Here is a 72,089-nt window from a genome sequence, read left to right on the forward strand (position 1 = left end):
AAAATTTCCTTTGAACCAGACTCCATATGTACAGCTATGTCACTTTTAAAGACAAGGCAGATTAGTGGTACCTGTATAGTCATGGTAGAATACAGTTGCTTCTGAAAGATGTTGTTTTTCATTAGAAAAATTTGAGCAGAAGCTCTGCTGGCTTGTTTGTACTGACAATGCTAGTTAAGCGAGGATCATCCACATTTGGCTGCCTTGGCTGATGCAACACATCCTACAACACTGAGACAGTATAGACATCCCAGTCATGCTGACATTGTCTAAAGAAGTAAGACCTGAGCCAATTCCTTGGCCCACCACTCCAAGATCAATGTTGATGTAGTCAGTCAGAGACTTGAAAAGCTCAAGGGAAGTGTGTACAATTATTATTCCAGAGTTTAGTTGTGTCTACAGGGGAATGAACTACATAAGATGATGAAGGATGGAAGAATTTGAATGTAAATTGTAAGAGGAAACAAGAAAATATTCATCATTATTTCTGTAATTGGCAAAAGAAAGTAATCTATTCTCCAGCGAGATAATTCAGCTGAGCTACTTTATCTGATTATTAGGGCATATTGGAAAATACTTCCAAGCCCTCATGGCAACTTCCATATGTCCCAAAGATTGTGTGGTCTCTTCTCCTAGTCTGTGACCTGCAAATTTGACTTTACATACAGAAAATCAAGAATGCAAAAGCATTTCTCAACAAGGAGACATTTCCCATTTGGTCCTCAGCCTCTCATTGTATTTCCCACCCTCTTAACCACAACATTTATTTTTATTACTCAAACTGCCAGGAGCAGGCCTGCACCACACTTTTGTATTTTTAACATAGACTAAAAAGAAAGAAACGGTCTTGTGTTATGTCAGCTTCAAATCTCAGCATTTACTTCTATGTTCAAACAGATATTCAGTCATCTCTAAGGGTGGAGGATGCATTTAATGATACAGAAATACTGCACAGTACTGCATTGAGTGGTGATAAGTTACCCAAGTTATCTTTAAACAAGTACACGTGGGCACTGGAAATTGTCTAACCATAACCACATTGAACTCTTTAAAGATAATCAGGGGACTGGAGCACCTCCCGTATGAAGACAGGCTGAGAAAGTTGGGGCTGTTCAGCCTGGAGAAGAGAAGGCTGCATGGAGACCTCATAGCAGCCTTTCAGTATCTGAAGGGGGCTTACAGGGATGCTGGGAAGGGACTCTTCATTAGGGACTGTAGTGATAGGACAAGGGGTAATGGGTTAAAAGCTGAACAGGGGAAGTTTAGATTGGATATAAGGAAGAAGTTCTTTCCTGTAAGGGTGGTGAGGCACTGGAATGGGCTGCCCAAGGAAGTTGTGAATGCCCCATCCCTGTCGGTGTTCAAGTCCAGGATGGACAGAGCCTTGGGTGACATTTTTTAGTGTGAGGTGTCCCTGCTTGTGGCAGGAGGGTTGGAACTAGATGATCTTAAGGTCCTTTCCAACCCTAACTATTCTATGATTCTATGATTCCCCCCACACACACACTTTTTGACATGCTACAAGTTTCTCCCATTTGCAGAAGAACAGGAGCAGAAAGGATGCTAGCACCAACAGGAGGAAAGCAGAAGAGTCCATGACCAAGATGTGTCCTTAGTGAAATATAAGACAAAGTTATCACACACGCTGGTGTAGCCTGAAAAAAATTCTCACAGTCTAGGAGGCCAATATACAGTATCTATTCCATGTCCACCCTTTGTCAAAATCCAATAGCCCATTCTTATTCAAGAAAGCATTCAAACTTATATTTAATGAGGGGCCAATGGCCAGCTCCCACCAAAGGGTTTTTTACATCACAGTTTCTGAAAGTTGTTCCTAGTCTCAGCAACAGGGTGTAGCTTTATTTAGGTAGTAGGCTACAACATAACCTCAATAAAAGTAAGCATTAAAATGTCTGCAACCTGTGGAAATCACTGCCTCAGAGTAGACATGAAGTACTTGATAAGAGTTTAACAGAAGAGTTGCCATTAAATAACTCATGAAGACAACCACTACTATATGTTAAGTGGCTATTTTAAAGGCGACACTATTTTTTATATATCAGAACTATATGCCTTTATTTAAACTCGCAACTTAAGATTTCCACCACTATCCATTACCATGTTTCTTCCCATAAAGGAGAATTTCTAAGAAATCCCTGAGCAGACAGGTCTTTCAAATGAGTGATTGCAGTGTATCATGTTGCTGTTGTTTGCCAGCAATGGGTAGGCAGAGGTTGAATGAGAGGAGGGTGGAGAGAGAAGTGTGGACCTGCCTGGAAGCAAGCATATGTAATGCATGGGTGGTGTTATGAGACTGCAACCTATCCTAAAAGATATTGAAGCAGTAGCAAGGTAGACTTGATATTGAAATTCTCATCTGGTTTATGTAGAAAGTTATATAACTGTTAGTGACCATACCCACAAAGGCTAAGAGCTGTGAAAAAGCAGACATTTTAGGCCTGATGATTGTCTCTGTCTCTAACAGATTTATTTATCTATCTGATGAAAAAAATTAAATGGCCTTCTGGTCAGAAATGAATTTTCACATGTCTTTTACACAAATAAGACAAATGTTTTCTTAGTGATTTCAACTGAACGTGGTGATTTATTTGCTAGAGACAGCATTCATTTTTTTAGTATGTTTCCCCTTTTCCATTCCTCTCTTAAGATTAGCGAAAAAACAAGAATTTTTGTGAAAATAAACTGATTTCCAAATTACTTACTGGAAGGCAGAAGCGTTGCCTTGAGCATTGCAATAGCCACACAAGAATGTCTGTTTTGCTGCCATGTCTCTCTGTTTTGTTTGCTTCCTAGTAGCCCTAACTACTCAGCATTATATCTGCTTTAACCAGCTCAGATATCACTTTTAATTGGTTAATAATTCTGTTATTGAAGGCTTGCTCCTTGTGAACTGCCTAAGTTTGGTGTTTTACATTAATAAAAGCAGCAGAACTAGCAAAATCACTTACACAGTGCTCATTTTTGGCAGAAAACCCACATATTCATATTCTGGCCACATCAATGTTTCATTCAATGTAGGTGATAAAAAATTAATAAGCTAAAATACCCTACATTTCACGGCCCACCTGCTTTTAAAGTGTTTATTATTTAAATTGAACAAAATATATTTATCAAGTCTTCAAAAATCAGAACCAATTTAAACAAACAAAATATTAATGTATTCCTATTGGCTCAAATGTTTTTTTATAGCAGTACAAAATAATAAGTAATAGATTATGCAATTTATAATCTATTATTGCTTATATATTCATTATATAAAAATGGACCCCCATGTATGTACGCGTGCACGTGTACTGCCAGCCTCAGGGAACACCATACAGAGGTGACCACTGGTCTGATCCAAACCAGTGTTTCCTGTGTTCCTCTCTATTAATCCGTCTGTGTCAGGAGTAGGTTTGACTTCCAGTTAGTCCAGCAAGATTTTTTCTGTGGATGTTGGTCAAAATGAGCCAGCCTGGATAACAAGTCTGTGCCAACTTGGTTCTTGTAAGAAACACTCAGCTAGTGTTTCTTAAACTCAGTTAGAAACCAGCCTTACCCATGTCTGATAATCCTTACCATTAGATGGATTTAATTCACAGCAACTCCATGCAGTCCATTTTTTAATTTCTCCTTTAAGTCTGTCGTATGTTTATGAGTAGACTGGGTATCGCTTTCTGTGGACTGCACGAAAGATAAAGTATTCTCCAAAGCTGAGTAGCAGTCATACCATCCTGTCCTCCAATACACAAGCTACGTTTCTTAGAAGTCATCTTCTCCCTGGGTTATTTTCATGTATAAAAATATGTTGCTTATAATCCTTTTCATACACATAAGTTATCTATCTTTGTATATGTATGTTATCTATCTCGAAAATATTTACTCTTTCTACAGGGTAACAGCAGTTTGATTTTTTTGGTAGATTTATGGACTATAACTACATTTATGACTGGCTTTAAGGTTGACTGAGACATCCAAGGTATGACTTAATGTTCTTTTGAATACTGGATTATATGGTTCAAATATATATTTAGATGAAATATTATTACAAACATAAAATGCTACTTAATGTCAATGTAAGAGCTATGCTGCCTTATTTTGGTTTAGTTAGCAGTACATTGCTTTCTACAATATATTGTGTCATACATGGCTGTGATTTTTATCTATGAAACTTTATTTATACTATCTTTATTCCTATTAAAGATGAATAAAGCAGTGAATTCTGAAGTATTTTTTTATTAATCTAATTTACATGAGTTTCACTTGTCTACTCATCATTAATCATATTGCTATCATCTACATTAGCTCTTATATGTGTAACTTCAATAGAAATTCTTATTTTAAAATGGATCACTGCTGTTACGCCCAAATTAATACCACTGTGCAGCTGGGGAAAGCAGGCTATAGTAAGCTGTTGTGATATTGTGCTGCTCCCCTTCCAACCTGCCCTTTGTTTTCTGTAACCCTGCTCAAGTGATAACCACCAGTGATGGCTGTAATGAATGCATCTTTTTGTGATGGTTGCCTCAAGCTCAAAGATAGAGACACCAAGTACTGTCATAGGCAAAACCAAACTAAAAACAGCTTCCCCACAACCTCCTTCCCAGGCTCAGCTTCACTCCTGACTCTTCTACATCCTTCCCCTTTGAGCAGTGCAGGGCAGTGGGGAATGGGGGTTATGGTCAGTCCATAACACTTCATCTCTGGTGGTCCTCCTCACGCTGTTCCTTTGCTCTGGCATGGGGTCCCTGTCATGGAATACAGTCCTTCAGGAACACCTGATCTCATGCAAGCCAACTCAGTTAAGCTGACCTGGACCCAGAAACAACATGGTCACCAAAAAGTGCCTACAGAGAATCCCTTCTGGTGTCCACTTGTGTGTGATGGGTGGCAGGAAGCAGCACACCTCCTCACAGAGGTCTGGCTACTCCATCAAAGAAGCCAATGTGAAGCCATTTGGCAGCACAACTTTGGACTACACAACATCAGAAAAGATAAATGTCAAATGGGAGCTCTCCTCTGACATGCTGTGAAGACAAAGACAGCAAGGGAAGTGTACGACAACTTCCCCATCTACTCTTTTTACATTGTGGTAGCTTCAAAAGACAGATCTTGTACAGCAGACAGCAAAGAGTACCTCTGACATGAGCTTTGTAAGAAGGTGTATCAGCTTCAGCTCACATTTCCATCCAAGCCACATGGACGGCTCCATTCTTTGTTGTACCTCATCTCCTGAAGGCTGAATCTTCAGTGCTTCATTGCTGCAGGGGGATGTCCAGCCATCACAGAGATCTCCCAGTCTGTCTCCAGGCATCACCACAGAGACACAGAGACTTGTCTCACTTTGACAGCTGCTTTCATAATGGCTAAAGACATCTTGTCTTCCAATTGCACTGCAATACTAGAGTGATGCACAAAAGGAAATGGCACTGGCTTGGCAAACTCTGATCGACAGCTGGTTCACAGGACTTCAAAACAGACTGCAATATTGTTTTAGGGTGTTTCCATTTAGACGTTGAACTGAGGCATGAAAAGGAGAACAACTGTGTAAACACAATGAAAAATGATAGCAGGAGGAGCTCCTGCTAGCAACTGATTTTGACACTTTAAAGTTTTGTTTTCAGGCACTTAGCTTAAGATGTCTTTCTTTTCTATCTTTAGTAAAATAAGGATGCTCCTTCCTATATGTGGGTGGCCCAAGACTGGGGCATCATTTTGCTACAGGAGCTGAGGATGTCAACAGCTGCAAACTTTTCTGCCTTGATTTATTATAGTTATTTTTGATCTAAAAAGTTTTTATAAACAAACAGACCCAAATCTTCTTTGTGCACACCAATTGTGACTGATCTCCTGATATCTGTTGTACGTGTTGCTGACTTTTTTCTGCCATATAAATGAAAGATGAATTGCATGTATGACATAAGCAGACCTTTCTCTTTGCTCTTTATAGTTGTAATGTTTTTAGATTTGCGTGCTTTGACTTCTTGGTAAGATTCATTGCTGGCAGAGCGATGCGGTCTGGCCAGTTAGCAGGTCAGAACAGTTATTAATGAGATTGCTTTATGCAGATGAAGTTTGTCTCCATGGTAGAGAAGCTCCCCTCTGAAACAAATGTGGAGACTAGGAAATCAATTATTAAGGAGGATGTTACAAAAACGTATGTCAATGCTGTTCAATATGTGGTTGGAAGGTAATTGAAAAAAATTATGTAGGCTCTGACTTGAGAGGGAGTCTCATGAACACGCACTATAATTCCTGACAGCACCGTCTGGCTGCTGAACCTGTCACGCTCCAAAGCAGCACTGGAAAAAGGCCAAACCCATTCTGTAAAGCATGGTTTGAGCATGATGGAGACTGCCAGAGAACTTTGCTGGCTGGTTTTCACTTCTTCCCTATGCTCCTATGATTCTATGATTCCTTCTATTTCAGCTGTAGGATGGCATGTTTCACTGAAGCGTTTCAGCCCCTCTTCAGAAAGTATTGAATATTCTTCTAACTTTATGTTTTATTAAACTTTGCACACAATCATCTTCCAGAGGGGTGCATGAGGGAGCTGATCACTGTACTTATTTTCATGTATTAATTACAGAGCTGCCTACAGCTGCTTAAATTTCCACCAATTACAACTGTTTTAACCTTATTATAGCTATGGGGTGGGTTGTTTTAGGGGTTTTGGGTATTTTTTTTAAACAAAATTATATGATCTCAAACACACATTCCTTGATTGAAATAAATATTGAAGAAGATTTATGTAATCAAGTCCAGTAAAAAAATTCAAGCCAGTGTTTCCTTTCCTAGGTAAATGTAGAACTAAATCTTTGTTAATCTCAATTACAATGGAAGGGTGATGCTAATTTTGATTATGCTGATATTTTACCGGTTATGACCAATCCTTCCTTCCTTCTCTTCATTTATTTCTTTCTTGTTTGTTTTCTTTCCTTAAAGCACCAATAAATGTGTCCTGAAATCTAATGTAAGCTCAGATTTTTGGGAGCTACCCAAGAAATTCTGGCAGTCTTTTCCATCTTCAAGGAACTGAAAACTGGAGATTTTATCTTACAAAAAAAGGAGTAGTACTAGAAGACTGAAGCATGCTTTTTCTCAAGAGCCTCATCACTGCTTCAATGCACTTTAGTATGTCCCATTTTTACAGACTGTGGCGTGTGAACCAGTGGAAGTCTGATGTCAACTTTCTCTCTGCTGGACACCTGCTTTTGTGTATGAGGTGGAGAGACACAGGGAAGCTACTATTGCACTATCATACAGATTTAACATTAATGGTATAGGAGCACAGAATACTAGCTTTTCACACCTTTATGAACTTCCCAGAAAATAATCTCTCCCAAATCTTGCTTGCCATAGGCTATTCCAACGTGGGAATCCAGGAAAGAAGTGGATTTTCTGCATTGTCATTCTGTTTTGCATTTCAGCAGGCTTGGGTTTACTGTGATTACTTGGAAACAAAGTCTAAATAACCCTATGAGAACCTAGGAAATACTTATGGAAAACATATTTCTAAGTGTGTAAGGCAGTATGTGCATAAGAAGAGCAGCTAAAAGCCACCAATTTGGCATATTGTTCTGCTTTTGTTAGCTTTGCCACTGGTTGGTGGCTTTGAAAAAAATGATCACAGAAAGTAGTAATACCAATTACTGTAATGTACTGGAGGTGTATCACTTGTTCACTTATCTTTGGTATATTTAGGATTCAGAGTTTTAACTTGGCAGGCCTGGCCAAGGAACACTTATCCATGTGCATTCACTCCCACATAATTACTTTGTTAATGCTATGAAATTGTTCTTTAATTTTTGCATAGTCTCCAGTCCTGGAGACAATCAAGCACATGAATAACAGACCCCTAACTTCAATCAGATTACAACTGGGAATAAGGTACTTAGGCATACGCAGCATCTGGTCATAGAATTAAGATTGTTCATCTCTTGGGTCTTCTTAGGCAATTATAGTACAAGATATGGGCACATGGACTATAACATTCATGAAGTTTGGGATTCTTTACCTAATATAAACAAAAAAGCTTTTAGAAAGCAAAAGGCAATCCAGAAGCTAATCCAGCAGCTCCTGCAGTAAATACATCAGCTTCCAACAATCACATTCGTACACTGCATCATTTAGATCAGGAAATACTGTCAGTATATAGAGTTCATTAACAACTTCAAGCCAAAGGAAGTCTAGGCCTTTTTTTTCATCAAAAATATGGATTTTTTTTTTAATCACCCTAAAAACACATTACATCTGATGTTTGAGGGAGGACATCATCTTGTAAAACCACTATTCACCTAGCTTTACCCAACTATCTTGAAGGAAGTTTGTGATTTCCTTGGTGTCTACAAGTTTCACTAACAAGTATGTAGATTCAAAAAAGTGCATGATTTTAACAAATTTAATATAATATGTCAGATTTTAACCTCAATTCATCACAAATACTATCCTATATTTTTCTACATCATAGGATATGAGTATTTCCAGTAGTAAAAGTATTTGTCAGTACTTTGCTGAAATACATTTAAAATCTATTTGCTTAACAGATTAAAACCTGTTATTAACACTTAAACATCATAAAGACTGGGTACTCTGACTCCCTGGAACAGAGTTTACTTCCCAAGTGTTTTTCTTGATTGGATGGGGCTACTCATGATTCAAGTTTCAAAGGAGGAAGCTTGTAAAGGTTTAACACTTTTAATACATGTCTCCAAAGGATAACTTTTGAAAATTACCTGCAAAAATGTTGTTATTGATACCTGCCTATAAGCAGCCCATCCTACTGAACGTATTACTTATTCAGATGCAGATTTATTTTCAAATTCCTAATTCCTAGTGTTTGAATCCACATAATGGATTAAAAAAACCCTCAAAAAATCACAGTGAGTTGTGTTAGAAGAGTTAATGAACTCAATTAGAAGAGTTAATGAACTGAATATGCCAAAATAAAGTAAAAAGAGGAAAGAAAAGAGTTTTCTGCATGTTGTTTTTAGTATATAGTCATTACTGTGTTAAGATGTGTACAAAAATCCCAGGAATATTTTCCTACAGGTACTTAGAACCTAATAAATAATGAATGTGATGGTTAACTATATAGGCAGAAGTACAGAGCATTACCAAGGAAAAAACTGCATAAAACCTGTCCTTTGAATGGGTGTGCACCATTGTTTTTAATATATAAAACCACTTGAACATATTCTGTTTTGTGTAAAGAGAAAATGAAAGAAATAAGCAACACTTGAGTTAGCAATGTATTTTCAAGTTAAACAGACTTAAATATTGCCAAGAGCAGTGAGGGCATCTGGATTTGGGCGGAAGGGCAGCAGAGCGAGGTGAGCAGAGCACCATGATGCCCTTCAGCGTTGCTTGAGAAGCCACAGAGGTTTGTGTAGGTCTAGGGAGCTGAAGTAAGACCACCACCAGGGCTTCTCCCTGCCCAGCGATGACCCACCTCGAGCTTCAGGCTGCCCATGTTGGGCATGAGGGTCATATAGTTCCAGTGGGTCATATGGGTCATATATGTCTTCCATTGAGCGGCGGAGGAGTTTGTTTGGCCAAGTATCAATAGGTCTCAACACAAAATCTACTCGCCCAGCCCGTTTCATCTTGGTAGGCAGGGTGACCCTCTTCATCACCCGGCTGTATCCTGGCGCTTGGGCGCTGATTACGTATGTCCCCGGAGGCAGGAGTCTCCAGTAGTCCCCATCAGCAGCTTAGGAAAGGGGAAGGCACAACAAAACTGAGTTTAGTTTTCAGTCTTGCATCCCTTATAGTTACATACTCACACACACCTGCATGCGCAGACAGCACAAGCATTCAGGGGGCAAGTTTTGAAAAGATCTCAGATTTTGATTTTGAAAGAAGCTCAGATAAAAGCTCTTGAATAACAACAAGAGACTCAACCTGTGACAATCTGGCCTTTGGGAGCTAACAGAGTAAAATTCACATGCAAAATGTCAGTAACTGCTGTTCCCATATCATAGGGAAGGGAAGCTTTCCTTTGTCTGCTTTCCCAGGGGTACAAAGAATAACTCCAAAGAGATCAAATGAATTTAGAATTATGTGAAACTTAAGAAAGTGAAAGCAGAATCCAGGCTGCAAATGTATATATGACATGTAAAGGAGCTAAGAAATCCCTCCTTTTATTATATTACATTCAATTACTTTGCAGACATTATAGCACATAAGACTATGGAGTCGGAGTTGCAGCTGGTATAAATTGCCATTAGTGTAAAATGGGTGTAAATTTCCTCCAGCTGAAGGTTAGAGCCTATAGCAAAAAATAAGGAGTCTTAAAATGGAATATTTACTCTTCATTTTATATTTCCTTTATTTTGAATGTTAAGTTTCTTAATGCAGTTAATGTTGCAGTAATCTTATTTTCTCATGGAACTTCTCAGTCTTTTTTAACACTGAAATTAAAAGACATTTTGATCATATGACATTCTTAACCCCATCTAACTGAAGAACAAATACTCCTTTTTCCTTCAATGTAAACACATTTTGTATTTAATTCTTAATTCTTTAAAGGTCCACTGCCAATGGAAAGCCATTGTCTGGGAAGAAGCTTGAAAAAGACCCTAATTCATGCCAGAGTCTCCCACCAGCCTCAAGAATCTGCATCATCTCCACTATTGTATCCCTCTAATATTAGTTTTCTTGAAAGCTGGAAAGCATCCACTGCATTATAAACCATTCTGCCTTTCTAAATTGATTCAGCAACTACCATTAGAGCAAAATGTTACCATTCATGTATTCTATTTTACATTCCTATGGCCTACCCTGTTCTCACTGAAATCAATAATAAAACGAGAGCATTGATTTCACTGAGAGCCTAAAAGCTCAGAACTTTATGACTGTGAAAATTAACAGTTGCATATGTCTCAGTACAGGTTTACCAGCTGGCGACAGGTATAAAGTGAACATAATTCAACATTCTTTTTTGCATTTAATATAACTATTGTCCTAAATCTGCATATATTTATGTTTTTCCTTATGAAAAAAAAACCTGTTGCAGGCCTTCAGTCACTGTGGTTATTCTTACTGTTAAAGTCCATGTGGATCCTGCTCTAATGACTATATGTCATGCTTACAATATTTCAACTAACTTATTCTATCAGGGCTGTACACCTCTGCATGCTGAGTTGCAGCCCCTGAGCAGGGTTATTGCCATATTTGCTCAAACATGAAGCATAAATGTGGATTTCTGACTCTCACTGAAGACACATTGGCTTTGATGAACAACAGGCAGCTCCAGGTGGAAGTTTTAATACAAGTACTATGTCATCACAGAGACATCAGACTCAACAGCCAGTTTGACATGTCTTCTCTCTTGTTATTGTAGAAACAAACCCACAAGTGAGCCTTCAGTTCTCCAGTAAGGTGCCATTTCTATCAGATATGACAAGGCTTTTGCAGGTTATGCTCTCACCCTGTCCCATGATAAAGCTCAAACTAAAAATATTACCTGTTGTGACATCATGCTGGATGCCCCTGACTGAAATCCGAGCATTTTTTATTGGGTTGCCAAACTTATCAGACACAATTCCTTTTATTCCTCGGTGAACCTGGCAAAACAAAGTGAAGTTAGATGGGAGTCATTTATGAAAGTACAACCTCCTCCGCTCCTACAAGGAAACCCCTGCAGAAAGGAAACAACTTTCAAGAGGTTCAACTCATTATAGAGGCTGTCAGGTGCTAATGCCCCTTCAGATTGCATCTTCTATTTTGGGAGCCCAAGGGGGTGGAGGGAAAGGGATAACTGAACAAGTACTTTTCTGGGTTAAGTATGTGGCTCTGCCTTGAGAGATCCTTCCCTGCACAGATCACTGGCACCTCATGATCTGCCCACAGTATTTAAAGACATTTTAGGAATGTCCACTCTAGACCCAGAACAACAAAGAAATTAAAAGTTAAGGCTTTAAAAAATAATCTGATGCTCTATACACAATGAGAAGGCATCATGTTAGCTACTTGAGTTTGGGACTCATCACTCTGCTGCCTACACTTCACTACATGTCAGAATGTCATGATAGCAGTGTGTATAATATCCTTTTTCCCTTCTCTACAAGCACAGAACCGAGCTGCTTGAGCTGATGAGAAATGTGGTTGGTGACAAACAAAAGAGTGATGTGAATTCTGACATACAAGGAGGTGCACAAGCAGCTCACTATATTTGAAATTGAGTAAACCGAAATAAAACATGATAAAATCACAGTATTTAAACACTAAACCACTTAAGGGTTTTTTTTTTTTTTTTCCAATCTTCTGAAATGAAAATGTTTTCTATTGGAAACTCTATATGACCTTTTTAAATTTCATTCTAATTTTCCCCTTAGCTGCTATGAACAACTTGAGTTGTTCTTCAATTTGCCCCTCTTTCGTTCTTTCTCTTCCTTTCATCTTTCCCGCCTTATTATCCTTTGTCATAAAAGTAGAATAGAAAAAGAACAAAGCATCAAAACAATGGAAAAATATATATATATATTTTTTTTTTTTTAGGACTCTAGAGATATTTAAAAATAAACATTAAAATATCCAACTTTACAGTCATTCTTCTTCTAGTGACAGCAGGTTTTTATTTACGATGAGGCTGTGTTTACACTGGTGGTGTTGAACAGCTGTACTGTGTGGCACTATTCCCTAGAGGGTTTAGGAAGAACTCAGGGTAAGGACTTGAAAACTGTCCCTTAAGAACTATTATGATGAAGCACTGTAATTTGCTTTTCAGCATGGACTTGAGGATTTATCATATGGATAGTGAATAAATCTGGTCATAAGAGTCATCTCAGACCCAAATTTAATTTACAATGTAGACATACTCAAAGCAGTATGACCTCATCCAAGTTCAATAACAATTTTGCAATTACAACATGACAGGCTGAAAATGACAAAATTGAAATTTCTTTAACGATGTTGATCTGTTTTGCTGTAGTAAATACACTATTTTTCATTTTGCCTCAAGTCTGTGCCACATAAGTTTGGGAGAGTGTTTTGATACCACTTCTGATGGGGAGAAGACATCAGCGTTTATGAAAATGAATTCCACTTCTGCGTGTTAAGCCAAGTAGATTTGTACACACACCAAACAGCCTGGTATAGATCAGAATAAGAAAAGTTTGAATTGGTTATGGCAGACTTAATCCTTATCAGGAGTAATTCAGTCATCCTTATCTACAAAGTTGTTTTGCTTACTGTCCTGCGTTTACTCAAAAAGCTTTTCTGACATAGACTTCTACAGTATCTCACACTATAAAAATCTTTACATCTTGAAGACTTCAATTGCAATATATATGGATTTAACCCAGCTCTATTTGGATTCACTAAAACTCATTTTCATCAGACAGCTGTAAAACAAAATGAGTTTGGTGGTCTGTACTATAGACTTTATTGAATGATAATACTTACCACAAGTAGCAAGAGGTTGCTTAGAAAGGCCATAAAACCACTCCTAACAATTTTAGATTACTGCATACTCCATCAAAATAAGGCATGACAGAAACCTAATTTACTAATGGCTGAGAGAAAGATGAGCAACTTCTGGTTTTGTGTTCACTTACTTATTGTCAATGAGGTATTCGTTTTTTGCTGAGCTTAAACTTATTATTAAAAATTATTTTTAAATGGCATGTTTTAATGCTCACAGAGAGTTGTCCCTTTAGAAGATCAGGCTCTAGATCTTTTTTAACTGCTTTCATACAGAAATCAAGCTGAAGAGTGGGGAAATGGAATTTCCATATAGCAAGATACTTAAAATCTTCCCATTTTAGTCTTCCCATTTTAGCTAAATCTAAATCTCCTGCTTCCATGCAGTAGGGTTTGGGCCATAAACATGGAATATGGAACAGAAAAAAATCCAGGAAACTCTCTGGACAGCAGATCTTGCTGGTTTAGTCTTCAAAAGAAAGGTTGGTTCATATTTTTCTGAATATGTGGGGTTTTCCCTAGCAATAAATTTTGGACAGCTGATTTATAATGTTGCATAAAGCATTTACAGACAATTCCTCTTTACACTTTTTATCAAGGCTTTTACAGTCTTCAGTCTCCATCCTTACTACAATGTAGGCAGAATATTATTCCTGTGTCCTGCTAGACAAACTGAGGCACTGGGGCCCCTGGTATAGTGTGATGATTGATTTGGTGCTATCTTAATAACTAACTGGAGAAACAGGAAAGAAACCAGTATTGATGAAGAATGAAGAAGAAACAGCAAGCACAAAGGTCTATAAAAGCAGAGCCATACCATTTCCATGTAATTCAGAAGAGCATCTCTGTTTTCATGCCAGATTGTAAACAATTCTTCTTCCAAAGGAAACTTTTCACATCCTACCTCCACAGTAACTTCAAAGCAATTTGTGTGAAGGTAATTAAAATCTGCCATACCTATAGGTTTAAAAAGAAAAAGGAGAGATCATGAAAAAGCCCTGTCACCCTTAACTGGAGCTTTGCTGTTGCAGCCAGCTGAACATGGTCCCTGTGGGTGTGGATTAATAGAGTGTAAAGAGTGTTTGCCAATATATGAAAACTATTCAACAAAATCAGAATCCTACAACTCATTTCAACTTGAAGTTAACTAATGACCATGATGCTTCTTTCAGGGCAAAAAACAATATTTTAAATTATTATTCACATGACCAAGAATCACAGATAGAGAGATAAGGGTTGGTTAATCATGGTAATTGGATAATCGGCTGTATCAGAGGAGATTGCCAAGGGTCACCAGCAGAGAGATGACCTTTTGTCATTATGATGTTCAAAACAGTTTCTGTACAAAAGACATTGGATATAATTTTCAGAAGAATGTAAGCCAAAGATATTTAAACCCAATTCTCACTCATGCCCTAAAGCTTTCTAAATGCCTGGTTTCAACATAATTATTTAGGGATCCAGCTGAGTCCTATTTGAAAACGCAACTGCTGAAAATTTATGAGCACTGATCTTTCATCCATGCCAGTATTTCCAAAATCGTGAAGAAAACTAATACTTTTATTGGGAAAATCAAATTAGCAACCTAAGCACAAATGAATGGGATGTTTGTCTCTGTTAAGAGTTTTCCCTGAAAAAGAGTTATTTTAAACTGACTGAAAAAGCAGCACTTGCATCGTGTGTGAGATGGATTCGAGTTCATGCCACTAAGGAATGAGAGCATAGCATTAAGCATTTATTTCTACATTTTGGATTTCAAAACTAGAATGGTATTATATGCATTAGATTTCAGCCTTGTATAGCTTGTTAGCTTTCCTCAGGTTACATCAGGGCTGAACACACCCCATGGTATTTGAATAGAAATGTTACCAACATACATTTTGCTACTTAAATCAACTGCAAGTTACAGTTTGCATAGGTCTGACCTAAAGCAAACTGAAATGAATGAGATTATTTCTTTCAAACCCTTGTGTCTCATAAAGGTCACATAGAGGTTTTACCTCACTCGATATGACAGTAAAGTGGTTTTACCTCCAGTGAAGCTGTACCACTCAGCACCATTTATAATACCTCCACGTCTGACAAAATTTCCACCGCAACGGAGTTCGGATCGGTCTGAGATGACTGGATGTGCATCTGCGTAGGCTTTTGCCAGCATTTTAAATGTCTGTAACAAAAGGGACCAAAATACATTTGTTTTTACAAACTCTAAACACTGTCATTGCTGTTAGTAGCTAACTATTGCTGTAGCAAGCCCAGGCAATGAGCCACGCTGCGTCCTCGAGGCTGATGGAGGGGGTGAACCTCCACTGCAAGTATATGCTGCAAGGAAGTTTTCACTTGTCTTCTTGAAGGTCCTCCTCTGCAATTCAATACATCTAGCCAGAGACCACATTAAATACCAGTGCATTTTGTGGTATTTGGATTTAACCTGTCATCTGGGGCAGGAGTAGAGGGCTTGTTTGGTTGTACTAGAAGTCCCAAGTTTTAAAGCAGAAATTGGCTTTCCCAATTACATTCAAGCTCTTGCTATTTTTAATTCTTCAAAAATACCCCCATCAGCCTCAGCTCAGTCAGATCTTCACATTGGCTGCTGCTGTTTTAAATAGACAGTGTCAATTTGCTTTGCACTTGTCACTCACACAGGACAACCTGCCAGTTTGATTTCAATGACAGTTGCTTCTTTGTGGGGGCAGGAACCATTCCTAAAAAATGAAGGATAGGATGTGGTGATGGAGGATGTCACCATTGGTTCCTAAGACTGTTGATACTGATGAAGTGCAGAGTCACCACCCAGAAAGGAAAAGTGACAGGTACATGTAGTGAAGACAGATGAAGCAGCAGTGATCTGCAGAAAACATTTCTTTGAATCAGGCTCCTGCCACTTTCCTCCAATGCTTATTCTAACCTTGTACAGACCTCCCCCCCCCCCCTCCTTTTCATTTATTTGAACCTCATCTACAAAAGCTATAATTTCAGGTTTCAATATTGAAATGACACCAATTATCAGATTCTACTAGAGCCTGTTATTCAGCATCATGCGTTTCATTTCATATTGCTTAGAACAATGTGCACAAGAAATTGGGTGGCTACAAACCTAGTTTTAGGAGACACCCTAAAACTTCATCCTTGATGTTGTCATCAAAGATGAGGACCAAAATGACCAAGGACACAAATTTGATCTAATATTTAGAGCATGTTCCTCACTTTTCCTGAAGACATCTGCAGATGCTATATTTCCAGTAACCAAGTCTTGTGTTTCACACCAAGAGGCATAAGACTTTTTCTTGGCTGCTAGTGCAAGTGAACAAAGATGGGTGGTAGTGAGAAGAGAAAGTGAGAGGTACAAAATCAAGTAAACTTGTTTTAAAAAAGGAAGTTAAAATGTCCATGGATAGCAATACATTTACTATAACATAGCAACTAATGTATGACTACTCATGGATTTCAAAAAAGTTAGACATTTAGGTGTCATACAGAGGACAAAAAGGGAAAAACCTCAGAGGAATTCTTGTGACTTTGGAAGCATGATGCTTCATTTGGTACAATGTGGTCAGTGCTATTACCTTGGCCAGCACATTCACCCCACTGACTGTCACAGGTTGGGTTCTTCAGCGGAGGGAAGGGAGTGTTTCTGTTCACCAGAAGGAGAGATCTTGAGTAGGTGTGCACCTTCCTGCTCGACTGAGCGCAAGCACCAGTGCAGATTCTTGTGTAACACAAATCAACAAAACCTGCTAAAAACACCCATCTCCACACGAGCAAAAAAGCTGGAAAGTTCTGGATCATGTGGGCTGAACCAGATGCAAGAATGTGAGTGTAAGAACATGGTCCAGCGTTGAGATTCATTGGCCTCAGCGGGCACCAGACCAGATTAAAAATGAAGGCTAAAGAAGCTTGAAATCCGCATTGTCATCGAGAAGGTGCCAAGAGGATCCTTGTGCTACACCATGAGGGACGTATGGAGGTGGCAGCACCCAGGTGCATTTTCAAACAGGGCAACCTGGTTTGAATATACTTGCAGAACTTGACTCTTTAATTCCAAGCCATTATCTGCACTGCAGCATTTCACATTGTGCTGCAGCCAAGGATGCAAAAGGGTTATGGTTAATGTACAGTAGCTAAAATAAGCTGCTATATTTCAGGATGCAGGTTCCCTGGCAGCAGCAGCTGCAGAGGACATTACTTAAGTGCGGGTCACTTCACAGGTACAAGTTTTATAACTTTCTGAGTAAAATCTGAAGTGGTTCTGATAACATTGTTAAGGTTTTTGTGCTGACTCATTTGAAAAATTGGCTGTTATTGAGGACATCCCCAACCCTTCCTCATTGTTTTAAACTTCCAAATTTGCAGCTAACTTTTCAGGCTTTGCAGCCACTGGCTATGCAGCAGTCACTCATATGAGGCCTTACACTGTCTTACACTGTCACAAACCAGGGATGTCATTAGAGCTTCCTCAGCTGTTCACTGCACTGGGACAGAGCACTTTGTCTGTGTAACATCATTTCACCCAAAACACATGTGCTGTCCCTGGCTGGAGACAATGGAGGGACTGCTGTCTTTCCATCCCACAGGTGAACTGCTTGATAAGGCACAGGTGGCTATATTCCTCCACCACCTACACATAAATCAGGATACCCTTCGCCCAGGCCATGGGATATAAGTGCACAGGTTTACGATTTCCCCTAGTCCTCACCAGGAGCTTCTGTAGCATTCATTACCATTCACCACGTATTTCTTACATGGGCTTTTTACTGTGCAGTGCCTGGTTTATTTTACTGCTAAGCCATTGTCATACATATGTAGTCAGTACCTATCTTACAGCTCAGAAGAAATGGATTGATACAGAAAACATTTAACAGTCATTAATACCTAAATATTTAATATGTGTTGGTGAGAACTGTCACTCTGGGAGAAGTCAGCCCAGGGATGTGCTCAAAGATAACACACGCTTCAAGTGAAAGATCAACTTCGGGGTATTTTCAACTGCTGTTTGTTATCTAAAGAACCACTTTTTCTTAAGAGGCTAGGGATACATTTAACCTATGCTAGAAGGCTGAAAAACTAGCTGTTCTCCTAGTGGGCATGTCGGCGATGAATACTAGATTGAGGAAACCAAAGGAAAACAGGAAAGATGGCAAAAAATTTCACAGAAGATTTACAGTGAGTCCCAAATGGGGAACTTTCCAGGGACAAGAGGGGAAAACCATTCCTGTTCTTCTGACCTGGAATAAACGTTACAAGGCTGCCACCATATGGCAGCCAGACTTTTTTTCTCCTATGGATTTCAACAGAAAGTAACTGCTGGTCAGGATTGTTCATTTTTGTCTGGAAATCAGTGGTAAAAATATCACAGCCTGCACCGTTTAAATAGTAAAAGCCTGGCTTTTTCTAACCTGTGCCTTGTGAAATCATCAGGCCTCACAAAACATCTTTACAAATCAAGCTGGTAGTATGTAAATGGTCCTACTTTTTAAAGCATGTTGATTAACTGTATAGATCATATTATATATATGTATATGTATACATGTGTTATACATATGCATGATTTATTACATATTTAATACATACATGCATGCATATACACACATATGTGCAATCTACATAAGTAAAAATTTGTTACTTGTTAAAAATTTCCACATTTCCCCATGTGGAAACCACATTGATATGCTCACCCTGCAAAACCAACATTACCTTCTCGTCAGGTGTAGGGGAGAACATTTTTTCTTCCATAGGATGCCTGGAATAGTCATAAGGATAGGTCACAACCAGCTCACCCCCATGGAGGCTGGCAGAAAGCACAAACGGGATAGACCTCAACCACTTCATCACTGCTTTTGTCTCAGGGGCCACCTGAAATCCAGAGGAAAACAAAACAGCTATGAGTAGTCATGCAGCTCCAACGGGATTTGATCCTGGGCAGGATGACCCCCAGTGGAGAAGGGAGTGTGTCAGAGAGGAGAGTGCTCTTTAGCTCTTCCATAGAGTCACAGAATGGTTTGGGTTGGAAGGGGCCTTAAGGATCATCCAGTTTCACACCCCATGCCAAGGGCAGGGACACCTTTTGCTAGATCAGATTGCTCAAATCCCATCCCAAAGGTTAATGGAGGGAGATCATCAGTTTGCTCCAGGGAACAGACAAGGCACACTGCTCACTGTAGAAAAACTTGGGGCAGGGTGTGGGGAGAGAGAGACAGAGAGAAACGGAGGGAAAGTGGAGGCAAAAAGGAAGAGGAAATTTGACAGAACAATAACTTTTCAGTACAGCGGCATTTTCAGCAGTTCAAAGTGCACGTCCCATATGAAGATAGGCTGAGAAAGTTGGGGCTGTTCAGCCTGGAGAAGGGAAGGCTGCGTGGAAACCTCATAGCAGCCTTCCAGTATCTGAAGGGGGCCTATAGGGATGCTGGGGATGGACTCTTCGTTAGGGACTGTAGTGATAGGACAAGGGGTAATGGGTTAAAACTTAAACAGGGGAAGTTCAGATTGGATTTAAGGAGGAAATTCTTTCCTGTTAGGGTGATGAGGCACTGGAATGGGTTGCCCAGGGAGGTTGTGAATGCTTCATCCCTGGCAGTGTTCAAGGCCAGGTTGGACAGAACCTTGGGTGATATGGTTTAGTGTGAGGTGTCCCTGCCCATGGCAGGGGGGTTGGAACTTGATAATCTTAAGGTCCTTTCCAACCCTAACTATTCTATGATTCTATGATTTTATGATGGCAGCATTTTAGGCTTGAAAAATCGTGGTGTTGTACCACTACTTGCAAACCATCTCCTTATATAATTTCATTTCTGAATGAGCAGAACTGACTTTGGATGGATAGAGTGGAATACGAGTATCAATTTGTAACTCTCAGCACTTACTGGAATTGTTTCATTTGTTACCCTCTAGCCTGGGTTCATCTGCAGATAAATGAAAACTAATGTATGTATGCAATGCACAGCAATGGCTGCAATTTACCTGCAGAGAGCTGCTGCAAATAAGACACATTTGTCTTTCCAACAGTCGATGCTCAGTAAGAGTAGCCAATGGAGTGGGCACCGGACTCCCAGAGATACGCGGACACCCATGTTCCCCATGGCGTGCAGGAGGCTCCTCCACCCCTTATTCCTGAGGAGTAATTTCACGGACCTGCTCTGGAGTTAGTTAATTCTTAAGGGTAACACTGTCATCTGGTGGCCAGTCCCTGCAAGCCAGGCCTGACACCATTCCCTCGGAGGCGGCGAGGTCCTTTTCCTTGCAGTTTGTGAAACAAACAGGGGAGAAACACTGCATACTACCCCTTGCTTTGATTCTATCAGCTGTTAGAAAATCAGCCAGCCAGGATCATGGACTGACTAATGACCAGTAACAGTGAATCGAGCGAGCTATGTGCAGGAAATAGTCACAAAACAAACAAAAAACTCTCAACCAACAAACAAGAAAACCTAAACCCCTATACATCCCATATACATTAGGTTACAATAACATCTCTTGTAATGAAGGGCCCAGAACTGAACACAGTATTCAAAGTGCGGCCTCACCAGTGCCAAGTACATAAGAGTAATGATGGTTTTCTTTGGAACAGTCCCTATTCTGCTATGGGTAAATCGCAGCAGGTAGGTAGCACAAACTTGGTTGTGGAGCAGAGGAAAACGCTGTGAAGTAGAGGTGCACCATGGATGTATTACAGCTCCCAACAATGAGGAAAAAGCCACATCTAAATACAGTTTTACCTGGTATTATTTAAGAAGATATTACCCTACCTATTCCTGACCTAGGCAGGAGGCTGCCTCCCTTCAGGTGCCATAGCTATTAAATGAATCCTCCTAGTAGTTTCCAGGTTTCCTTAAAGTGCATTTCTTTAACTGAGCTGAACTAGTTTCTCCAACCACTGCAGCTGTGCTGTTTGAAAAGACTGTATCTTGCACTTGGGAAGAAATAGGAACCTGAGGGTTCCCACTGCTGTTAAGGTAAATCATTAAATCAGTTTTCTGTGGTTAGCATACGGACATGTCAGATTGTGCTATTTGTCCTCAGGAGAAACAGGTCAGACCAATTTTGTCTATCACCCCTAATGGAAGCCTCTGAATCTCTGTGTCACAGCCCTTTCAACCTTGGTATTTTAAAGAAGCAACTTAAATGTAAGTTGAGATGTAATAGGTAAAGTCTGAGCAGCTCAGGAGCACACAAAATGCACTTTGTACACCAGAGTTTTTAGTTCAGTGGGGAAGATTAGACATAGAGTTTCCATGAAGGGCATGACCCAAACATCTCTAAAAAAGTAGATCAAGGGCACTCTGAAAGGAAAGGACAAATGCTCTGCACTTTTTGCAGTCTCACACACCCTGTCACACAAGGGGTGGGAGAAGAAAACAGCCCATCAGGCTGCATAACAAGAAACCTGGCGGTGTTCGAAGAATGCTACCCAGCAGTCAAAGTATTTGCTTTTCTGTTTTTTCTACAGTGCCCTAGAATGGTCTGATAATGACCTTTATCCTGAGGGAATTTGGGACTGAACTAGACATTCTCACCTGAACTGTGAAAGTGCTTTATTCATCCTTTGAACCCATCTATTTGAAGAGCAAAAAACTTTGTAAGGTGGCTTGTAAGGGGCTGTGAGCAGCACTGCCTGCCCCATGGATCCCTGTTAGGTGGTGCACAGGGTGGCTGAAGATCTGGCACCAAGATCGCACTCTCTAAGCCCCATAGCACCAGCATTCCACAGGATGCTGCTGCCCCAGAGTCTCAGCAACTCTCTGCCCTGCCTGTGCTGCCCCAGCTCCCACTGCCTGGTGCCAGAATCAGCCCTGCTTTCAAACAGTAGTCTCAGGCTGCACTTCAGAGGGCAAGGGAGATATACACAGTTTTACTTGAAGCGCTTCTAAATTCAGCCCCTCCTCCTGACTAGGTACCTGCACAAGCCATGAAACACTGCTGTGTCACAGAGGCAACATCAGACTAAAGTGGATGTTGTGGAAAAGCAGGAGTTTCAACATCACTGTTTTTATCCTAATAGCACTTCAGTAACACCATGGATGGAGATTAAAGGTTTGCAATGTGCACATCCTGGTTCAGCTCCCCTGGGTGATAGCAGATAGCAGATAGCAGTCAGTCTGGCCATTGACTACTCACAGTCTTTTCCTTTAATGTGGGTTGTGATTTATTATTTTTTTCACCAGGGCTGTTGTTTTTTCAGTCAGAAGAGATCAATTCTAAAGTGTTCATCTCACAAGAACACTGGGACACAATTAGAAAACAGCAAAACTATTTCTGCATAAGCACAAGGAATGGCCAATATCCTTTTAAACCTGAATCTCATTTCTGTCGGTTATACTACAATTAGTCACTGTCTCCATGGCTTTCAAAGATTTCTTTTTTCCCTTTCAGAAGCAACCAGACTCATTTTCCTCAAGACTATGCCAGCCGCCACTGGCACAGACTTTCAAATTCTGGTTGAATCAAGCCAGTCTAACACAATTTCAAATAAAGCCTGAAGTCTCTCAGTCTGAGCCCTCAGACCACTTATTACAATAATTCATAACTGTGGGGAGCAAAATGTGCTGTACAGCAAGGGTTATGGGCAAGCAAGAGATCTCCTGAGTTTAAGAGACTGCCTGGGAGCTCGCTCTCATTTTCTGATCTTTATACAACCCCTGCAATACTTGGATAATTACTTTAATAAGGCAGATAATAAACACTATTAAGTAAATGAAAGCCCAGAGGCCGGTGCTGAAACATCTAATGTTTTTGCATCAGTAGATGACCTGTAGGAGCCATGGGTTCATCTGCCTCACAAAGCTGAAGCTCATTACGGGAGAGCTGATTTGGCTGTCCCATGGTACCACTGGCAGAGAAGAGGAGATGTGAGGCTGTGAGACCGTATACTGCCAAGTTTCTGATCCATGTGAAGTTGCAGTTAGGCTTTGTGGTGCCATTCAGGTCACAGGCAAATTGCTTCTTCATCAAAGCATAAGGATTTGGAGATGCTTTGGGCTACATGCATAAAACAGAATAAACTTATTGAATTAGTTATGTTGAAAAATAATGGTCTAATACAGTGAGTGTTACCGAGTTTTCACAACCTTGCATCTTTGTGTGTACATTATCCTGAGGAATTGAGGTGATTTTATCCAGATTTCGCTACTGTAAAATGGAGTACCAAAACACTGGGGCAGCATCAGAGATGCCTGTGGGATTTAGACCTGGCCTCAGGTAGGATGGAGCGTTGCATTCCTGGACATCACATAATGTGAAGCTTAGTGATGAGGCAAGCAAGGCCCTGCAGAGCTGCCTGCATCCTGCTCCCCAGGACTGGAGGCAGCAGCAACTCTCCCTTCTGGCACCACTGCAGCTTCACAGGCTGTTGCCATTGCTCCAACTGGTTACAGTCATTTTACAACCATCCTTTTTTGTGGAAGGTGATGCCACACAACTTCACGTGAAACCTCTTTACATTTTCCAAGGCAGAAATCACTGTTGCATCAAACCTGTGCAGAGCTTAGTGCAAAGACAGACAAATCAATAAAGTCTTTAACATGCTCCCAGAGCTTAAATCACTAATGATGAATCATTACACACTTGTGACCCTCTTCTAATAGTCATAATTCTTAATCTAAAATAGTAAAATCCAAATTATTCACAAATTTTCCCAATTATTTGCGACATCTGCCTCTTTGGCCTGACCTATACCATGATTTTTCATGCCAATTCTGAGCCTGTCCAGCTTAGTCCTACTTATAAAATCTGATTACTGGAGAATAATTTCAGACCAATCAATCTCAGGTTCTCAGTTCATGAGTTGCTCTCTAGTATATGTGATTCATAAAATATGTAATTCATACCTTACCCCACCAGTAGGACTGTGGAATGGGGATGTGGTCTAGGCGGGCCCCACGAATCCCAGCTCTTCTGTAAGCTTCAGATGTCAAATCAGGGAAGTTTCTGTTCAGGTCCAAGTTCTGAGCTGTCTGTCGTCCGACAACCCATCCGTTGTAACCAGCTCCCTAATTCATAACGTAGAAGCCAACCTCAGAATAACTTCCTGTCTCAAAATATCATTTTCTGGCAGTTATGTAAAATGCCATTTTAATTAAGGGGAAGTTTTAAAAGAAGTAAACTGAAAATGTCTATACTGTTACAAAAACACACTTATTAATCTTTTTTTTAAATCCCAAATGCAGTAACTACAATGCAGGAAGCATTTCACTCACCAGTGATGCGACTCATGAGAGGAACACAGAAGCTTCTTACTAAGCAGAGAGCAGCATGCAGAGTGGGTTAGAGGAGGAGAAAAATGAAAATACAGCTGATGGTCCAAGACAGGATCACGCAGAATACAATAACCCCAGTCTCATACAGCAGACAGAACACATCATATGAGCAGTGAAGAAAAAGAAAGGTCCTATTTTTCATGTTAATAGTGCTAGTGATAAAAATGAGGTGAAAAGAAGAAGAATGTCAGGTAACATGTAATGGAACTTTTGCTTTTGCAGGTCTCCTTCAGACACCAGCTAATCTCTGAAAACTGTTATTCATTATGGAGGTGCGACAGTACAGAATGTATTCGCATGTTATTATTATACCGGCTCTCCTAAATGAGGAAGAATATATATTCCACAGTGTTAAACTACATTTCCTTATAAAATAATTAACAGTGATTACAGTGAGTCAGTGGGCATTCTGTTCTAGAACTGATAGCAAAGCATGTTAAATGCGTGAAAAAATAACAGTCATTCCCACGTCATCTCATGCAGGCAGCAAAAATGAAAAACATGTCTCTTAGGTCTTATTCACATCATTTTTGGAAAGAAACCTACCAACAAACCAGCCTTGGATTCTGGCTGCTGATTATTAACATTCCCTCCCATACGTGTTACTCCCTTCCTACTTTGTCTTTTCCCATGGGGAATTTTAGAAACATGAAGCCCTAAACATTTGCTTATAAAAAATCTGTTACCTCTTCTGCAGCCAGTTCATACCCATCAGGGTTTAGGGAAGGTAGGAGATGAATTCTTGTACTATTAATCAAGGTCTGGATGCGAGGGTTCCCGAGAAGATACTCCGAACACAGATACTGTGCAAGGTATATTAGTAGTTCTTTCCCCACAACTTCATTTCCATGCATATTGCCAACGTACTTAAATTCTGGCTTGACTGTGGAATATGAAGTAATGAGATACTTTAATTTGATTATATCTGGATGACTTCCAGAAACAGAGTAACCCAGATAGCTTACTGATGAGTCAGAAAGTTTTATTTACACTAATTCAATGCATACGTTCCTGTAAATAGCACACCAGTTCCAGTCAGTTCAACAACTGAAATAGTGTGAAATAAAGCAAGTCCATACTTGGAGGATCCCAAACTGTATGAGGCATTCATTGCTCCAAGCTTCTGCTGAGCTCACCATTAATTGTGAGCAAAGAATGCTGCAAACAAAAATACCAAGACATGGCTGGAAAGGAACAAAACACACCCTGGCACTCTTATTTTCCTTGGCTAAATTGAATGCCTCACATTGTCACAGATCCTAGAAATGACCTGCAGATGCATAATATATTACCCCTCTATTTGGAAAAGAAATTGGATCGTGCATAAAAAGTGGCTTTTAGGTTAAATAGCCTTGAAATAAGACTATTAGAAACATATAACTTCACTATTCCCCACAGCTATTCTCTCAATATCCATCCTTCCTTAAAGATTAATGGAAAGTGTAAAATAGATGCACTTTGGAGACACCTTCTCCTGTCTATCCCTTTATCTTTATCTTTGATCCTGGCCAGCCTCAAGCAATAGACACTGGACAGGGGCTGGCACAAAGCTATTATGGCGGCTTATTCAGGCTGGCAAAACCTCCAGCTCTAAAGCCATTTCCAGCCTCTTTTATGCTGTCCTGAGCTGCATGAAGCAATAGATTTAGAAGGAAATGCTAGATAATGTGTTAAACTACCACGTTTTATCATGCCATATCACAGTTTTAATTTAAAAGTCTGATTCATAGGCTTTGTGTTTTGCTGGCAAATCGAGTATCAGCTTAAAAAGACACCTATAACTTCTCTTCTTTACACAAGAGAGGAAGGATGATCAGACAGGAAATAGTTAATTTAGAGTTTTGCTCTGTGTAAGATGTGTAAGACTGGGACCTTGATGAAGTTTAAAGGCACCTCAAATACCTCTACACCATGTAAGGCAACATGGCCAAGAGTAAACAAAGCTAACACCAGTCTTCTCTGCCTCCACTGCAGAATATCACACAGAGGACCCAGTCACTTGACCTGAGATGATAATCACAGAATCATAGAACAGTTAGGGTTGGAAAGAACCTTAAGATCAGCTTTCAATAAAGTATTAAGTCAGATGTGGCTCCATTCTGCTACACTGCTGAGGTTGCTTTGGTGCTGGAGCTAGCCTGATGAGAAGCAGCCTGAGGCTTCTGGTATGCTGCAGTAGCCATAGCAGTCACCAGATTCAGTTGGGTACTATTTTTTATCTGGGAGCTGGTAACTGGAAAATAATATCTAATACTTCCTAAGAAAATGATTGGCATTTAAGGATTTAAATCATTTAAAAATCTTGCCCTACTTGTCTCAATGATGAATATACAAAACAGAGATCAGCACTGGTCCCCATTGAAAAAAGCTGTGAGGACTCATATACCAAAGGTATTCAACTGCTATGAGAACATAAATTCCTGGTATCATTTACCTGCTACACTGTCACGTATTGCACTGACCTGAATCTCTGTTCAGGAGTACTGTTTCTGTGCTGCTCTTGCTCTTTTTTGACACCAGTGTCCTTCTGTGCCTGAGGCCTTCTCACAAGTTTTACATATTTTAGGATGCGAAGGACTAGAGAAGAACAATACTTGTAGGAAGTGTGTAGGGTTTGATGGTGCATTGATAAATAAAAGGAGACTGAGGAAGTGGTAGATGATGGAGAGGGCAGGCAGGTCAGTAACAGAAACCAATTCCAGCTTCTTTGAATGTTGGACACAAATAAATAATTGCCATATCACTGCAACCAAGTGCACGGTCATACATCTAGAAACAAGGAATGTCATCCACTGTCATAAACGGAGGTCATAAAGATATGAAATTTCACCAGGACTGTAATTGCTACAATAAATCATCAGCTATCGCTTCAATTCAAGAACGCAAAGGAGGAGAAAAGGTTTTGAATCAATGCTTTTCACAGTTTATGTGATATCCCATTAAAAAGACCTGTTTTCACTCAGATAACCTGAACTCCCCTCAAGCAACCTGATCAACACTGATATAACTCACGCAGTTCATGGTGTCCAGGCTTGGTCGAAAACTCAATCACAAAAAGGTCCTTCCCTTCAAAACTGCGACCTATGCTGTAGGTTGTTGCAATATGGGAGCACTTAGAAGCAGTCTTCTTCAACATGCTCACCATTTGGGAATATGAATGGTGTTTGAACTGGATAAAAGTTCCTGGCAAGTCTGAAGGCAGATCTTCCTCAACAACTACTTCTCCTGTAAGGAAGAATTGTAACACAGTGGTTAAACCCATGATGTAGAGAGGACTGTATGAATGTCTGCACTTTTCTGCAAAGCACCTTCTTCAGCAGTAAAACCCCAGCTGCAATAAAAACCTTCAACCCATGCAGCACATCCCACACTGTTTATTGTGGCATACTTTGTTTGCAAAATCATACTTATGCACATGCACACTGACAAATAATTTGTGCAACCTCCAGTTATAATTTGGACTTCAGCATGCTTAGTACATTTTAGTAACAAAATGTACAGATTTATCCCTTTCAATCTGGTGGATCAAATAAATTTTTTATGAGATTCAGCTGTCTTCAGTTATCTGGAACATCAGCGAAGAAAAATCTGTGACAATCACTAATGAGATTATTTTAATAAGCTTGTCAAGTAGTCATGTATTTATGAGTGCAATAAAGTTCCAGTTTTTAAATAATATATTCCAAGTATATAGACAGCTATCACACAGAGCAGGGCTTATTTAAATGCACACTGTCAGTCCAAACATCTAGCTCTTAGCTGCCTGTCTTGATGTTCTTTTTATATGAGGGACAGAAACAGATGCTTCTTGAGCACAGTGTTAGTGTTTAAAATATATGGAACAAAATGAATCACACCTTACAGCTGAGATGACAAGCGGAAAAGTTTCGTGACACAGTGTTACGGTTTAACCCCAGCCAGCAAATAAGTACCACACAGAAGCTTGCTCACCACCCTCAGCTCCCCAGTGGGATGGAGATGAGAATCAGAAAAAGGTAAAACCCATGGGTTGAGATACAAACAGTTTAATATTTGAAATAAAGCAAAATATACTACTAATAGTAATAACAATTGTAATGATAAGGCAGACAACAAAAAGAGAAAAGTGAATAAAACCCAGTAAACAACAGTGATGCACAGTACAATTGCTCACCACCAATACTGACTGACACCCAGCCCATGCCTGAGCAATGATCAACCCATTCCAGCCAGCTCCCACCACTTTATATACTGGGCATGACGTGATGTGATATGGAATACCCCTTTGGCAAGTTTGGGTCAGGTGTCCTGTCTCTGCTCCCTCCTGGCTTCTTGTTCTTCTCCTTGCTGGCAGAACATGAGACTGAAAAGTCCTTGATCAGGGTAAGCATTACTGAGCAACAACTAAAACACTGGTGTGTTATCAGCATTGTTCTCAGACTAAAGCTGAAGGCACAGCACTGCACCAGATACTAGGAAGAGGATTAACTCTATCCCAGCCAAAACCAGGACACATAGACACATTAAGCTGAGTAAGATGAGACTCTTCCCATCTGGACGAGTAAGATGCATCAGCAGAGCTTACATCCTTACCTCGCAGCTTTGCCAATGGGTCAAAACAACCCTCTTCTTCTCCAGCAAAAAAACGGTCACAGTCTAAGAAGTAGGGCCAAGCCATGTCTATTGCATCAAAGGCATGGAGGCAATTCTTTTTCAGTTTTTCACAGACATGCCTGCAAGGCTTTATTACTTTGTCCTTTTCGCACTGTGGGGCCAGCACCGAGCAGCCCAGAAGCCTCAAGTCTGGATTGCATTCTCCCTGGAGCAAGTTTTGCAGCACACTGATGAGGATGTACTCAGAGCTGTACTCAATCACTTCTCGAGATTTCTGATCCAGAAAATTAGGATACGACATTTGAGTATAGGTAACATCAGAACAAGAACTTAAGGCAATGTCCACGCATTTGGCTATGAAAAGGAGATGAACATAAGAAAAATAATTCACTTCACTGATACTCTGCACAGTTCAAAGACAGCATAACAAATAACATTACAATGGACTTTTTTTTTTCACAAATAGACTGAAGGCAGTTTGCAGTACTCTCGAATATGATGTCTAAAACCATTCATAGAAAGATGATGGAAAGTATGCTTGATCTGGAGATTGATTGCGAACAGTTTGATGCAAGTAGATTTCATTCAGAATTCAAGTGGTATCTGACAAGGTATCTGACAGGTTATCTGACTGATAAAGATTGTTTCTAAAATAAGATTTATGTTGTTAATTCAATACCTGAACAGCAATGAAAGGACAAATACCTGGCCAGAAAACACTGGAGTACCTGGCCACATGAGAGTTCATTTAACAAATATCTTGGAAACCATCAAAATCAATAAAGCCTGTTTTCCAGAAAAAAAAGGCTATCTCATATGCATAGAATTATAGAATGGTTTGTGTTAGAAGGGACCTTAAAGATCATCTAGTTCTAACCCCCCTGCCATGGGCAAGGGACAACATCTTAAAAAGGATAAATGCTGGTAATACCTTCAACCCACTTCAAGTGAAAAGGGAGTAGTAGAGAGATGTCTCTTCGTAAAATGACTGGCTATTATGGTAATAGGCCTACATTTGAGGCTCCTCTTTCTAATGTCTCTTGCTGCTAACAAATGCCATTGTCACAGCAGCAAAATCCTGCCTTGTGTGAAAGAGATCATCTCTCTAGGAACAGGACCTACTAAAGCACCAACATTAGAAAACTTGTCACAAATAATTAAGAAATACTTAAGGTTTTGAGATTCTCCAAGGACAGCAGGCGGAGTCACATCATACCTTTCTGTACAGTTTGGCATTGACCTGCAAATAAAGAGGAAAAAAATCCCAAAACATTATGGGCATGTGTCCAATATGTTTCCTTATGTTAGGAATTGTCCAATCTGGTAGCCCCAAAAGGGTTGCTGCAGCAATATGCCCTGAGGTCCAGGCATACCAGGGGCAAACATATATTGCCAACAGGGACATATTACATAGATACACAAAGAGAAAACACAGTACAGGCAAGTACACCAGCTAGTTAGGATGAAAGACCATTGATAGAAATGAAATACAGGTGGATCCCTCCAGTATTTCATCCTGGACACACTGAGACCCCAGTTGCTGTCCCCTGAGGCCATTGATCTCCCAATTGCCTCATGCACTGACACGTATGCTGGTCTCTCTGACAGCTGGCCCAGATACAGGTGTTTCACTGGTAGGCAAGCCCCAGGACTTGACAATATATCTAAAGCATAGCTGTATAAAAAATCAGGCCTATATTTGAAAAACACACTGAGCTGCCCAGCCCTGACAACTTGATAATATTTCTAGGTGTGCTTAAAAACTGTAAATTGACTGCCTAGGAAATGTCAGTAATGAAAATGTAGGTCTTTAGTAACCTGGTTTAATCTAACAGTCCATATGAGTCCTTCCATACATGCTAAGATGCCTTATGGATCTTCCCCCATAACACTGACCATACTTTTCTTGTAAAGAAATTAAGCGTTTGGTGGATATGAGGGGATGTATTTCTTCCCCATCCTAGTTCATCCTATCTCTAGCAACTGCATTTTTTATCCTTTTAATAACATCCTAAAACTAATTATTTTCCTGCCCAACTGCTCTCATGAGAAAGCTTTTCCAAAAGCTCGCTCCTCTAATGGCTAGAAATTGGCTTTTAATTTCCTGCCTAAAAGTATTTGTGGCCAGTTTATAACCATCTGTTGTTGTGCCAGCATTGTCCTTTAGCTTAAATAGTTTTCTGCACTCCCTGGTGCATGCCTTCATTATGAGATTGCGGAGAGCAACCAGATCCCCTTCCTTAGCTTTCTATTTGCTAAGTCAAATAAATGAAGCTCTCTGATTTTGACGGAACATGGTTTGATGGCCAAGGAGAGGTCTCTTTTGCTCATCTGGACAATAATTCTATATTGCCCTTCTCTTATACTAGCAACTAAAGAAAAATATTACTACCAAGGTATCAGAGCTCATTTTCACCATTGCCTCACAGGAGCTAAGCCATTATGCACAAGCTTTTTAAACACCAACAGGTCTGCTTTCCTTGTGATGTACTAGGGATCTAGCTGTGTTGCTCTTTCTTGCAGCTCTCACTGGGGGACAGGCGCACAGCTTCTTGCTCAGTGAATTGAGCATTTGCCCTCATAAGACCAAATTCATTATATATTTTTTTCTACCAAGTTTAAACTTCTATTCCTGGCATGTTTGTTTAAACATAATCATCTGCATATGTGTTGCTAACGAGCTGATGCTTCTTTAGCCAAAATAAAATCATTATAATGAGAACAAAATTAACCCTGGAATTTTATCTTGGAGGGAGACATCTAATTGGAAATTAGTCTGGTTCTATATTATGAATTGTCACTGATCCACATTACCTCATGAAACAAATGAGGGGTCAGAACTAGCAGAAACAGCCCATCTCCAACACCAGCAAGTTCTGGTAAGCAGCAAGCTGGAAAAAATTATATCCATACAAAGTTCTTTCCTGACTTGGTACATTATGTTAACAGCAATAAACAATACCTGGTTCATCAACAGTGCCTTCTGTTATAGATTTCAGTGTTTGCCTTAGTTAGGTACAATCCCCTCGGTGAGTTAGTTATTAAGGTTAAGGCATTTCTAAAAAAGCTTCATCTCAGCTGGATACTGCAAGTAGTTTTACATATGGGGACAATCAAGGAATAGCCTTTTGTACAGTGCTAGCTGAAAAAGAGGAAGGAGTGATCTCTTGTTAGTAAGAGCTCCAGCAATTATCCTGCTGATAGAATTGGATATCACTACCTTTCTGAATCTGGGTAGTCTTATATCGTAATGCTATCATACCCACAACAGCTTGTGAGGCCTTGGATGCAAGTGTGGAGCTAGCCAAACGTTCCATCAGATGGGAAAACTTGGTGTGGAAGGGATTGCCTTGAGTTCAGCCATGTCCCAGTGAGATGAGTGACACCGTCTCTGGTTATCAGCAGGGTTGTCAGCAATGAATCTCCTTCCTTACCTTGAAGGGTGGCTTAAGAAACACTTGCTATTTTTTTTCTCCTCAGCAGAAAATGTATTGTAGCTATTATTTTAGACTAAAGGCTCATGTGTGCCAAGTGTAGTTTTTCATGGGATTATCTGGGGAGTATGAATGGTCTTTCCACAGCTGCTCAGGTTTCCTCAAAGGTAAGAGGCATTTCCCTTCTGCTGGATCCATGACCAAGCTACAAATGTCCTTTTTGTTTGTCCCTCCAGCATGCACTGATCAAATCACAAAAGCGAAGCACACACCATCTCCCAGATCGCTACTGCTGTGCAGGAGTGCTATAGCCATCAGTCAGTCTGACACGTGGCACAAACCTGCTTTCAATGGTGTCTCAGTATTCTGCTAATTCATCTGGAGAAAAAAAGGTATTTTAGCAACAAGCTGGAACAAGCAGAGGAAACCAAAGGGAAAATGCAGCAGGCAGGGTCTGGGCATGGTGCTGCTGCTTCCCCCTGCTGTGGCTCTCTGAGAAGCAGCAACAACCTTACTGCGTTTAGCAGATGCCTATTTCTGCTCAGCTGGCCAGGAGAGGTGTCGGAAAGCAATGGATAGCCATTGGAAGAGATATATAAAATTTATCCAAGTCATACGCTGTAGCTGGGTTCACAAGAGGACTGGATCGTTTTGTGAGCAGATGTTTGCACAGGAGAGGTAAAGGCAGCTCTGGTTTCAGACTGTCTGCTACCTGGCTTCTACACTTTATTATTTTGATCAAATTTGGGAGAGAGGCAATCTATAAAGCAACATGGCTATTATTAACAAAGATGCTGACTGAAGAGGATAGATTAAATTTTTTTTGGACGAGGAACCCAAATCCGTATAAACCTTTCCCATGGCAACTAAAGTTGTTCATTTCAGTGTATGATAATCAGGGGTGGTTCTACTGCACAAGATTTTCATTACTTTTGGCCCAGGATGTCCCTCACAAACTCAGAACTACGAAGACTCATTCATTAATTAGCATCAAATTTGACTCCTTCTTTCTGGGTCCTAAGCCTAGATCTAAGTTTAGGCTTAAATTTAAGCCTCACAGGGTTTTTTTTATTGTACTGTGCTGTTTTCCCCCTCTATTTCTCTGCTAGAGACTTCTATACAGCTTCTTCTGCTTTCAGAGGTCAGTTCTGCCCTAACTGTAACACTTCTCCCCACCACAGTACAAGCTGCCATATGACCTATTTGTCAGCCACAGCTCTGTCTGTGAACACCCATGATTGAAAATGCTTATCAGCAGATAATATGCATAAAAGCAAGAGAGAAAAGTTCTGTGTTTTCCAGACCTTGCTTTATAGCAAGTCTTAAATGTTGTGTGCTGATGTGGTGCTTGGACTTCTTCGATGTGTCCTATTGCCAATGCTTGCATATGTTTTGGAGGGTGCGGCTCTGCGAGGGCCAAAGATAACTGTCCAGTATGTGCACTTATATAAATAAGTGTGGATGCACGTAGCTGGGCCAGAGCCTGGAGAGCAGGCAGCAGGAAACCCTCTGAGGCCAGCTTCAAAGCCACAGCTGTGTGCTCTGTTCCTGAAACTCTGCAGCCATGGGTTTGTGTCTCTGCACATAGACAGAACCAGCAAATCCCTGTCCCTACCCATTATAGCTCATTTTGTAAGAGGTCCGGCAATGCCAGAAGAGTTCAACCACTCACTGTCTCCTTTAAATGGTATACAGAGAGCTTCTCAGGTCTTCAGATTAGCTTGGAAGGCTTCAGTTGCTGCTGCTTCTGTGTTTGAGAGAGCTTACATCTCCTTTTTTGAGCAGAGACTTCCCTGGGCTTAGAGAGAGACACTGCTGCCTCTTCTCACAGTCCCATCCACAGACAGGTTGGTACAAAGAGACCTTTTTCTTTCTGACCCAGAACAGCCTTTTCCATTTTTTGTGTTTATTTCTGTACTCTATCTATTCCACCAGGGCTACAGAAGTGCTTTCAGTATTACAGCTTCTATTTAACATTATGGATAAAACACCTTATTGAAGGGGAGAAAAGCCATTTCAAGCTTTCTGAGCCCTCCCTTTAATATATGCTCCTGGTTTTAATTTGCAAAGGCAAGCTTGAAAATCTACAATGCAGCACATACATATTTTACTGCCAAGCTTACATTTTTTCCCGTTGATGATTCAGCACTGAAAGAAGCAAGCTGCTGCGATTAACCCTAACACAGACAATAGAGCTGAACAGCTAATTCTAGTGCCACGACTTGGCCACTTGCCTTTTCAAGAGCAAAGCCAACAAGAGACTTATGTGCTTGAGGATATGGAACAAGCCCAAGGGCCAGCCTTAAACTCAAGTATATAAATCATTCAGTGGTGCTACACAATTGCATTGTTATGACTGACAGATCTAACAAGATTAGACAATATATCTTGTACAGACCAGCACACCCCCTACCAGATTTCTGGGCTTTTGTACAATACTGTTTTAAACTGGAATACATTTGTATTAATTTTAGAGTATTCATTTTAGAGTATTCATAGCCAAACCCTCTACTTTTCTAAACTAAGCATTTTGGTTTCTGATCATATTAGTGTTACTCTCCTCGTGGGTTCTACATGCTTCATTGAGTCAGCCTTTGAACTACAAGCTGCCTGTAACACTAAAAGGACAAAACTCAGTATCAGCAATAATATGCAATCACTGATGGGCTGTACCATTTTGCACAACATCACACATGGCAAACCACAGCCTGCCTTCGGAGCCAGCTCTTAGCTACAGCATGAGGACAAGGGCAGATTCATTACAAAATACTGTAATGGATCAGAATTGCCGGGAGAAGGATGCAGAAGTGAAAAAGTAATGGAACTGGTGGCAGGGGAATGAGCCAGCCAAGTAGCTTGGCTAGGGGGAAAATGGTTAAGCAGAAAAAGCAGGAGAGAAGATAGCTACATATCTACATACATGCAGGGGCAGAAGTGGAGAAGATCCCAAGCCGCAGAGAGGAATTCCAGGAAAACTGGAGAAGAGGAATGATTGCAAAAAGCAGACCATGTGGTTTCTTCTGTTTCTGGATACATCAAAGCTTTTGTGAGCAGAGGACTGAATTCCTGTTACTAATCACCCACTCCAGCAATTGCTGAAACAGTCCCAGGGGAGTGATGTGGTTGCAAAGGGGCAGAAGCAGTATGCAGGGCCCCGATGTGCAGGAAGTGAGACAAGCCCTGCTTTAGCCCTGCTCTCTCACATGAAGAAGCCTGAAAGCACCTGAAAAAGATTAATGCCTAATCTGCCTTCACTTTGCAGTGCAGGATCACAGCAGGAAGACACAAACCAGTGTTTGCTATTAATCATCCTTCTTTCTGACCTTCCTTCTGCCTGGCATTTAGTCAAACACCCATTTTTACCGAATTACTGAAGGCGTTCCCAGAGCAATGACACTGCAGTTGGCTCTCCTGGACCACTCCTTTCACGAGGCTGGTCTGGAGCCTGCAAGAAGATGTTGCAGCTTTCCCATGGGTGATGGGAGTTCATGCAACCGCAAGTCAAAATCCCTGCAGATGCACACCAAGCCATTGCCACTCAGCAATGGCTTAAAGCCGGCCTCAGTGGTGGCAAGTAATTCTCTCTTGTTTCTAATTGTCCAGATGCAATCCCAACAGGGCTGCGACTGTAGGAGCCTAAAAGAACTGATGCAGAGTGGTTTTGCCTGTCCGTCTGTCATAAAATCACAGAATAGTTTGGGTTGGAAAGGACCTTAAGATCATCAAGTTCCAACCCCCCTGCCATGAGCAGAGACACCTCACACTAAACCATGCCACTCAAGGCTCTATCCAACCTGTCCTTGAACACTGCCAGGGATGGAGCATTCACAGCTTTCCTGGGCAACCCATTCCAGTGCCTCACCACCCTCACAGTCAAGAGCTTCTTTCTTATATCCAATCTAAACTTCCCTGTTCAAGTTTTAACCCATTACCCCTTATCCTATCACTACAGTCCCTAGCAAAGTGTCCCTCTCCAGCATCCTTGTAGGCCCCCTTCAGATACTGGAAGGCTGCTATGAGGTCTCCACGCAGTCTGTCCCCACTGCATGTCTTGGTACCTCTAATGACAAGATCCCTGCTGTCACCACATAGAATACATCTGTGTCTCTGACCAGTAAGTGCTGCTCAGGGAGTCCTGTGAGCTGAAAATCTTGAACAGAAATATGATTCCCCAAGCAAAAACCACTAAATGCCTTTTTTTGGCCTCAGCTGAGATATTTTCCAAGTTGTGAGGGAAAAATCACAGATTGGGCAAACAAAACACTATAAAGACTATGACAACAAAATGGCCCAGCAATTTCCAAGTTGTCTGAAGACTTGCTGGGCTGCACATGCAGCTGCTGCTGAACGTGCATTTGCTGTGTGCCAAGATGACCTGGAGACATATTGAGACCATCTCCCAGCTTCTGGTCAGTGAAGGAAAGAGAAAGCTGCTCAGACCTGGGCGATGATGGTGTTAAACCAACAGCTGGGGAGAGAAGGTGGAATAGGTCAGGAAACCTCTACAACTGCCAGCTAAGGGATCAATTTTTTAGCAGGGTGGCTGGAGAAGGGGGAAAACACTTATTAGGCCTGGAGCTGTGATGCCTCCATAGCTTTACTTTGTGACTATATACTCTGTATAGACCAGTTCCCACTGCCTAAGGACACTGTACCCTCTACTACGTGCTGTGCTTTAGTCAGCAGTTTACCACAGCGTCAAAAGCTTACCTTTGAGTAATGTTGAATGCCATAGGACAGGGGATCATATCTGAAAAATTGTGGCTTTTATCTTTCATGCTACAACCCTTACAAAATGTTTGCCAAAACATCATCCCATCCTTTATAAACACAGCCTGTGCAGCCCCCTAGCATAACTGTCTTTTCATTAGTGCTTGATGATCTTAAGGTCCTTTCCAACCCTAACTATTCTATGATTCTATGAGAACTACTGTAGTTAACACTGCATCTGGTTCTTCTGCAGCTAGTTGAATTTTAGCCAAATGTGGTATTTTTATGTTATGAAAGACTGAAAGTTAATTCAACAGCCTTGACTTAAATGCGTGCCTTAGTCTTGTGCTGTCTCCTGGATAAGGGTGTCCTATTATAACCCTATAAAACTAGGGTGCCAAGTAAATCAATGGAGTCACAACAGGATAAACAAAGGGATTGAAATTCCAGTTTTATTTCTGAAATAGGTTGAGCAACCCCAAGTCCTTGAACTCCATTGACCTATGACAGCTGCATCCAACTGAGGGGCGTGACTTTGTCCAAACAAGATTCAGTACTCATGAAAGCCCTGGGTCATAAAAGCCCAGCAAACAGATTAGGATGTGGCCCACCAGTCTCAAACACCATGTTCACAACATGATAGGCAACTTCTTCATGCTACCTCTATGCTTATACCTCCTCAGACAATGGCACCTGTGACATTTATCCAACATCTGGTCCAGTCTTGAGGAGTGGATGGCTCTCATATGGCCTAGGCAACCCAAAAGGGACCACAGTAGCCATCAGCCAGCCAGCACCCCCAACCACCTCTTGACTGTGTGAAGGGAAAGGCAATGTCTACAAATGTTAAAAGGGGAACAACCATTAGTGTTACCAGGTTTTGTTAAAGTCTAGCTGCCCCTTAGGGGTTTTGCTCAAGTTTTGACTTCTATGTATTTACATCTTAAAAATGTCTGAATAAGTACTCTGAAGAAAACTTTGCCTTCAGATTAAAATCATGCATAAACTGCTTCAGCAGTAAAAGGATATACCTGTGTATTGTATTTTCAATATAAACTTCCCCACATAAGCGACTGTTTCTGATCCCATTTCCCATGTTAAATGTAGCAGAAGATCATTGCTAAAATAATAACTGTGTAGAAATACTAGAGTCAGTGGCTGGAATCCAGAGCAGCTCACATGATTGGGTGATGACAGCTGAGTTTACAAGAGCTGGAATTTCTCATCTTGTGATGATGTAGATGCTAGTTCTGCATATTTTGCTTTGTTTTGAAGAGACTGGGGAAAACCCATCTTGGGTGCAGCAGGAGATATTCCTACAGCTTGGGCTTTCCCACACGTGGGCACAGCACTGTGGCCATACTCAGTGTCTATGCCTGCCCATGCTGGCCATAGCAGGATGAAGGACCCAGCTGGCAGTGATGGTCCTGGGGCAGAGGAGCACACCGCTGCCCGGGCATCCAGTGCAGTCACACACGTGAGAGCAGCAGTAGCTCTGTGTGTGCACGCAGCCATGGCTTTCACCAAGAAATAATCATTAGAAATGTCCGCAGCACGTGAATTAACATGATCAGGTCCCATGAAGTTGGGGCCAGTGTGAAGCTTGTAGAAGGAAATGATTCATTTAGCAAAAACCATGGCATGCTATGGAGATAGGAATGGCAGAGAAGAGGGGGGAAATGTATAGCATCTACAAGCAAAAGGCTTCACAGTTATATGTGAAGCCATTTTTCTGACAGTATGACTTTCCAGAAGTCTTACCCAGTGTCACAGCTTAGAGAGGAGCCAGTGCCACAAAATCTGGGCATTTTCTCTGGCATTATTTCTGTGTTACTAGGCAATCCGGAAGAAATACAGCACCTGTCCCCTGCTTCCACCCTGGATTTTTCCTCCCTGTCTCTCTCCCTTATCATAGAATTAACTAGGTTGAAAAAGACCTTTAAGATCATCAAGTCCAGCTGTTACCCTAGAACTGCCAAGACCACCAATAAACCATGTCACTAAGGGCCTCATCTACATTCTTGAGCACTTCCAGGGATGGTGATTCCACTACTGCCCTGGGCATCCTGTTCCAGTGCCTGACCACCCTCTCAGACAAGTTTTTCCTCATAGCCAATCTAAGCCTTCTCCTAGCACAGCTTGAGGCAGTTTCCTCTTGTCCTATCACTTGTTACATCACCTTTTACTTGGGCAAAGTAACACCACCTCACTGCCTCCCATCTCCTAGCGGTTAAACTCGGAGAACCTCAGGGATGGCCAAGGTCAGTAGCAGAGCGAGCCAGGAAGATGGGGAATAGCAAGGTGCTTGGGTGAGGAGTAGACCCACAGGTGACAAGCGTGCTAGCCTGTGCTACCTCCCACCTCCACAGCCTCAGCTCCGACGGCTCCGCTCCTCACCAGCAGCATCCGACCGGCCACGTACCCGAAACACCCTTTAACTGCTCGCACAGGGGGGACAAGAGGCTGAGGCACCCTTGCTGCTCAGAGCCGGCCCAGGTCCGGTGGCCCACGCCGCCTGCTCGAGCCGAGGAGCCCACACGGTGGCACTACAGACGGTGGCCGCGCCGCGGCAGGGCCCGTCGGGAGCAGCTTGTGCGGTGTCGCCTCCCCGCTCACCCTGCGAGCTCGCACACCAGCCTGAGCACGGCCCACCCCTGCACCAGTGGTCGCCAGGAAAGCGCTCTCTGCTCATGAGTGTTCAGGAGAGGTTTCATTGCTGTTATATTACAGCCTCAGGCTGACCCCCGATAGCATCTCAGTGCTAGAGCTTGCCCCGGCTGCAAGGCAGTCACCTGCTTTCAGCATTCCGAGGCGTGTGACTTCAGCCTGCCTCTACTTTGTTTTTTGTTGTCAGTGCTGCATTTAACTCATTGCCGCTGGAATACATTAGTCTGCAGCAGAGACCTGCACGGCTCAAAACAAGAACCTGTGCTATGACCTCCCTCCACCAAAGGCTGCCCATCTTTCAGGAAAAAAGTGCTAAGCTTTACTTTTCTCTCCCTAATTAGAGGCTGAGAGGCCAGTAAAACTCATCAGGGTCTGGAAGTGCTGCCTCACAATGGGGCAATATAGCATCTTACCACTGGGGGAGGCAGTGGCTTACTGGCTCCCCAGGGAGACAGGACACAGCTGGGGAGAAAGGATCTTCCCTCTCTCAGTGGCATGGTTTCCAACTACTGCTCTAAAAGCTCCCTGCAGCATGTGATGCCTGTGTCATATTGTGGACCTGGATGACAGTAGTAATTTCCTTATTTTTCTAAACAGAAGAGCACAAAGCATTCTGTAAGGATGTTGATATTGTGAACCATGTTTCATTTTAGTTTCTTATTGAAAAAAGTGAAATGAGTCACAGCAGAATGAATATCACTGAGAAGTCCAGGCAGCCTGCAGAAACCGGCTCCAGCCCTGCTGGGAGTCAGGCAATGGCACTGGTTCCTGCTGCCCTTCTCTCTGGCATGAGCAGCTCCAGGCTGGTCTGCAGAGCACCACACGTCTGCTCACTGAGATCTGCACAGGGGATCCCAAAATTGGAGAAAATCCCACTGCTAGAGCTGAAGACATAACCTACTGCCCTGGATGCTGAGAGGAGACCTCTGCAAGGTCTGTTGTGAACACGTGCAGCACCACAGTCCCCTTTCTTTTCATGTGTCCTGACCTGACCTTATCTCCCCTTTAGAAAAAGAAGACCCTTAAGAAATCTTGCAAGTCTCTCAATGTCCAAGTTGCTACTTAATCCCATGGTCCAACATCCCTCCAAGTGTAGAGTATGCCCCATCCTCATGCTACGCACCGGGTAGTGACTAACAGCTCACTTTCCCTCCCACTAGACATCCCCCTAGGGCCTATTCACTAGACATCCCTCTATTCAGCAGTCCAGTCCCACCACATGCAAGGCACTTCCATCGCCTGCCCTTCCTCAAGCTCTCCCCCAAAGACAGCACAGCCCCAAACACGAAACATTCTGCTACAGCAGTTACCACTCAATAATCCATACATTTGTGGTTGCTAGGTTTAATACCCCATGGTAAAACTTTGATCAGCTGGAACTGGAGCAGAATCATACCTCACAGAGAAAGGGCATGTTGCAAACCACAACCTGTAATTGGCTGTAAATAGTCTACAACACTTCTCTTTGTACAGCTTTATCCAAAAATAAAATCCCTTTAGGCTGCGGTAGACCTCACTTTGATGTTCATGGGGACAGCACTCTCAAATTATATGCAGTATAAGGCACATGGCCTGCACTGTGTAGCAATTCAATGCCAGTACAGTCTACAGCTTATATTTAAGCACTGAAATAAAGCTGAATTTCCTGGTGTAACGTTAAGGTCAGTTTCAGGTTAACTTATCCCTTCCTGTATTCCCATAAAATAAAGACTTTCTGAATCATTTTGAGTTTGAACTCTCTGAAAATAGTTTTCCTGGAATAGACCTTGTCCCTACACAGGAATTCACCTCTCCACTATCCCTGTATAAATGAAATTTGAATTAAGCCCATCCACTTGATAAAAAACACCATGTATTTTTAAAATATACTGTTAGTGTTTATTAGTCAACTGGTTACTGAACCAAAAATTTTTCAGTTCATTTGGCAGCATGAACCTTTCAATTCATTTGGCAGTTATCTAACCTTTATTCGAATGGGTAAATCTGCCTTTCCAGCCAATCAACTCATACAAATTCCATATTGCTTATAGCAAGCTAAAACACACCCTACTGCTGTCACAGCCTAATAAATCTTCTCATACTTTGGACTTGAAATAAGTGACCTAAAGCTAAATGTAAGGAGAAGATGCTTTTCTTCAGCAGAAAAGCGCACAGAAGGTCGAAAGTTCACCTTCCTGCAATCTGACAACCACATTCCTAGAAGGCAAGGCCAGAGATGGGAGAATCCTTTGCATTCCCCAAAACAGTGAGGGTGATCCTACCTACTATGAACTCCATAAATTGACAGAAAGACACTTCTACACACGGCCTTAATGGATAGTGATGGGAAAGCATTACATTCCCTTCCATCACAGACTTGCTTTTCTGTTGCAAGGCCATGTCACCTCTTACCTTCCCATCCGCACTTCCCAAGCAGAACCCTAGTTTTATCACAGTCACTCTGCAGAGTTCAAAAGAACTGATCCCCTTGTCTCCAGGGGAGAGTGACAACTCCCACCTCCCTCATCTTGGAGCTGGAGCCCTTTGCTCACCTCCAAGAGAAGGAACAAGAGAAGAAGGGGTACTTTTGGGGTGGTTAGCCTTACCTAAGGTCTCCTGACCGGTTTCACAGCGGGGCGCCGGCTTGGTGGCCCTAAGCAGCCCACCGAGGAGGAGCAGGAGCTTCAGCACCATGCTGGAGCTGCTTGCGCAGGCAGCACAGTGATGTGGCACTCGCTGCCTGATGGAGCGGCTCCTCGCTGGGAGCCTCAGCTCTGGCTATCCAAGCTGCAGAGGAAATCAGTGCACTGCAAGGGCATGCCCACGTCTCACAGTATAAGCAGTCCAGGCGTCAGATTTCAAACAGCATTTGAGCTTGGAAAGCAAAAAGCTTTGAGGCAGAGAGGGAGGAGGAATGAGCTCCCCCTCCCCTCTGCCTCCCGACCTTCCCTCTCTTCCAGGCTGGTTTACAGTTTCATAAACAGTTTGAGCTAAGGGAGGTCCCGCAAGGATGCGCCTGCTCCTCCCCGGCGGGTCTGATGCCTCTGGTCTTCATGCAGTTTTCCTACGGGACACAGGAGCTTCTTTAAATTGTGTCTTACTTGAGCAAGAGCAACTGTCAGGAAAGAGCAGGGGGGAAAGAGACAGGGAAAGCAAACAATCGAAAGCAGCTTTCCTCCCAAAGAATGGTATTTCATAATCCACTTAACTGCAAGTTTAAGGCACAACAACAAAGGGGCTTTAAGCTGCATCCTCTCCAGCACAGCCAGGATGGCAACCCACAAAATAGTCCCCAGGAACCCCCTTCCAAATGCTCCTCCTGTGCATTTTACTTAAGACCCAGTTTACAGAACCAAACTTGGACGGATACCAGTATTTTCTTTAAAAAAACTTCACAAAAACATAGATAAGATTCCAGAACAGGCTTTAACTGGATGGTAAATCTACAGTAAGTTCATCTTAAATTGATCTTGTTTTTAGGTTTTTTTTTTTAATTTTATTTATTTTCCAGAGAAATGTGTGTTTTATGTTTTTATATCTATGCAACAGGTTTGGTGAAGTTCACCTTAGGTTGGATGTGAATTCCCCATTTCTTACCTACACATAAAAAAAAACCTCCTGTATGACAGGAAAATGAATTTTTCTTCAAAAATCTAGTCCAAACAGACCAAACCATCCTGTCTTTGCAGGCAGTGCATATTCCTTTGAGGACAGATACCTGCTTACACATGAGGGCAGAGAATCTGTCCTTGCAGTTGGAGCACATTGGCTCCTGCTGATTGCTATCAGAGAGATAAGTAAGGAGTTATCTTCCTATATGATAATGTAAATAAACCCTGATTGCTATCAGAGAGATAAGTAAGGAGTTATGTTCCTATATGATAATGTAAATAAACCCCCCTGTTGGGAAACACACTGAAGAGGCTGACAGGACAGGATGTCTGAAAGCAGCAGGATGTCTAAAAGCGTGGTCTCCAAGGACAGGGGTACTTCACCCTCTGCCCAGCTCCCTGCAGCCTGTGTTCAGATGTTCTGAATACCGGTCTGCTGCATTTGTACCTGATGTGCTCAGGTACAGCTGAGGGCACATCTAAGCCCAGTTCTTGCTGCGTGCCTCTGCTGTGCATTTTGTGTTAAAGAATGAGGCTGCCCAGATCTAACCAAGTGATGTGGCTGAATTCCTTACGGCAAAAAAGGCTGCAGATTATACAAACAGAAGCTGACTGTCCCTGGAAAAGCTGATGTTTTACTGTAAGTTTCTGCAGCCTTTAAGAGTATGGAGTGACATTTTTCCCATACATCCCAATGCTTTTGAAGTGGGCTCTGCTGTAGAACAAATTGTTCACTAGTTGTAATCCCATCATTTCCCCCCTTTTCTGTCTTTTGATTGTTGACTTTTTTTCTTTGTGCATGTGATTTCTCACTAGATTTCCCACCCTTCAGCCTGTCCTATCTTCATGCATATCTCCTCCTTTCCTCCACATTTCAAGCCTCCAGCCCCAGTTTAGATGCTGCATACTTTAGGGCCATACATTTTAAAATACCAGTAATCATAAGTTTTATTTACCAGGATCCCATAAAACTTTGCAAACCACTGACACGTGCTTTCAACAGTACTATTTAGCACCACTGTAATACTCCAGATTCATATTGTGCTCCATACTTTGTCTCAAGAACTTAATCAATTAAATGACTGTGGTTCACATTATATCATTTCTTGATATCAAGATTATTGTATCCATCTAATATTATTTGTAGCTTGTGTATGCATTGATTTCCATACACACACACACAGAGCCCATTTCAACCATCCTTTGGGCCATTATATCTTACTCATCAGAATCAAATGGAGACACTATTTTCTCTGCCTTGCACAAGGCAGTACAAACTAGTGATTAACTTGGATAAGCTCTGGAACAATAACAGCCTTGTCTCATCATCATAGCAATACACTCAGCATAATTAGTCTTGCCAAGAGTCAGGACTCCTTGGACTCAGTGCAGGCCTTCCAGGACCAGAGCTACTGCCTTTACACATAGCTGCAGTGTGCTATACTCACTCCTGTGAGTCACCCTGGGTTTCCTTACGACATTGTCTAGAGCTACAGCAGGGCTTTAAGGGGCCACCATCTCAAATGACAGGAGCAGAGCTGTACCCATTCTTTGTGCTTCCAAGGTTATATCCTACCCCATCAGCATCGCTGTCAGAGATTACCCATACCCAAGTTTGCACATCCAGGTTTGTTCCAAACAGGAGAATGGAAGAACTGGCCTGGCTCAGCTTTAGCTCTTCCCCTGCAGCACCTGAGGTATGGCTCCTATACACACCAGCCAAGTAAGCTCTTCACATGTATGCACAATGAAGGAGCACTCAGTTCCTTAAGTTGTCTGGCTAAGGATTATTCAGTATAACAGAATAAACAAGTACCAAGGAAAGATAAATTAAAGGTAAGGAAAGATAAGGAAAATTAAAGACAAGGAAAGGTAAATAGAAGCTCAGGAATTAATAGGCAGGTGATGAACTTTAACAGGGATCAGAACATGTTGGTCTCTGACGGGCTGTTAAAGCAATGATTTGGGCACAATGTTGAAGAGGTTAGCCTTAATATTGTTCCTGATATGAAACATGAAAAGTGATTATCATTAATATTATGGGATATTAGAAGTGACTCCTGGGACCTGAAGACAGGTGGGGAAACTTATACAAAACTTATTACAGCCTGCTTAGGGGAAAGAGCAAAGGGAAGGACCAGAGTGGATCAGGGAGGCACAAGAGTGGAAAAGTCAGAAAGGATGGGTATAAAGGGAATGGCTACATGCAGGCAGGCTGCCGGGCAATATGCTTATCTGACTGAATCCTGTGCCTGGCCCCTGCAACCTAGTCTATTTTCATATAAAATCTTTCCTTATCCTTTTTTTCTCTCCCTGTGTATTTACCGTCTCTGACCTAAGTGTGAGTGCTGAAAGGTCAAAGTGCCGGCAACTGGAGATAGCTGGATGTATTCATAGTTCCCAAGTGAACATAATCCTAAATCTACCATGTGTGCATGTGTGGTTTACTGGCTAACTCCAGTCTGGGTTAGCAGGCAAGTAGAAAATGACTTGCATCTGACAAGACTCAAAGTCTGAGTCAGTGGCTGGGTAAGGAGCTAAGGGTGCAGAGGTGCCCTGAGAGCCTGTGTTGATATTAGAGGGTTCTGTGAGTACGAGCATATATGTGAATCCAGGAAGTAGGAGCAGGTGTGCTTTCACTAGTGAACTTCAATCCTGAGCAACCAAAGAGGGGCAGCAGGACTGCACTCTGCGCTTATGTTTGCATGAGCACTGTTGGTAAAGCTAGGGCTCTTCTGGCATCATGCATGTGTTCACACACGTGTACATGGCACTGTGGGACTCATCCTCACTGCTGAATGAACCTGCAGTTGGGAACAGCAGTAGTTGCACCCACAGGTCTGGAACAGGGAGATCTCTGGGTGTCAGAGCACACCTAGGAAGGGGGAATTCCAGGTACCAATTGCCTGAATCTGGCACTCAGAAACATCACATCCTTAACAAGCTTCACTCCGTCAACTAGATAAAACCCTTAATAGCTGACATCCAAAAGCCTCCAAACTTCTTTGTTTCTCAGCTTCCACAGAACTTCTATGTTCAAGCAGGATATAGCATAAGTAGGGTAGATGGGTGGCCTACTAATGCCATTATGGTAATTTGCAGCAAAGATAAATTTATCAGTTTGTCATCACCATCTATGAATGTTTCAATTCATCATGGAGAAGGTATGGAATGGTTATTTCATTTACTCTTACCTTAGATTGCCTGTTCTATTCCTCCTTTCCAAGGTATTTGATCCCAGGCTTTACCGTGTGTCTTTCTGTGAAGCTTTGTCCATTCTCCTCTACATGGTTGCTACCTCTGGGTTCTCATAAAATATTTGAAGCCATCCAGTCTTGCTTGGCTATATCTCAGCCTATTATCAGTACTATGTATATATCATTTACCTTTCTTAGATGTGTGTTAATGCTGACTGTATCAAATAGGACTACTAGTAGGTACTGCACAGGGCAGTTGCACCAAAACCTAAAAGCATTAAAAGCAGCTAGGAAAGGGATGATTTGGCATAGAGGGATTTCACCTCCTTTGTCTTTTCATTTCTGGGTTTTAGTAAATCTTGTAGTCTTTCCAGGGGTTTAGCATTAAGTTCTGACTTAGGCTTAAATATGATATATTCACCCTGATTCTAAAAGAATCTTAAGAATTAACAAATCCCAGAGTGATGAGCAGATGTAGCAGCATCAGCTGGATTTAATCATCTGCACTTGAATCACTGCAATAAAATTAATTTTACTAGATCTTATCGCTGACTACCTCTTTCCTGATCAGACCTTTTTGTCAGCCTACAGTCCACAGCACAGCAGCAATCCAGAAATCCTCAGACAAGACTAAATACCAAAACGGGTTTGTGTCTTTGGGAAGCACTCAAAGCAGAATTAAATACAGTACATTTAACTTGCTCGCTTCCCGTGATTCTTACTATTGTCAGAGAAATTTAGCAGAGGGATGTATCAGACTCGGGCTGCTTTTCGTTACTTGGTTCTTTTTATTCTGACTCTGCTGATAGGAGGTTCAACAATAAACAGAAGAAGTGCTGTCTAGATGACTTTTCTGAAGGACAAACAAACAGAAAGCAGATCAAAATGCTACCTCATGGGCCAGTATTCTCTCCTCCACTTGGTGCTACTGAAGCTGGAACAACACTGTATGGTGGCACATCACACTGCTCCAGTATAAAGTCAGCAGGCACAGTTTCAGGATTTTACAGTCATTTACGTTAATTCAGGAGATATTTTCCTTTGCACAGCAGAAACTGTTTTTTAGCTCTTTTCAGTTTCTTCACAGGGCAGAGAAGAGGGGATGCTCTCAGGACAGACAGAGTGAATTAGCAACTTCCTGCAAAGCAATAGCAACTTTTCTTTCTAGAAAAACCCTGTATTCTACCTATCTTTGAAAGAACTTTCCCTCCTATGCTCTGACTGTACTTCACGCAACAGCAGAGATCTGAGAAAGTCCCACGAGGGGTTTCTATTCCAGATTCTAGGTGCTAAATTAAAAACATCTGTTCTATAAACAAATATTTTTAATTCAAATTAACATGCACGTAGATAAGAGAATCGGATGTCTCATATAGATACACAGACTATCTAAAGGTACACAAGCTACGCCAAGATTTGTGAAGGGGAACATATATTTTGGGATGTTTCCCTGTGCCTTTTGGGACCATCTAACTTATGCTTGGGGATCTTTTAGCTTTCTCACAGAGAATTTCCTCAGCAGTGCCTTTTATCTCAGCTTTCAATTTGTTCCCCTTATGACCTGCAAGATTAAACCAGCTTTAGAAACTACCACACGAACACTGAGTGCCAGAAATTTGATGGGGAGAATGAGAGTAGAAAGTAAAGACGACACAAGAATTTTCCTGTTTTCCTACAGTGTACCCAATGAGTTTAAACTAAAATGGATCATGGAGTGCAACTTTCTACATGTCTCAAATACTTCAGAAATTCCTTGTAGTCTCTAGCAGTTATTTTTGATTGTTATTGACCAAGTCTGTACTTGCACCAGCTCAGTAGGGGAGGAGGAGTAATGTTCTGGTAGATCTCCCCAGAACAAACCAGTCCAGCCATACTTCAAAATTAATTTTCCTGTATTGGCTCCAATATTTAATTAATTTTTTTTTTTTTTGTCATTTTGGCATGTTTTACCAATTTCTTTTCTGTTCTTTCCTCTTGCACTGGAAACAAAAGAAGCAATGAGTGGGTAGAATATTTTCCCACTATTAGCATTAGAGTCATAGATATTTCTTTCCTTCCTGGTTAAATATAATAAATGTAAAAAGAAAAAAAATAAATTGCAGCTCTTGAAAATATTTAAATTACTGAAATCCAATACAAGTACTGCCAGTGATAATTAAATTCTGTTTTCGTCTTCTGACTTGTCATAGATTAACTAAGTCAGTGACCCATAAAATTAGTTCCTTATACCACTTCCAGGTGATCCACTGAACTGATCCTATCATAATGCAGAGGAATGAAGAGAAGGCCTTACCATCTCAGAAAAATTCAACTGAATACATGTCTTTCTTTTAGCATTCATGCTTTCTCTGTGCTTACTTGAGCTAATCAGTAAGAAATGAAGCCACTCAGAATACTTTTCATCACAGGAGAAGATGATATCTGTTTAAAATTCAGCCATGATCAAAAGAACAAGTGATACGACAAACTGGAAGGCAACCTGGCACCAAATGATAGAACAAGAGCACAAAGGGACAACAGTAGTAGATATGATTCCACATCCAGAAGAATTTTTGCAAAGTAGCATATACCAATCATAAGCAGACAGTATTATTTAAACTTCATCTTAAAAAGATAGAACTGACATGAGGACCTTGTTATCCTCTCAAAGGCTGCCTCATATTACTCCCACATGTAAAGCAGCAAAGCAGGATTACTGCTAACGAGTTACCGGTAACGCATTTTGAAGTTTTTAGTTCAAGATGAGGCCTAAAGGTGACTCTTTCTGACTCCCATAAAGCAAGAAAAATAATAAATAAGTCTGTGAATCATAGAACTGAATGTATAACGGCTACAAGGAAAAGTAAATGTGCCCAAAAAAGATCTGTGTGGAGAACTAAAGGTCTTTCTTTTCTTCTGATCACAGATGGAGTATTAAAAATTAATGTAAGCTCTACCAGAAAAGAACTTGACAGCCCTATTTTAAGACTCGTTTTGCTTCATCTCTTCTCCCTGTCTCATAGAACGTTAATGCCAGAACCTTCAGAAGTCCTCCTCTAGGGCCTGCTTTGCACATTCACAGAGGTGCTGGGAAGCATTTTGAAAATGAGACTTAGAATGCCTTAGTTTGTAGACACCTAATGGGGGAAACGCTTTGGGCCCCTATTCCTTGGAAGCAGATCCTTGGTACTTCCCAACAAATAAAAAATCAGCCCTTGCAAGGTTGACGCTCTCCAGAAACTGGGCTAAACTCAGACAGCAAGGACTGGTAGCTATTTTGGATGATATTGGCACGAGAACTCTAAGGATTTCAATTTCAGAAATAAACTTCCAAGTCAAATCAAGACCCAAGCATCACTGCAAAAGCTGTGAGAAACAGGTTGCTCAACTACTTAGTTAAAATTGAATGTGTTTAAAGGTATTTAGGCACTTTAAAATTGCATATCAGTATACTGACAGTCTATGCCCAACTAAATCTGGTCTGTGATAACTTTAAAGTGTCTTAAGATTTGTTTTGAAGGTTCCAAGTCTTTAGAATGTCACAACCTAATTTTCACCTAAATAAGGAGTCTTTTAACAGATTATGAATTTTAGTTCAGTTTTTATTTTCTTCTTTCATTCAAAGAATTTACAAACCATGAGTGGAAACTGCAGAGACTGAACAGAAAACAATTGTTAAGGTCCATGTTTTCCAGACAATCTTTGGAAGACATTATCTCTAGCCTGTGGTATTCAGGCGAGCTCCACTTGTCATGCTTGGATTGACATGCTGAATTGGCCACAAAGGACAGACACCAAAGGTGCTGGATAGGGTTATCAAAGTAGAGAGACCAGGTTGAAGGCCATCCTTGGGATCATGCAGTATTCAAGCAGCCAGTATATTCAGCAGCATGATGCCTGGCTCTTCCAAGCTATTGCAAACACCCCGTCTGCTCGAAAGCAAGCTGACCTCAAGGTTTTTCTCCCAGTTTTGACAAAGTCTATATATATGCATGACCCATATACAACAGCTTGGCTTCCTAAGTTATTGTACAGTCATTAGTTCCTAGATATGGATATACATTTCAAATGTAGTTAGTAGCAATATCTGGGGAGTTGTCACTGGTTCAGGGCTGCCTCATGGAATTTGTTCCAGGGTTCATCTAGGGACCTAAAGTCCCGCACAGCAATACTACATGCCACCCTTCTGTCACACTATTATACATCTAATGACATAGCAGCATTCCAGTATATGAAGGGGGCCTACAAGGGTGCTGGAGAGGGACTCTTCATTAAGGACTGTAGTGACAGGACAAGGGGTGATGGGTTCAAATTTAAACAGGGGAAATTCAGGTTAGACATAAGGAAGAAGTTCTTACTGTGAGGGCACTAGAGCAGGTTGCCCAGGAAAGCTGTGAATGCTCCATCCCTGGCAGTGTTCATGGCTGGGCTGGACAGAGCCTTGGGTGGCATGGTTTACTGTGAGGTGTCCCTGCTCATGGCAGGGGGGTTGCAACTGGATGATCTTAAAGTCCTTTCCAACCCTAATTATTCTATGATTCCATGAGTGCTTTCCCCTCAGGAAAGACATTAACAAGTTGGAAGGGATTTGAAGTGAGGCAACAAATAGGATGGAGGCTTCATCACTGACTCATCATGACAAATGATTTGAGCTGCTTTTTTCTTGGACAAATAATGACTAATTGGATATTCAGAATTCTTAAAAAAAAGAAAAAAAGCAAGTTCTACAGGACAATCTAAGTCACAGTTATGAGGGGTCAGGAGAGCAAGAACGGGGTATTCAGAAAGAGTAAAAAAATAGGCTGTAGGGTCTTAATTATCAGCCACAGGCTAAATTCAGGGAAAAAGTCCATCAATTAGTCAAATCTTTGTCCCCTCTTTACAAAAAAAGCCATAATTTTGGATTAAATCTGGATTATAAAATTATTTCGTGCTATTGATAGCATGACATTGCTCTGCTTAAAGAGTTGATCCAGAGCTGCTAAATTTTGTACAGATATGAGAAAACACCTTATCATTCACACATCAAACTCTCTGTGGGAGAGGTTTCATCAGCACATAAGGTTTCAGCACAAGGCCCTTAGCAGCTCAAAAGCTGTCATTGATTGTCCTAGCTATTAGCTCCCCAAGCTACTACTACAGTGAGCTCCTTACAAATGGGGATTTGTATTTTTCTAATTTCCCTGAATTGTTCATTTCCCCAATTTATCCTCTACTCTTCTACTATGATTAGGGAACAAAAAACACACAGTTGCTCCTTGAAAAGATTAACTTTACTTGTCAAAATTTTAATTAGTCAGGGCCTTCATTTAAACAACTGCTAAGCAGGACACCTTAGGAGCACAGCTATGGACAGAAATACCTGCAGGAGCTGAATGTTTTCTATTTTCCTACAGATTATCGTGCTACACAGAGCTCTCAGTAGCTCCTTCTTTCTCCTTGAAGTAAGCTACATTGCACCACAAGGCAAGTCCAACTTCCAGTTTTCCTCTATAAGGAAGTCAGGACACCAAGATGCCTTGATTAGCTCAGAGCAAGCCATTTACATACTCCATCTTAAGTTGGACCTGTTTAACTTCAAGTTGCCAAGCAACAGCTACCCTCAAGACTCAATCAATGCAGCAGCAGTATGGGAAATTACAAGTCAGAAGGTCCTGTGATGCATTTATCTGTTCATATTATGTACAATTGAAAGTCAAAAGGTGACTGACACTCTAAGGGCTGAGCCTGAGAGCATCAGCATTGGAGGTAGAGGCTATGAGCTGTTAGGGCAATAACAGACATCCAGCCATTGCAGATCAAGCCTAGAGATACCCACTATGCATCCACATTGGTGAAGTTGCATTTTCATCCAATCTTCCCTTCATAAGGCTTATTGGGACAGTAGGTGGGAAGAATTTTATGAGGAATTCACACTCAACACGTTGATTTAGCCATAAATGGATATCTGGTAATTTTACCTGAAAGTGAAAATGTGACAGTTCTCATATTATTACTGTCTGCTGCCGACTACAGAAATTGGTAGGGTGTAATCCCAAGGGACAAAAGAGATTCAGTAATATTCTTGGTTTGATTCCTTTTCCTGCTTCCTTTGTGAAGCACAAATAGTGAGTGGCACAGCTTGCTTTCTGCATGTTACAATCCTGCTCAGCTGCACAGAATTGAAAACTGAAAAGGCTGTCACTGGAAAACTAATGAAAATCAATTAAAAAAACCCACAGAAAACCAAAACCGCAGAAAAAAAAAAAACAACAAAACAAAACAATGAGAATGCCACAATAGCCTGAGCAAAAGCATCAGGAAAGAAGTGGTCTGAATAGCCAAGCTTTCAGGAGACATGAGAAACCAGGGTAGGTAGAGACTTCGAGGTGATAAAAGTGAAGGATATATGGGGATTGACCGAGCTTTCAGCAGTTGCAAAGGGAGGGCAGGGTAGCAGAGGTGCAAGAGAAAATGCTTCCGTTCCTGTGTCTGTTCAGCTCTAAGCTACTGAAAGACATGAGAAAGCTTAGGCAAAAACAAGGCTCAGAGGTGTGAGTGTCAGAGGACAGCTTTGACTATAGCCATACCATCTGCCTTTTCAGTATGTTTAATATCTTTATGTTATCATTTGAAGAAAAACTTACCCCTCTTACATACACTTCCACTCAGTGCCATTAACATGCTTTGTTAGCATATACAAGAATCCAAGAACCGGTTTGCTTTTAGTCTTATTTAATTCAGTGTTTAGATCTCTTAACTGAGCTGGTTTTAAAAGGTCTTTTGGAAAGATTTCTGCAAATTCAGACTTGGACTCTACTGATGAAAACCTTCAAGTAAAATCTTGGCTTATCTCCACCTGAAGTCAGTGAAGTCAGGATCGTACCCTTAAGGTATTTTCCCCTTCAGTTATGTCTCTGCCCACTAACAAAATGAGTGTGATGTAATACATAGATCAGATATAAGCAGCCCTCAGAAGAGAAGGAAGAGCATCATCTCTCTGTTTGTAGTAAGTGCCCTACCCACTGAACTTCACCATCACATACATGGAGTCCATGTTCTCTCATTCATACACAGCATCTCAAATTCTTGATTGTACAGAGGAAGAGCAGAAGGCTTTTCTACCTAACTTCCAGCCTTGCCAAAGTGACTTTCTTTGAGAAGTGAAACACTAAACTGAGCTTTCACACCCAGAGAAGACCATTGAAGCTCTGCCTAGAAAAGCATGAAAGGGAGCTGTGGCTTCAACACGTGTTATGAGTAGAGGGTGTTGCTTTTTACATGGTACCGGTAAGCTCCTCAGGATGGGCAGAAGAACACCTTGTTATTGTATCCTGAATAACTCTCCCAGAAATTCAGCTGCACTATCAACTCTGAGGTATCCCCAGCCATTGTGACATGCATATTTTGAAATGCCTGAGAAACTCATCAAAAGACAAATTCAGGATGAAAGCGTTTGTCTTCAATTCCTGGGTATCTTCTATAAACCACATTTCACAAAATTTGATCTTTTCTTGGCTGTGTGGTCTTTCATCTGCCTTTGGCTCAGGTCTCCTGAGAAAAACAGTTCTAGTGCTTCCTTGGCTTCCAGCAAGGTAGTGAGAATAAAAAGATAATGAAGTATTCAGATGACTGGTGGGGAACCAAAAAGATATTTTAAATGCCTAAAGTAGGATTAATCACAAACAACAGCAATAAAAGTCTGATTAACTGCAAAGCCAGATTTCAAACTGCAAAGCCAGATTTCAAGCTGAAAGCCAGTCTAAGCACCCATAAGGAGTGATCAGCAGTCATTTGTAAAACAAAGGTCCTACATCACTAATCTACATTTTCTTTTACCATGAATAATGACATATTGAAACAGAAAACCTGAAAGATGTTGAAATATTCTCATGAAGATGCATACACAAGCCCAACCTCCAGACCCATGCCATGGAGCAAGGGCACTGAGCTATGTTCTGGATTTCAATAAAACATCCTGAAAACATGCACTATTGTTGATGTCTGCAAGCAAAGAGAACAGAGTGATAGGATATGTAAATATAGGAATTATAAAAGTGAGAAGACGGTGGTAATCAGTCTGCCTCTTAAGGTCAGGCTTCACTGAAGTGCAGTTAGAATGCCAAGCCTTCAGTTACAAAAAATCAAACTGAGAAAGTGAACTAAGTACAGCTGCTCTAGGGTTAGGAGCATGAGGAGCAAGAGTCTTCTTGGAAAGCATCTCAAGATTTCAATCCATTTGGTTTAGGAAAGGAAACTTGGAAGATCAAACAGATGCTGGATAATTTACTCCAAGTTTGCTGGATAATTTACTCCAGGTTTGATGGATACAAACCTGTATCTGCCACTTGCAAACAGAAGGATGCAGTGAAATGGATGAAATGCACAACAACTTGGGTAATGTCACAAAAGGGATATTCTTGAGTTTTGTTTGGAGAGCCTCTACTGCCTACAGTGGACTGGCACACTTGTGATAGTGGATTGGGCTGAGAAATTAAGATGCTTCAGTTATGGTTTGCAACATTTCTGAAGGCATCTGGTTAAAAAAGTGGTGTGAGTACACTGGAACTATCTGTAGTTCCCAACACTCAAAAATACTTTTAACCATATGTACCCTATGACATCTAACATACATGTTTTGCAATATGTTTCACTGGCATACAGAATATATGAAAAGCCTGGCTGGGAGCAACTTATGGTTCATTCATTGCTCACTTATAGAAAAGAGCAGAAGTACCTAATTTGCACCACAAACCCTCATGTCCTGGGAAGGAAAACGTGCTGATAAAAAGGAAAGAAAATTGTATGCAGAAATGGGACCAGCCATTTGGCCTGTATCACACTCATAAGCCACAGGGAAAAGCAACTCCAGCTCAGAGAAGGAGCTGGTTGCCTATACTGTGCTAGGTGACATTTTCTTCTCCCAGGCTTCTGGCACTGAAAGATATTCCTATATTTACAACCTTTCTTAAGGTCATCTCTGCTGTGCCTCCAGCTGAGCCATTAAATATTAATTGAACCTGCTTACCAAAAATAAAAAGCAAAACCTCTAATTTACTTGTGTAATTAACACCTCCCACAAACCAGGTGTCCTCCTGAACCAGACTGAACAAGCAGTTGCTCTTCATAATCCTGAAGTATGCTATGTGCTTTTGAGACACACACAGAGTTACTGGTTCATTCTGCATGCATAAGCACATGTAATTATTTGTGGGGAAAAAAAGCCATAAATACAACAGAAAATATGCATTCCAGGTGATGTCGTCAAACCTTCCCACTCACACAAGGCAGTTCTCTTCTTGGGTTCTTTTTCTCTTCTTTTTAAGCACTATGCCTAGATGAGTTTGAACATCTTGTCACTGGTCATTTTATTCACCAAGATTCAATACTGCTAAATTTCTCAAAGAGCTCAAATTTTAACCCATAGTTGTAAAAATCACAATCCCTCTCTGTTTGCACAAGAGCACAGGCATTAAGTAACTTTGGTTCCCATATGCTTAACCATGGAATACTACTGACATTACAATTAGCTCTGAAATTGAAGTACCAGCATTACTCATGTGAAGACAAGGTAAATATGTATTCAGTAATCACTCAGCTGCATAGATTATTTGCACAAGTTTATTAGGTGCTGATTTACTCAGATGAATAACATGCCTGCTCTTCAGCAGGGCTAAAGAATTTGTGAAGTGAAACTTCACAGAACACAAGGTTCTCATTGCTTAGCTGCCATCTACGCTCAGGGACACATAAGTTTCCAGTATTGCACAACCCAAGAAAGCTAGTTTTGGTTTTGCACTTGGACTGAAGCACATCCATCTTGTCAGAATTTAGCAGGTTGGGATACAGCTCTTATCTAAACCTTTTGGGAATATCTAGTCTAAGTGCTGCTTCACCTTTATTGCCTCAGAAACTCAGTCTGTCAGTCTCGGAGTTTATCTGCAATACAGGTGCTAGGAAACAAAAAAGGGTTTATTTCCTTTGAAGAGGTGCCACTCTTTGTGATAAAAACAATCATCAGAGCACTCACTTAGGAAATAGGGCACACAGACTCACTTCTTTCCTCTGAAAAAGCAGATTCAAAACTCCATCCTGGATCTCACCAAAAAGTATCCAAGTCATCAGGTTTGGAAATACTTTGGTAGAGGTGTGTTAAAGAAAAAGAGTTGAATACCCCCTCAATTGCATGGACTAATTAAAGGTTTGTTGTGTTGCAGAGCTTATAATACTGCAGTTAGGAGAAGGATGTCACCCAGGTATAGTGCAGCTCTCAGTTCCAGTCTACTGCCAAACACTGGTTTGGAGAAGGGAAGAAAAATGATGCTTCTCTCACACACTGTTTTAACAACTCACAATCATTTTCCCTAAGCAGTCACAGGTGGTTGACAGCTCCTACTCCTAAAGTGGTGGTATCAGGTAGTACTGATGATCCCCATGGAATTTCCAACTCCACAACTCACCTGCCAGGTATTTGCCAGTCTCTTGTCTCCCAGCAAAAGCCATTCCAGGCAATTGGGCAGGAAATCCAGATAAAGTGTCCTGGAGCACTACCTCTGTGTTGTCAAGAGTCCATGTCAACAGCAAGATGCCATTTTGGATATCACACTTCAGCTTTGTTGGAAACCTTCTGATCCAAACCAAACTCTACAGACAGGATTGCATATCCAATGTTTTTTTTATCTAAAAAAGTCAGTAAGAGGGAATCCACAACTTCGTCACCTCTGGTGAATGCTCCCATCATGTACGATTATGTTCTCCCTGCCAGTATAGCACTAAATCATTTGATCCTTTTTGCAGCATCCCCAGAAATGGGGGCAAAGTGTGCTTTCCCCCTAACTCCTCCTATCCCTGAAAAACCCAGAGCATGGTGAATGAAGCAGCAAGCTAACAAGTTTTGCCTACATCAGAAACCTGGGGGAATGAAACAGACTTCTCACTAAATGCTTCCTGCTTGGTTAGAAAAGTAGAGCAAACCCTTCTCTGGTGGGAGTGAGAAAATGAGAGAAAGAGAAGTTTACCTGCAGAACAGAGCAGAGGAAGATGTCTTTTGGTAGGCTAAGCAAGGCGGTTAATTGCAAATTGATACAGATACGACTACAGCTCTCCTTGCCCTTCCTTAGCTTCTGGTCTACAGCATACTGCAGATCTTAGCTTCCTAATTCTCTATGAAATCAAATCTAAAGGACGTTCTGCCACACCCAGCATAGGCTTTAAATATTTTATTTTATTTTGGTGTTTTGTTCCCATCTAGACCTGAGAAATGTTCAATGGTTTGTGAGGTTGAGCAGTATTGTAAAGTGTGTGCACGAAAACCATTTTAACTGGCATGAATAAAATTTGTTAATTAATAGCATATGTAGCAGTTTAACTATGTTCTATACATTTATATTATGTTTTATACCTTTAAAATGTGGCTTATAGTTTAATAGCTATAAAGTTGGGGTTTTTTCCTTTACTATTTTCTGGATTCTAGAATAGAAAAAATCAAAGTAAAGCTTTATTTCATTTGTATATTTTGGAGGTGACAATTTTATACACTTAGCTATGTGTAACATATTCTTTTTGTACAGTTAGCACCATTTGTTTAGGCAACCAAAGGTAAGCTAACAATTGTAGGTATCATTAAACTCATTCACAGATAAATGCTCTAGTCTATCAAAACCTTTTGGCACAAAAATGACTATAAAATGACTGCAAATTTAGCATCCACCCCCCCCAGACATATGCGGGTTTTGTATTGCAGCTGAAATGAAAGACTGAAGCACTGGGGTTTTGTAGCAGAAGGCATGTGGAGGCAGACAGGAAGACAGTAAAACTGGAAAGATTCCATAGACGACTTTTTTTTTTTTTTTTCTGAAATACTGTATTTACACAAAATTGGAGAGAGTACAAATACTGTTACTAAGAAGACAAAACCATACTAGTACATTCAATTTAAACACAGGCAGAACTATAGATGCAAAACACAGAGGCCTAAGGTACTTGCAAGGGGGAGAAAAAAGCGTTAGAAGGGCCTCAGAGATTAAAAGCAGGAGGTAAAAGAACAAAGTATTTGTCACACAGCATCACCTTTCCTTGACTTCACTGGGCTTGCAATAAGATGCTCTCCTTCCTCATTGTGGGTGGCGAGGAAAACCCTCCTCATGTGCAGACTGCTCAACACTGATTTTAAAACACAGTTAAGTGTGTGCTTAATTTTTAGCATGGGAATAGAGCTGTTAACTTCAAATGAAAATAGGTTTGTGCCTAATCACATACTTATATGCTTAGTTTGACCAGGAATAGACTTCTCAGTGCTTCAAAAGGTCAAGTCCATTGTTACATAAAAAATAAGTGTTCTTTACCATCTTTTTTTTTTTCCCTTAAAATAGATTTTAGAATTTCTTTAATTTTACCCTTATGTAATCAATTAGAAAATAATAGCTTACTGAATGCCATACAATATTTTGGTTCGTGTCATATAATCAAAGGAATATAGTTAAAAAATAATTCCCACATTTTTCCAAAGCCTGTTTAGTTTTCAAAAGAAATAAAAGAGAAAAATACATGTAATAATAAAGCAGCTTTATATTTCTGGGCATTTGGCAGCAGGTCTGTTATAATATTTCTCAGACATCTCTTGGTATCAGTTAAAATCACCAGATTAATTGATCATTACAAAAGAAAAGATTGTACAATATTATTACAGTCCACCAAATATAGCCAATGCATGAAATATTTTACATATTATGCATCCCTTAAAAAGAATTAACATATTTTAGCCTGTTCTTTGAAAACACATAGCTTCTGAAGCAATATATTTTAAACACAGTGGTATCTGTCACTTCTACTGTCTAAGTGCTTTTTTTTTCTGAATAAAAGCTTGTTTGAATAGGACTACTAGCTCAGTGATGGAACTACAGTGCTATTTAACTAAATTCCTTATACATCTTTGTTGCTGTTATTGTAATCACATACCACTGAAGTGCTAAATATTAGTAACTCAGATATGTGGACTTTGGTTATGCTTGATAGAATACCAGCATATCAAATATATGTACCACTTCCTAAAGGCTATGTTACAATCATGATGCTTAGTAATAAATAATAGTAACAACAATCTCAGATTCAAAGTGCTGACTCACTTCAGGCACCAATACAATAAATCAATCAATTAAAAGACTTGTTCAAAGCTAACAGAGCAGATCCTGGGCTGCTGAGTTACACGCACAACAAGTCAGACTCTGAACCTCTCCTTCCACCCTGGGGATTCCTGTGGTCCCAGAAGACACTGGAATGTCACGTCTCATGTGGAGTGCTCCAAAACATACCAAGTCTTCAGACATGAAACATTAAAAGCTCTCTAAGCTTCTCTAAAGCCTCCAAAGGCTCTCTTTAAACCCCTCAAGCCTACTCCATTCATGCAGGGACATGACTTTGCCAGATATTGTACTTGGCTTCAGACCAGGGCAGAGCCTCTCATGAAAGTCCACAATTAAATGCATTGCATTAATGCAGCTTTCATACCCTGGAGATTCTGTCACCACTGTTGGCTTGAGAGGGGAAAGGCAGCTTTCCAGCAGCAGCAAACACCTGTCTCACTTGAGGGTGAATGCTTTTCATGTTGTTAGTTTGTTCTGTGCAAGCAGTAATCATTTTCGGTGTCGAGAGAGCTGTTGTACCCTGAGGACGGATACAGGTCCCTCTTAAGTATCCTATTGACGATGTTGATCAGAACTTTTTTGTACTGTTGACGTAAAAGTGAGTAAACAAATGGATCTGATGCAGCCTTACTGTAGGTGAGGCACTTGCTTATAATTCCCCAGTAGTAATTTATGGTAACAAAAGGAAGGAGCTCTATCAACCTGTTAAACATTAAAGAGAGATGGAAACACTTGAGTGTTATATTCACACTGAGACCAGTGCTGAACTCATGCCTCATGAAACATTAAGGTAGCACTTATTTTCTTGCAGTACACAGTCCCTGAAGAAGAAGGGCCCTGTACTTACTCCTTGTATTCAGTAAAGTCAAAGGGAACTTTTCTAGCAAGGCCACTTTTCTATGGAAAGAGAAAAAGCATGTTTTCAATGTTAATGCTCCTATGCATTGGAGATAAGAAAGTGCTGCAGTTTATTGCTCACTTTCTGAATTTTGAGAGTTGTGCTGACAAATGGTGAAAATCTCAGTGACATAATTAATTAATTAAATAATTAAGTGACTTTCCCATGGCAAGCCTGAGATAGGCAAATATGACTTGTGGCATTTAGGCTCACTCAGCTCAGTTGCCTAAGTATAGCTGTCTGTTGACACTTAAGACATTTGGGCATAACACCCTTGGCATCAGGCTGCTACTCCTGGAAGTTGTGGGTCTCCTCTAGGTCCTGTGTCATATCTGTCAACCTACATAGAGGTTTTGGATACTATGCAACATCCCAAATGACACCAGGAACCTGGTCTAGGTCATAGAATCCACCCCCTCAGGTACAGAACAGTGAATCTGCATTACACCACTGCTGTGAATTATCACATATGCAAAGAGAATTCCTGGTAGACCCCTGTATTATGAGGAACATGGCACCTGCAATCCCATAGCATGTGTAGGAGCACAACTGCATATACTTACCTATGAAAGTTTCTGTGTGCACTTGGCTGACCACTAGTTTGGCCAAAGAAAACAAGGAGACAACAGTTTTATCATCATTATATGAACAGCCAGATGTCTCCAGACCTGTGTCTCCTACTCTGGGCTTCACGGTTGATTTAGTGGATTCAGCACCTTGGTTGAGATGGGTGTATTAATCAAGGGGGAAGAAACTGCAACTAAGTTAAACAATTTTTACACAGAAGTGAGAGCAAACCTTCAGACTGTTTCAGCAAACATCTGGCACACAGCTTATCTGCAGCAGGCAAACTCTCCAAGAGGGTGGAAAGAACAGGGTGAGAAGTTTTTATTATCCATACATCTTTGGTGATGTACAGGAAGCCTTTTGCAGGAGCAGGAATATATTGTTGTGCTATATTCATTCCAGAAGTAAAAAAGTACCATGAGATAAAATAGCCCTTTTCTGTAGCCTAAAAACATCACTGTTTGAAGATGTTAGATCAGAAGCTTTCTCAAGGCTTGAAGAACCTTCTGGCCTCTTTCCAAAGTGCAGAGCTTCCAGTGTGCAGGGTGTTGACTTTTGAAGCTGTTCCAATCCTTCTGCATGGAAAAACTGACCTACCACCTCTAGGACTGAACACTGCAACAAGGGGTTGAACTCTGACAGAAAAAAAATCTCATTTTTATGTGTAAAAGTGAAATCATTCTTATGGCAAGTTCATTTAAAACCTGATGACTTTTGTTTAAAGCTGCTTGGAAAAAATTCCAGTCAATTCAAAACAGAGATAAGAAGAAGACACAAAATGTGAGAAATAAATAATTGTATAATAAGTGACACTTGGTTGCTTAAGTTTTTCCCATCCTGCATATTGTTCCAATACAAGAAATACACATTTGATATTTACACAATTGATGTTTTTATAAAGACACTAAACAAGAAGAGTAAGGTATCTCTCAGTCATGGAACTAGATGTATTACTATTGTTCCCTTTAATGTATTATGGGCCCAAACATAATTGCACTGAAGCCAAGAGAAGAAGAATTACACAGATTTTAATAAGATAAAGGGCCCGGCCAAATCAAGTCAGCCTGAGAAATATCCATCTGAATACATCTCAGTATCATTTTCTTGTTTTCAGTGCCATTACAAAAAAAGATGAAATTCATCTCTCAGCTTTTAGTGAACAGATGAATATATTGCTAATGATCCTAATCTCATTCACATATCTGAAATGAGGACCAAATACTGAGCACAAAACGTAACCTGAGTCACGGGGCCAAAGAGCAAGAAAACAGGGAGCGTGTTTTTCACATTGTCTCCATTGACATTGCTTCAGTGCCACCCCCCTGGAAACCAGGAGTGGGGAAGGAAGGTGAAACAAGCATGGCAGGAAGTCCTCCAGCCTCACCTCCACCACCTTTTATCTACTGCTGCCTGGAAACTGTCTTGCCACTGGGGCAAAAAGCCTTTGAGGATGTCCTCCCCAGACCCTTGCACATTTTGCTGTCGCTGACCAACTTGGTCCTTGTGGCTGAGATAGGAGCTGTGCCTTGACACACACATTTACGCAAACCAAGCCTCAGCCTTCTCTCTAGTGACACGTAAGGAACCAGTTTTTCACACATAGAAAATGCACCATCTCACATTTGCCAAATGAAAGGTCTGAAGAAGGAAGCCTCTTTTATTTTAGAAGTTTATGAAAAGTATCTTCACCCTGAAAAATGTGGCAGTGCTGGAATTTGCTGAGCTTGGTAATGTTCAGATGGAAAGAAGATGGTAAAATCCATTTTGCTCAATATAATTATACCCTGATTATGACAAAAGTGAACAGAATATGACTCAGAATGTACTGAACAGTGATCAATTAACCTTTTTACTCTGTGATGTAATGTTAATATTTGTAATAATCCTTTCAACTGCAGAAAAAAAGAAACAAAGCAGTCATCTAGGCAATCAGTCAAGAACCCCTTCAATCTATAAATGGGAACTGAAATACATGTCATCCTAAAGGTTAAAAACTGTAGCCATTTTTGAGCACAGGTTTAAATCTGTGGAAGAAAAGGGCAAAGGCAAAAATCATAAATGGCATGTGTTTATGCAGCTGTGTAGAATCAGCCCACTAAAGCTGGCTTATTTCTATAAGCTGGGGTGGCTGCAGACTCTGGCAGCTTGGTAGCACCCAAGGGGTTGGTTTGTGGACTAGTGCACCTTCCTCAACAGAAGGGAGTATTTGAAGGTATCTTGGACACACTGTTAAGTGGGAAATAGTTTCAAAAATCACTTGTGAAAGAAGATGTAGCCCATTTTAGTCCAGAGATGAAAGGCTAAACCCTGAGGTGCTGCAATTAAGTGTAGTTACATTAGCTTCCAGCTCACTGGTGTATGCAAGTTATGAAAATAATAGCCATATGTTCTATAAAGACTATACAAGTATGGAACAAGAACAGTGCATGACTACTTAAAAAGGTGCAGACTACTAGGGTGGACATCAGTAACTCTGGCCAGTTGAGGCACATGGTGTTTCCTATACATTTTAAAAATCTAATGATTCATTTCCCTGGGAGATAACTCTTACACCTCATCACAAGGCCATGCTGCATCATTGGCAATGCATTTACAGACATTAATGTTTCCAGACACAAAGTTTATCTGACAAGTTATCAGCCTGGATAAATGTAAATTATGTCATCTCAGCTGCCAATAACAGCAAGCTTGGCCTTATGCCTTGAAAGAGCAAAAAAGACCTGAGCTAATCAGGAAAACTGTCTGCTTTCCTCTCTATTGCTCAGGTTGCGCTAATAAGGAAGGGTGGTAAGTCTTTTCAACTGCCTTCATTTCCCACTGGCATGTAATTAATTCCTGGTACTTGTCCTAAAAGCCTCTTGCTCTTGGCAGAGGTGCCCAGACCTGGCTGCAATAGGGAAAGGAAAGCCAGAGGCTGGGTGTTCAGGCAGAGTCAGTGTGTGTAAGCTTGTGTGAGTGTATGAGTGTGCTCTGCCACTCAGACCCAGCCTCGGTTCTCCACTAGGTTCTGGTACCCCAAAATTAGCTGTAGCCTCCCTCCTTCCCCAGAGTACCTGCACATCAAAGGGCATATTAATCCCCCACCCCAACAGGCGATACTGACCTGGTGATAATGTAAGGACCAAAACAGATCACAAACGACCCTATAAAAATACTGATTTTCTTGGTAGCCCGCTGCCTCCTCCGTTTCTGCTCATTAAGACAGCGCTGCTTCACACTGTGAAGGGAAAAGAGCAGTTGGTGGGTTAAGGCAAGAAGCGGGTAGGCGAGAGAGGAGCCCAGGGGAGAGGGGAAGGACCCGCTCCCGGACCGAGAGCATGTGCACCCGGAGAGGGAAAGGCAGAGCAGCCCCTGAGGGCAGCCCCTGCCCCTCCGAGGCTGGGGACTATCGCACTCACCAAAGCAGCGGTTTCCGGTTAAAGGGGAACACCCGTCGGAGCGGGATTAGCATTTAAATAAAGCGGGTTACTAATGCACAACCCACCGTTTTCTGGCACTATAAACAGCGTCTGAAAGTAGAGGCAGAAGCGCTCGCCATGTGGCCGTGGCAGGGGAGGGTAGGACGGGGTGCTGGGGGAGGCAGGGCATCCTCTCCGCCCGGTGTACCTACCGCGGATGCCCCGGGACTATGCATACGAGCACACACGCGTTACCTGGGGTGGATATCCACCAGCAAAACCAGAGTCTGCATGGTGATAATGTCTATCCGCTTGCAGTGGAATCGTGCAACTTTCAGCACCTTTAAATAGGTGAAACACAAGATCACCAGTGATAGCATGAAACTGGTCGAGTGAAAGACGATGGTGAACACTGTAAATCTTCTCCGCTCTGTCTCTTCTTTCAGGTGCAAGGTGCAAGAGGCATAAACGCTGCTGTAGTCTACCCACGAGTAAAACAAGGATACCAAGGGGAACGTGAGGGAGTGGAGCCACGAGTAGCCCATCAGTATCACAGCGTCCTTATACCGCATCTTGCTAGTGTAGCTTAAGGGGAATACCACAGCAATCCATTTGTCGATGCTGAGCGCTGCCATGCTTAACATCGTGTTGGAAGTCAGGAAAGTTTCCAGGAAACCCACAGCTTTGCAGACGCAGCCCCCGGGGGGTTGCTGGCTCCTCAGGATCCCTAGCAGGGTAAAAGGCATGTTCAGGACGGTGAGGAGCAGGTTGCAAAAGGATAAGTTCACCAGGAAAACCCCGGCCACCTGCCTGCGGATCTCCGTACTGTAGACGAAGCATAGCAGCACCAGGAGGTTGGAGAGCAGGGAGACAACCAGCACCAGCACGAGGAGCAACGCCAGCAGCACGCCTGCCAAGTCCATCTCTCAGCGGGTCGCCAGGAGCGGGCGAGGGGAGGAGGAAGGGGGCACCCGAGCCGGCACCGCAGCCTCGCCTGCCGCCGCCCGCTGCCGCCCGCGCATGTTGCCGGCGGCTCGGACGGGGGGCAGGGGCCGGGGCAGCGGGGTATAGGGAGGGCAGCAGCGGGCGGGAGGCAGAGCCGAAGGTGCAGAGAGAGGGGCGAGGGGAGCGGTGCTGTCAGAGCGGAGAGGACCCGTGGGGGAGCGGAGTTCCCCGGAGCGGGGTCCAGAGGAGCGGCGTCCGGAGGAGCGGCGTCGAGGCACCCGGCTGCAGGAGCCGGAGGTAAGGGGGAGATAGGGGGACCCGGCAATGGGAGCCGGAGCTAGAGGGGACGGGGCACCCGGAAACCCGGGCTAGCGGGGCCGGCGTGGTGCGGCCCGGAGTCGGGCTGGGTCTGGGGGGAGCCGGGTCGCGGTGCTCGCTGCGCGCTGTCCTCGGTGCTGAAGCGGGCGCTGCTCTGACAGCCGCGCCGCCCTGGCCTCAGGCCGCGGTCCGCCTTGTCCCCGGCGCCTGCACCCGATCCATGTCCCACCGCGGCTGCCCCTCCGCCTCCTTCAGGCAATGAGCATCTTCCCCCGGTGCCCAGCCCCTGAAATACTCGAGCCTCCGAGCCTCCCGCGGCGACTCATGCGCAGACGAGCGGCTGCGAGGCACACGCTCAGCCAGGGATCGCGGATCTGTCTGATCCACTCCTGGACCGCAGGAGAGCGCAACAGGAAGCCCAACTTTCTGCTAATGGGCAGATCAGGATCAGACTTTGCTGGCAGCGAGCTGCTGCTAGTTTAATCCCTGTGTAGGGCTCAGGCACACCCTGAGCACATCGGCTGCTTCCAGCATTCCTGGATCCTGGCAAAAAGCCAGCACCTGTGTCCCCTCTACAACTGAGGGATTACTTGCCCTTTCTCCTCCTTTTATCTCTTAGGGCCTAGAGGAACTATGGTTGCCCACCCCCTGCGTATTAACACTGTTTCCCCACCAGCCAGCAGTGAGAGATGTTGCTTGGAGACTTTGGCCACTTGGACTCCCACTTTTAAAGCCCCAGCTGACTGAACAAGTGCCCACATTAGGGTGATGCTGGCATGCTTTGTGGAAGGCTAAAGTGTCTCTTTTACCATTCTCCATTTACATTGTTAACATGACAGTGTGATGACAAGAAAAGTTCCTTTAGTTATCACATTGTGGCAAAGGCTGAAAAGACAGAAATGAAAGAGTCCAGAAATTCTCCCTCAGCATTTGTAAAGAAAGTGGATTACACAGCTAATTCCAAAACCCATCATAAATCTTTGCCTTTGATTAAAAATAAAAGAAAAAGAAAAAAAGAGGGAGTAAGTTTTGGTCCATCAAAACACTGGTACAGAAGAAAGCTGCCATGTCTAATCACTATCACATTTTACAGTTGATCGCCAGAACTGACATGAAGAAAAAGGAGAAGAAAAGGTAGCTTTCCCACTATCCAAAATGATTATTAATATCCTAAGGAAATGCTGTATTGTATGTCTTGTCCCCACAATGTAACCTTGTCACGCAAGTGTTACCACTGTGTGAATAACTGCACAGAAAACTGCTTGAAAGAGCCTGAAGGCAGTGTTTGTATTTTGTTTTTGTTTTCCAATAGCAGTTACAAGTTTTGGATCAGGCCCTAATTGAAAAGCTTGTTATGGTAAGTTTTGTGTCTTAAGGAAAGACCAAAGCAGCAAGACACGAGATGTGTTATTTGGAAGAGAACCAGTACTGTATTATTCCTCAGATGGAAAGAAAATTAAGGATTTCTTTGATCAGAAAGCTGTTGTTTCCAAAGTTATAAAGGAGCAGATACAGTCGGCACTGCTTATGCTTGATGAACAAAAATCGAATATGTATCTGTGTAAGCATTTAAGAAAAAAAAATAGTCTATAACAGCCTGACAATACCAGTTCTCTTTGAGTTCAGCTGTTGTATTTATATCATCAGGGAATCAACACTGCAGAGCCAGACACTGCACAGAGGGTTGGGAAGAACTGAGTTGTCATGGGAGAAGCTGTCTGTGTCAATGTGGAGCAGAGGTTCTGCAATTACTCCTTCTCTCACATCAGCAATTCTTAAGGTTCCTATTAGTCAGAACCCATCTATGGCTTACCTTTCATTTAATAGTACCACAAGGTTATGGAGCTTTTATGATAGCCTTCTGGGATTAGAGGCTGTCTGTGTAATGATGTCAGGTGGGATAGACGCTATTTTATAGCATCACAAAGGCAACCTAGATGTGCTGTTCTCTTACTGTGATAGCTACTTGAGAAACTATTTCCGGTTGCATGTAGACAGAGGGCACATACACACATAATTTGTCTTGTACAGTCTTTTCAAGTGAAGAATGAATTGTTTCTGAAAGCTAATGGAGAAAGAGCACATCAAAATAAGACAAGGGTAAAAAAAAATTGACAAGTGGCAGAATGCCGTGAAAGGAATTACACTGCTTTTCCACATGTACAGTGAATTGTATGTTCCTCTGCAACAATATGCAGGGCTCAAAGAACTCAGCAGGGATGACAATGTTAGATTTTCCCATTTGTTTTCAGTGAACCATTGCTAAGGTGATAAGCTAAGCATATACATAACTTCCTGTGGGATGCAGGTCTTCTGCTGATCCTTTCCCATTTACAGGCAGCAACCCACAACACTTCATACTGGCCACCTTTCAGTCTGATGTTCGAATGCCCATTTACAGCTTATAGGCTGAAAATAGTCACTTATGTGAGACTGGAAGCCTTGAACTTGCCACTGTGGGTTTGCAAAAGTAGGTATCTTCCACCTTATACCCTGAAAACACACGTACTCCTGCTACCTTTCGCATGTAAGCAGACAGCCATAAATCACTGCAAATAACTCATTAAACACACATACTTTTCCCCATCAAGATCTTACAGTGTTTACTTTCATAATCAAGGATGCTGTCTTGATTGAAACTGGGGACTGTGGAGACTGCTGCATTACAAATAAGAAAAGGGAAAAAAAAGAGTCGCTTGTCATTAATTATCCTTTAATAGACACAGACTATTAGTTAACACAGATTAGGTAAGTACTTGAGACTCTTATTCTAAGATCTGCATCATTCATTAAATCTACACATTCATCTGTTCTAAATATTGACTGAAACTTATTGGGTTTAATGGTTAATGGACTGTATTCTTTGGAAAGGAATAGGGGATAATTCAAATTCCCTTTTAGTTTCACTCCAGGAGAGATGTGTCATGCAAATTACAATGTAGGTCACAACTGAGCATAATTCATCCCTAATCAATGTATTCTGCAATGACTAGAAAAAACATTTAATTTGGTTCTAATTTTAAGAAAGCACTATGAAAGAAGGAGATCTCAAACAAATTATATCAAATAATTTGTAAGTACAGAGAAAAGCAACCCTTTCCCCCAGATTTTCGCATGATAGGTGAAGAGAGGGAAATTAAGCTTTATTAACCAATATGGGGGGAAATGGAATGACTCATAGAACTGATGTTAAAAACAAAGCTTTTAACTTCTAGGCCACTTGCTAAAAAGGGACCTATTTCAAAACTGAGCAAGAATGATAATATCCATGAGAATTTTCAGTGTGCTCTGTAAGCAGCTCTGGTAATCGTAGTTCCCAACAACCAATGGAAATATCTTCTCACCACTACAATCACAGCGGGTATGTTGCTGCTGCATTAGTTTTAGTTAATGAAGCTTTAGCGAAGTTAGAGCCCTTGAGTCCATTAAGGCTCCACAGCAATTTGTTTTCTTTTTTAATCACTTCATTTATTTTTTTTTTCCCTCTTTCTTTTCAGAGTCCTGCCTTATGATTTGAACTCTAGGGTCTTTGAGCAAGCAGGACATCCTTACCTGCCATACAAATACAGCTTTTATTCTTCCTGGATCTTTAAGACAAATAAGCAAGCAGATAGTAGTAATGTGATAACTAACACGCTGTTAGCCTCTTCAGAAAAGATGCAAGGCCTGCCTTAGTCTAATACAATTCTGCAACACTGTTCCTATGGCAGAATTCCAATGGGCACATTTACCACCTGTGGAATAGCTTTGTCATAAAGATCTTCCTAAAATGGAGTAAAGCCAAACTGAAAGGTCTACACATTCCTCCTGTAGACCTTCAATTTGCAGGGGAAAAAAATGGAGTAGTAAAAAGCATGTGTTTTTTTTCAGAACTACAACTGCATAACTACATAACTTCCTGAGAAGGGAGAAAAGAGATATAAAGTTCAACCATGCAACAGTTCTGCAGATTTAAATTACTTCAAATTGCTTAAATATTGTTATAAGGATCCTCATAATTCAACAGAAACTTGAAATTGTATAATAAAACTTGCAAAACTCTTTTGGCTTGTATTTGTGTATGCAAACTACACATATTCCTACAGTCTACGAAAACTGATCTCAGAGTAATTCTAGAAGTAATATATGATTTTGGAGGATGGAGCTAAGGTTTGAAGAAACAGGTAAAACCACCACAAAAATAGCTGGTGAGACCACTTTTTGAATCTTGTGTTCAGTTTTGGACCCCTCACTGCAAGGCAGTCAATGAGGTGCTGGAGTGTGTCCAAAGAAGAGCAAGAAAGAATTGTCTAGAAAACAAGTCTCATGAAGAGTAGCTGAGGGAACTGGGATTGTTCAGGCTGGAGATAAGGAGGTTCAGGGGGGACGTTATTGATATCTACAACTACTTGAAAAAAAGTTGTATTGAGGTGGTGTTGGTCTCTTCTCCCAGGTAACAAGTGATAGGACAAGAAGAAATGGCCTCAAGCTGTGCCAAGGAAGGTTTTGATTAGATATTAAGGAAAATTTCTTCACTGAAAAGGTTATCAAGCATTGGAACAGGTTGCCCAGGGAAGTTATAGAATCCCCATCCTTGGAGGTATTTAAAAGATGTGTAGATGTGGCACTTAGGGACATGGTTTAGTGGTGAACTTGGCAGTGCTGGGTTAACCGCTGGACTCAATGACCTTAAGGATCTTTTCCAACCTAAATTATTCTCTTATTCTCTTATTCTGTTTCTGATATTTCCTAATGGAAATGGAAATGCACAAATACTGGAGTATGAAAGGAAAAGAGCAAAATACTCACAATTCAAAACAGTTTCAGCTGTGATACAATTCTGAAAATGGATATGTATAAATATGTGTCACTGCTTCCTCTTTCTCCCACTAGTTCATTTTGTCTTCAGACAGAAATACTGTTTCCTTAAGCAAATGGCACAGGAACTTGAATCTCTATCTTCTGTAACTCAGTGTCAAGTTAGTCAAAATACCCAGATTATGCCAGTTCTTTGCTCAGACTGGTTCTGCAGCACGGTTACCCCTGACTTAATGGAATATTTAGGAATTGGGCCATAACTGGATTTTTTCATTTTACAATGGTATAATTCTTCTGCAGTCTGGAATGAAAAATAAAATCGTTAGTGGATTCCTAGTGAATCTCAGTGTAAAAGAACATGTAGCCTCCTTCCATGTTCATCTATTTTGTCCACTTCTTAAGGATTTGGTATATCAATAGATTTCTAACCTGACAGGAATAAAGATTAAAGTGCATTTTCCCTATTTTTCCTCAGTGCTTCACATACACAGTGGTTCAGTGACAGCGCTGTACTACACCAGCTTGTTATAAAACTTATCAAAGCTGCAGGCACGGGGATGAAATTCCCAGGAGTCTTTTATTGGCATTTTCAACAAATGCGACGATGCTTAACACTTCCAGGGGCCAGCAAACATTAAATGGCATTTTTCAGAAACTGCTGAGGCAATTTATTTATTGTTGCAGTGAAGTTCCAAAACCAGCATATGAAAAAAACAGCATGTATTCTGCTATACTATAGAAACTCTCCTTTTCCTGCCTTATTTGCTCAAAGTCCCCCCTCTCCCTCTCATCTTACACAGTTCGATTCTGCTTTCCTTGAGTCAGTGCAAACCCAAGATGAGTCCCTTAAAGCCACTGGGAAAACCAATGCAGTGGAAAGGAAAACAGTCAAATAGAAGGCTGTTGAAATAATATGAAGCTTCTATGATAGGGGCCATTTTGGTTATAGTTACTTATTATACAGACTGCTCTCGGCAAGCACACAACCCAACTCCTTTGTGCAGCAGAAAGGCTGATCTGACAGAGATCATTGATGAGATGCTCAGGGACAGAGATGTGCAAAGCCCTTTGGGTAGCTGTAGAGGAAGGAGTGCATGCACACAGACAGGAGCTTTTTCTTAAGCTGTTTGCTCAGGAGCAGTTTAAACAGCTGCTGAATCAAAGGAACAGAGAGCACTGGGCTTGTGAGATTCAAAAG

At 41.5% G+C, this 72,089-nt stretch overlaps 2 protein-coding genes across 2 annotated transcripts; both read right to left on the reverse strand.

The window, feature by feature from the left end:
* Positions 1–9,142: 9,142 nt before the first annotated feature.
* Positions 9,143–43,006, reverse strand: CPZ (carboxypeptidase Z). The gene is made up of 11 exons (XM_061369359.1): positions 42,667–43,006; positions 30,487–30,510; positions 29,250–29,624; positions 27,690–27,902; positions 25,364–25,560; positions 24,249–24,410; positions 19,120–19,278; positions 15,457–15,592; positions 14,243–14,382; positions 11,468–11,567; positions 9,143–9,712 (listed from the first exon to the last, which is right to left on the reverse strand). The coding sequence occupies exons 1-11, from the start codon at positions 42,752–42,754 to the stop codon at positions 9,357–9,359; spliced, it is 1,950 nt and encodes a 649-aa protein (XP_061225343.1). The 5' UTR covers positions 42,755–43,006; the 3' UTR covers positions 9,143–9,356.
* Positions 43,007–59,188: 16,182 nt separating this feature from the next.
* Positions 59,189–65,999, reverse strand: GPR78 (G protein-coupled receptor 78). The gene is made up of 3 exons (XM_061369370.1): positions 65,087–65,999; positions 64,537–64,650; positions 59,189–60,670 (listed from the first exon to the last, which is right to left on the reverse strand). Exons 1-3 carry the CDS (start codon positions 65,752–65,754, stop codon positions 60,433–60,435), a joined length of 1,020 nt encoding a protein of 339 aa, XP_061225354.1. The 5' UTR covers positions 65,755–65,999; the 3' UTR covers positions 59,189–60,432.
* Positions 66,000–72,089: the final 6,090 nt, after the last annotated feature.

This window comes from Neopsephotus bourkii, unplaced genomic scaffold (genome assembly GCF_033783945.1).
Source record: "Neopsephotus bourkii isolate Nb327-2 ecotype Australia unplaced genomic scaffold, CSIRO-AGI_Nbou_v1 NB_144, whole genome shotgun sequence".
Taxonomy (NCBI): Eukaryota; Metazoa; Chordata; class Aves; order Psittaciformes; family Psittacidae; genus Neopsephotus; species Neopsephotus bourkii.

Excerpts from the sequence above, each read along its gene's own strand:
- GPR78 (XM_061369370.1), bottom strand. The coding sequence starts at position 65,754 with ATGGACTTGGCAGGCGTGCTGCTGGCGTTGCTCCTCGTGCTGGTGCTG. Across the intron at positions 64,651-65,086 it reads CTGGTGGATATCCACCCCAG|TGTGAAGCAGCGCTGTCTTA; the intron begins GTAACGCGTGTG and ends TTCCCTTCACAG. Across the intron at positions 60,671-64,536 it reads GGTCCTTACATTATCACCAG|GTTGATAGAGCTCCTTCCTT; the intron begins GTCAGTATCGCC and ends AATGTTTAACAG.
- CPZ (XM_061369359.1), bottom strand. The coding sequence starts at position 42,754 with ATGGTGCTGAAGCTCCTGCTCCTCCTCGGTGGGCTGCTTAGGGCCACC. Across the intron at positions 29,625-30,486 it reads ATGCCAAACTGTACAGAAAG|CCAAATGCGTGGACATTGCC; the intron begins GTATGATGTGAC and ends TCCTTTTCATAG. Across the intron at positions 25,561-27,689 it reads GCCTGGACACCATGAACTGC|TCAAGCCAGAATTTAAGTAC; the intron begins GTGAGTTATATC and ends CATATTCCACAG.